The following is a 72,089-nucleotide window of genomic DNA, read 5'->3' on the forward strand; positions in this document are numbered from 1 at the left end:
TTGTACCTCTTCAGTGCCACAGTACAGTTTAAACTATTATAGAAAAGTTACATGTGTATTGAGCTTGGATATTGGCTATGTTTACACCTTTCTGTTTTTAGCATACAGGATAAATGATTAACCTTTCCCAAAATAATAGATAGCAGAGCCTTTAGGATATCAAAATTCACTGTTAACCCACCCATACTTTGTTTAAATTATTTTCAGGCAGGTTTACCAGCTGTCAATGATATAAAGATGGCAACCTTTGTGTAATACATTGATTGCTTGGACGTTTTTATTGGAGGTTTTGCAAGGGCTTATTTTCATTGATATCATTCTCTAACTCAGTGGTTACCAACATTGTTTTCTCACTCAACACTGCAGAGGGTATCTGCACATTTCTAAAGGGACAATTGAAGGACTTTTTAATTTAAAAGCCAAATTAAACATGGGCCAATTTGTCAAATATTAGAGGCAGAAATTGTGAAAATAGCCGATCTACATGCTTGTGAGCATGCAGATTGTGAGCATGTAGATCTGCTATTTTCACAATAGAACTGTGTTCTACAAAATGTAATGTCTCAACTCTTAGTGCTTGTCAGGGTAGGGGGTCCCCAGTTAAAATGATTATTTTGGGGGTCACGGCCAGAAAAGGTTGAGGACCACTGCTCTTAACTCATAAAATTGAATGACAGACACTATGCACAGTAATTGTAAAGCACTTGTAAATAAAAAGAACGAATTAAGAGATTCACATCTGTACAACTGATACATCATCCTGCCTGGTACATAATTGTGATTGCTTGTTGCTTGTGTACATTTTAATAAAAAAATAAGAAAACGAAGTTAACCCATACAGGGCCAGATTTCCAAAATATGAATATGAATGTGCGCTTATAACGCCAGGAAATAGCTATTTTGTATCCCCCCAGACCACCTTAACCAGACCACCTTAACGAATGCACGTTCAGCATACCATACCACCAGATGACCACTAGAGACCACCATACACCATACACTGACATGGTCCCATGTTAAGCCTGTTTAAATCCACATAACAGGATGAGACGCTGACTTGGTCCTCATTGACTTAACATGGACGGGCCGCCGGTCACCATTTCAGCTCAATACTGTTCAATTCGTGCTTGATCGTCTCAAACCACCATTGGTATGGGCATCGGGACGTATATAGATGCCACACAGAAAGTTTCAGAATCAAAATCCGACCTAGTGAAGCTACGTGAGGGTCGGATGGTTGCATTGAGGCTAACGGCTAAAAGAGGCCTGTTGTCAACAGGAAGCCCTGGTTTAAAGGTGACGTCATAATCGTATCCTTTTTTTTCACGGTTTACGTGTGGACATTAGCTGAGGTAAGCTAACCATTTCGCTCCGTCTATAAACACATATTAAAAGCTTAAACAATGCTTTTATATAAAAGTCGCTCCGAGTCGCTCGGCACCAAACGCCATAGTGAACTAGTCGCTCGTAAAGTCGCCCGGCGCTAACTGAGTTAATGTCTGTGCCTCAACTGATTGTATAAATATGGGTGGAAGGGAGGGGAGGAGGGTACACAATATGGGGGGGGGGGGGGGGGGGGTGCCATAATGATGTTCTATACGACGGTGTCACGCTATTCGCTCGCTATCGCCGCACGCCGGGCTCCGCCGGAGTGACGTCGTTTGGAGGCTTGGCGTAAAGCTTGGCGTGCGCTGATCAAGGACGTGACGTTATCGCAGCGTAACACGCCTGGCGAACGACACGCTAATGGCGATCGCGAGGCGGCGTGACGACGTTCTCACGTCAGAAATATCGGGAAAATTGTTAGCTGGGTATGTGGCATAGGCTACATAAAAGATATAGCCTATAGGCCTATCTTCAACTATTTTTGGACCTCGCTGAAAATATTTTTTTCCAGGGTGGGATATCTGCAAATTCATGCACACGCACACAAGCGCACGCACACACACGCTCACGGACACACACACCAACGATTGTCTAAAAATATTCATATTTCATCCTGGAGTTTGGAGAAATCAAACTAAATCAAACTAGAAACACAGGCTTACCTTATGGACGCTGTAGGAGCACTAGTGGAGAAAAATGTGAAGGAAATTCTGTGAACTCAGATTACAGGAGCACAAACAACCCGACACCGAATAATGTGAAACAGGATGACCATGCAAGTCCTTCTGGGATCTGCTAGTTCCTTCCTGAGGAAGTGGCGGTCAGGAGGAGCTGGGAAACAGCAGGCTATACTGATCTGAAGGGTTGTGCTGTTCCACTCGTCTATACAGTATGTCCCACTGAAGTAACATAATAGATCTGAAGGGTTGTGCTGTTCCACTCGTCTATACAGTATGTCCCACTGAAGTAACATAATAGATCTGAAGGCTTGAGTGAAGGCAACAGATGGTTCCAACAACCACACAGTTGTAGGCATTGAGCCAAGAATGAACAAACCTTCCCTATGAGTATGATTCTGAACTAGAGCAGCATATGTCCTGTTTTAATGAGTATGACTCTGAACTAGAGCAGTCCTGTTTTAATGAGTATGACTCTGAACTAGAGCAGCATGTGTCCTGTTTTAATGACTCTGAACTAGAGCAGCATGTGTCCTGTTTTAATGACTCTGAACTAGAGCAGCATGTGTCCTGTTTTAATGAGTATGACTCTGAACTAGAGCAGCATGTGTCCTGTTTTAATGACTCTGAACTAGAGCAGCATGTGTCCTGTTTTAATGAGTATGACTCTGAACTAGAGCAGCATGGGTCCTGTTTTAATGAGTATGACTCTGAACTAGAGCAGTCCTGTTTTAATGAGTATGACTCTGAACTAGAGCAGCATGTGTCCTGTTTTAATGACTCTGAACTAGAGCAGCATGTGTCCTGTTTTAATGAGTATGACTCTGAACTGTAATATGTGTTGTTTTGTTTTTGTTTTTTTCTTGGTTCAGGAAAAATAGTATTTGTATGTATGTTATTAGGCGCCCTCTCCTAATGTAGGGTTACTGTTTGTTGGTATGTATTGTTTTGTCTTCATGTGGGGACTACGGATGAAATTTAGCATTCTTGCTAATTCCGGCTTATTTACATTGCATTCATGTAGTGTTCATTAATATGCATTGTCCCGTCTAAATAAACAAATAAAGTAAAGTAAAGTAACTAGAGCAGCATGTGTCCTGTTTTAATGACTCTGAACTAGAGCAGCATGGGTCCTGTGTTAATGACTCTGAACTAGAGCAGCATGTGTCCTGTTTTAATGACTCTGAACTAGAGCAGCATGGGTCCTGTGTTAATGACTCTGAACTAGAGCAGCATGTGTCCTGTTTTAATGACTCTGAACTAGAGCAGCATGTGTCCTGTTTTAATGAGTATGACTCTGAACTAGAGCAGCATGTGTCCTGTTTTAATGATTATGACTCTGAACTAGAGCAGCATGTGTCCTGTTTTAATGAGTATGACTCTGAACTAGAGCAGCATGTGTCCTGTTTTAATGAGTATGACTCTGAACTAGAGCAGCATGGGTCCTGTTTTAATGAGTATGACTCTGAACTAGAGCAGTCCTGTTTTAATGAGTATGACTCTGAACTAGAGCAGCATGTGTCCTGTTTTAATGAGTATGACTCTGAACTAGAGCAGCATGTGTCCTGTTTTAATGAGTATGACTCTGAACTAGAGCAGCATGTGTCCTGTTTTAATGAGTATGACTCTGAACTAGAGCAGCATGGGTCCTGTTTTAATGAGTATGACTCTGAACTAGAGCAGTCCTGTTTTAATGAGTATGACTCTGAACTAGAGCAGCATGGGTCCTGTTTTAATGAGTATGACTCTGAACTAGAGCAGTCCTGTTTTAATGAGTATGACTCTGAACTAGAGCAGCATGGGTCCTGTTTTAATGAGTATGACTCTGAACTAGAGCAGTCCTGTTTTAATGATTATGACTCTGAACTAGAGCAGCATGTGTCCTGTTTTAATGAGTATGACTCTGAACTAGAGCAGCATGTGTCCTGTTTTAATGATTATGACTCTGAACTAGAGCAGCATGTGTCCTGTTTTAATGAGTATGACTCTGAACTAGAGCAGCATGTGTCCTGTTTTAATGATTATGACTCTGAACTAGAGCAGCATGTGTCCTGTTTTAATGATTATGACTCTGAACTAGAGCAGCATGTGTCCTGTTTTAATGATTATGACTCTGAACTAGAGCAGCATGTGTCCTGTTTTAATGAGTATGACTCTGAACTAGAGCAGTCCTGTTTTAATGAGTATGACTCTGAACTAGAGCAGCATGGGTCCTGTTTTAATGAGTATGACTCTGAACTAGAGCAGTCCTGTTTTAATGAGTATGACTCTGAACTAGAGCAGCATGGGTCCTGTTTTAATGAGTATGACTCTGAACTAGAGCAGCATGGGTCCTGTTTTAATGAGTATGACTCTGAACTAGAGCAGCATGGGTCCTGTTTTAATGAGTATGACTCTGAACTAGAGCAGCATGGGTCCTGTTTTAATGAGTATGACTCTGAACTAGAGCAGTCCTGTTTTAATGAGTATGACTCTGAACTAGAGCAGCATGGGTCCTGTTTTAATGAGTATGACTCTGAACTAGAGCAGCATGGGTCCTGTTTTAATGAGTATGACTCTGAACTAGAGCAGTCCTGTTTTAATGAGTATGACTCTGAACTAGAGCAGCATGGGTCCTGTTTTAATGAGTATGACTCTGAACTAGAGCAGCATGGGTCCTGTTTTAATGAGTATGACTCTGAACTAGAGCAGCATGGGTCCTGTTTTAATGATTATGACTCTGAACTAGAGCAGCATGTGTCCTGTTTTAATGAGTATGACTCTGAACTAGAGCAGTCCTGTTTTAATGAGTATGACTCTGAACTAGAGCAGCATGTGTCCTGTTTTAATGAGTATGACTCTGAACTAGAGCAGCATGTGTCCTGTTTTAATGAGTATGACTCTGAACTAGAGTAGCATGTCCTGTTTTAATGATTATGACTCTGAACTAGAGCAGCATGGGTCCTGTTTTAATGAGTATGACTCTGAACTAGAGCAGTCCTGTTTTAATGAGTATGACTCTGAACTAGAGCAGTCCTGTTTTAATGATTATGACTCTGAACTAGAGCAGCATGGGTCCTGTTTTAATGAGTATGACTCTGAACTAGAGCAGTCCTGTTTTAATGATTATGACTCTGAACTAGAGCAGCATGTGTCCTGTTTTAATGATTATGACTCTGAACTAGAGCAGCATGTGTCCTGTTTTAATGAGTATGACTCTGAACTAGAGCAGCATGTGTCCTGTTTTAATGATTATGACTCTGAACTAGAGCAGCATGTGTCCTGTTTTTAATGATTATGACTCTGAACTAGAGCAGCATGGGTCCTGTTTTAATGAGTATGACTCTGAACTAGAGCAGTCCTGTTTTAATGAGTATGACTCTGAACTAGAGCAGCATGGGTCCTGTTTTAATGAGTATGACTCTGAACTAGAGCAGCATGGGTCCTGTTTTAATGAGTATGACTCTGAACTAGAGCAGCATGGGTCCTGTTTTAATGATTATGACTCTGAACTAGAGCAGCATGTGTCCTGTTTTAATGAGTATGACTCTGAACTAGAGCAGTCCTGTTTTAATGAGTATGACTCTGAACTAGAGCAGCATGTGTCCTGTTTTAATGATTATGACTCTGAACTAGAGCAGCATGTGTCCTGTTTTAATGAGTATGACTCTGAACTAGAGCAGTCCTGTTTTAATGATTATGACTCTGAACTAGAGCAGCATGTGTCCTGTTTTAATGATTATGACTCTGAACTAGAGCAGCATGTGTCCTGTTTTAATGAGTATGACTCTGAACTAGAGCAGCATGTGTCCTGTTTTAATGAGTATGACTCTGAACTAGAGCAGCATGTGTCCTGTTTTAATGATTATGACTCTGAACTAGAGCAGCATGTGTCCTGTTTTAATGAGTATGACTCTGAACTAGAGCAGCATGTGTCCTGTTTTAATGAGTATGACTCTGAACTAGAGTAGCATGTCCTGTTTTAATGATTATGACTCTGAACTAGAGCAGCATGTGTCCTGTTTTAATGATTATGACTCTGAACTAGAGCAGCATGTGTCCTGTTTTAATGAGTATGACTCTGAACTAGAGCAGCATGTGTCCTGTTTTAATGATTATGACTCTGAACTAGAGCAGCATGTGTCCTGTTTTAATGATTATGACTCTGAACTAGAGCAGCATGGGTCCTGTTTTAATGAGTATGACTCTGAACTAGAGCAGCATCAGAGCCCTAGAATGAAGAGTTAGGCCAACTACGTTCACTTCATGGGGCGAGTCCAATGGCGGCTCGTGGGGAGCTTCTAAAGTGACAAATCGCGAGAATTGGTTAGAAAGCAATAGCAACTGACAGTCTCACGATAACAGAGTACATGCCTTTCATTGCCTTACTTTCAGCTGCCACACGGTGGTGCTATTGTGCATGTTAACAACGTTATGGCGACGCATTGATTAGCCAGTGACAGGGCAACAGCCCGACTTCAAGGATCTTAAACCACGTTATTTTACATCGTTTTTTGGCAATAGTGTAAAGTAAATATCAAAGAGACTTTGGTTATCCCTGTAAAATACTTTAAAATGGTTGTAATGTTGTATATTTACCTAAAAATGCCGATGTTTGCGACGCTTCTATTGAAACCAATGTTATTTAAATCTCCCGCTTGTCACTTTACAGCTGAAACATGGGTCACGTGACACAGTTCATTTTCAGACCCCTCGGTGACACCACTCTCTGATTATACTGCTCTGAGCAGCATGTGTCCTGTTTTAATGAGTATGACTCTGAACTAGAGCAGCATGGGTCCTGTGTTAATGAGTATGACTCTGAACTAGAGCTAGGGTGACCAGATGTCCCCCTTTGCGAGGGACAGTCCCACATTTCCATGACTTTTCAGGCGTCCCCCAAATTGAGACTCTGTCCCACATTGTGACTGGCAGGTGTTGATATAGGTGCGCTGATTGTTGCTGAAGCTCTTTAACATGAGCTCACAGCAAGCTAGACTGGACCACACTGGACTACTATATTAAATTTGCTGCCAAACCCGTAGATCCCGGAAATTTCCCGTTGTACCTCCCTGCCAAGCCCGTAGATCCGTAGATTAGAAAGAAAAAAAATCTAAAATTTTGACCCCAAAAAATGTAGTAGGCATGATAGCAATCGCGAAATCGCATGTTTAACCCCCATAGCAACCCCATCTTTCAAGCATGGCAGCCATCTTTGTTTATGTAGCAGGATGGGCGTTGGCTACCAATCTGCCCATGGCCCATCCTCCTCATCAGTGGGCTGATTACTATTTAAGCAGCACACTCTCTGCGCTTGTGAGGTGTCTCCCAGTAGCTGGCCTGTTCAGGCTACAGCTGGCCATGCCTTCCCACAGCATGTGTCTTGGTAACTTAGGCTGGCCTGTGGGGCTTCAGCGTTATATTGTGCAGGTATGTGATTTGTGCTTTCTAGCTGTTGATCACAAATAATAGTGTGTGGTCTTGAACCTGACTGTTGTTGTCATTTATAGCCCTGGTGGTGCTACAAACAGTCCTCCTGCATTGTTTGGTCATGGCATGTGGTGCCACATCACCATGCAAGGAAGGTAGGCTGCTTTGGTCTTTCTCTGCAGTCAATCTTTTCATTTGTTTGTTAGTGACACTATAGTAAATGTAAACTTTATTCTTTCAGTTCGCTAACTTACCTGGTTACCACCATTGCGGGCATGGCAACTGTGTGCACTGCCCTGGCAAATGGGGTAGGTTATTGTCAGTTTGATTGCTTTTGAGTTCATCATTACTGAATAGCATGGCTGCTTATCATTTCAGGGCCAGTGACACTTACTGCTGCTTTGCCAGATGTACAAATTGCCTAATGAGAACGTCAATCCTACAACTCGGCTCATCTGTTTGCATGGAGTTATGTTAGAGAAGGCTGGACACATAGGCAACCACCACCATCCTGTGAACTGAATGGCCTCTAATCAACACCATCTAGTGACCTGACTGTATTTTGAACATATGGATCTGCCTATTACTAACTGCTATTTCTATCTATACAGGCCTGGTGCTGGGACTTGCGTCTGGGACAGGTGACGGCTGCCTGTGGTCCCCCTGGTTGTGGTTGGTTTTCTGTTATTTTGTTAATTTTGCTGTGCTTTGCTGTGATCATCGGGGGGTGCCACTGCCATGGGGCCGGTTGGCCTGCCCCTCTTCCCAGTTCCCAGCCCTGGCCTAAAGATACATAAGAGTGTTTTATGGACTCATGTTTAACTCTTGCATTAATGGATTCTATTTTATTGATCTATGATGTATGATCTTTAACTAACTTGATGTTTAAATAAATACATTTTGTACTTTTGCAAAACCCGTTTCTGCCTCTGACCTGTACAACGAACCTTGTGGGGAATTCATGTATTCAGGTGGTTCAATATATCTAAAAACTATTTCCTAGGGCGCAATACCCTAGGTGGCGTTGTTGGCAACTTTTAATTTATACCGCCATGCTACATTTACATTTTAGGAAAACATCTCAGGCATTATCTCATGAATGCCTGAACGGATTTCCATTCTGACTTTTTTGTTTGAAAGCTGTGAGCAATCTGCACACACGTGGTGCATGATCTAGGCATGGGTGTGCATTATCCGTGCACTATGAATTACATGGAAGTCTATGGAGACTTATGGCAGGATTGGAGTACGAAGGTATTGTTAAATGGCAGCAAATGAGTTAATATGGTATAGGGCATTCCATTGTAAATGATCTACAAGCACACAGCGCCTCGCACCGCGAGGCGTTGTGTGCTTGTAGCTCTGCTAACGCGTTATAAGTGCATGGTCATAACACATTATTATGCAAAGTGGAACAGCACATTATAACTACCATAACTTACTTTGTTATAAAGGCACATGGAGAAGTCCTTTAATGAGTCATAATGCAAAAAGTGCAAAAATGACCAAATCACCACCACAACAGGGCTGCTCACAGGGAATTCCTGCTCCAGAACGGATGCAAAAGTGGTCGACTCCCGCCACTGCAGCGCACATAAAATGCCGTAACTCGGGCTAGGAGCAACCGGGAGAGCCGGGGCCGGCACCCACGCGAGACACGGAGACAGTCGTGCGTACACCTAGCAGCGGACCCCCGTCACTGCACCCTGCTAAAAAGGCTGTGTCATGTGACTTGACTTTCGCGTATCTAGGGAGTCTTACTGGTTAATTAATTATGATAATCATCAATAATATGCTATAACATGACTTTGAGACCTTTAAGTAAAGTGACAACATTCTTTAATAGTTATTAGTAATTGTATAATACTATAATACAGGGGTGCCCAAAAGGTAGATCGTGATCTACCAGTAGATCACAAAGGCTGTGCAGGTAGACCACATGCCCCACCTGCCTCTAACACATTTGTATACAAGAATCACAAAACCCCTTTTTTGGTATCTGTCACTTGAATTAAGGTCAAGAAGGGCCTGTCAGCTCCCTTCATGGCTTTTAAAGTAAATGCAATGCTTTGTTTTCAAGTGCCAGTAGCATTAAGAACCGGAAAACCTACTAGTTTACTATACAGAATGGAATGAAGACATTTCCTCTTACTATTTCCCATTTTTTCCCCTGCTATTTAAGTGCGTTTGTCATATATACTATGCCGGTGCTGCTATTTCAAAGCCCCCTTAGATACATTGTTTTTGGGTGGGAAGATCATGTTGACCTGGTAATTTCTGAAAGTACCGTAGCTCAAGTAAAAAAAGTGAGGGCACCTATGCTATAATACCATATAACACAACATAGTGACTTTTAAGAAAGTGATAACAATAATGAATGGTTATTAGCAATATCATACTTTAATACTTTATAGAACAATATAGTGACCATTAAGTAAAGTGACAACATCAATGAATGGTTATTAGCAATTGTATCATTCTATAATACCTTATAGAACAACATAGTGACCTCACCGGTCGTCTCGCAGGCCGTCCGCGGAGAGGACGTGCCTAATCTGCGCCCCGTGGAGAGGACGGGGCGCGGATTGGATGCGTCTTCACGTCCCACGGACGCCACCGGAGCTCACCCTTGCTGTACTGTAATGCAACTTAGCTCTAGGTTTTATTCTATAAATAAAACGACCTGCTTGATTTAACAGTCATTTCATAGCATAACATTATCATCCTTTGTGATACAAGACACAACATTGAAAAATAGCTTGCAATCACTACACTTTATACTGTATTTGAACACTTTGATTACAAGTAACTTTGTAGATTTAGATTATTGTTGTTACAAAATATACATTAAAATAGCCTCAACCATTTCAGGCCATGACCTCAACAATAATCATAATTTAACTGGGGACCCCCCACCCTGACAATCACTTGGATTGTAGGAGTTGAGGAATTATGTTTGGCTTGAATTGGTTCCATAGATACAAATTGCGAAAATAGCCTTATTTTACCAGTTTTTATAGTATATGATTTGTTGATTATGTTTGATGCAGTAAGTTATCTTTTTAGAGGCAGGAAAAGGGTATTTAAAGTCCTTAAATTGTCACTTCACTGTCATTTACTCTAGAGAGCCTAGAGTAGAACTATTAGCAGCTTGGAGAAATGAAGAAACAGACATAATGAAACTAAATGAGGTCCTGGTGGTCTTCAGGTTCCTCCTGTCTGGCTGCTCTCTCCACTATGGATGCACTGATGGGTTTTCACGGTTCCTTTATGAGCAAAACACTTCCCACATATTTCACAACTAAACGGTTTCTCTCCACTATGGATGCGCTGATGTATTTTCAGGGCTCCTTTCTGAGTAAAACCCTTCCCACACATTTCACAACAAAAAGGTTTCTCTCCTGTATGGATGCGCTGATGTGTTTTTAAGGCTGTGGACTGATTAAAACACTTCCCACATATTTCACAACTAAAAGGCTTCTCTCCAGTATGGATGCGCTGATGTATTTTTAACTTTGAGTTCTCAATAAAACACTTCCCACATATTTCACAACTAAAACCTTTCTCTCCAGAATGGATGCGCTGATGAATTTTCAATGATCCAGGCGTAGCAAAGTTTTTCCCACATATTTCACAACCAAAAAGGTTTTCTTCAGTATGGGTGCGCGTGTGAAGTTGTAATTTTCCATTCTGAGCAAAAGACTTTCCACATACTTCACAACTGAAGAACTTCACTCCAGTGTGAGTCATCTTGTGACTTTCAAGGCCATTTGCTTGAGTGAAGCTTTTCCCACACTGATCACAGCTGTAAGGCTTCTCTCCAGTGTGAATTCTCTTGTGTACGGTGAGGTGACTCCTTATATTGAAGCTTTTCCCACACGTGTCACAGGAGTAAGGCTTCGCTCCAGTATGAATTCTCATGTGGGGATTAAGGGCTGATAATTGAGTGAAGCTTTTCCCACATATTAAACAGCTGTATGGCTTCTCTCCAGTGTGAATTCTCTTGTGTGATTTGAGTTGAGAGATTTGATTGAAGCTTTTCCCACACTGATCACAGATGAAAGGCTTCTCCCCAGTATGGATGAGCAGATGAGAGTTTAATGTTTCATAGCGAGCAAAACACTTCCCACATATTTTACAACAGAATGGCTTCTCTCCAGTGTGAATTCTCTTGTGTTGTATGAGGTGAGGCATGTAACTGAAGCTTTTCCCACACTGATCACAGCAATAAGGCTTCTCTCCAGTGTGCATTCTCTTGTGTTGTATGAGGTGAGGCATGTAACTGAAGCTTTTCCCACACTGATCACAGCAATAAGGCTTCTCTCCAGTGTGAATTCTCTTGTGTTGTATGAGGTGAGGCATGTAACTGAAGCTTTTCCCACACTGATCACAGCAATAAGGCTTCTCCCCAGTGTGAATTATCTTGTGTTGTATGAGGTGAGGCATGTAACTGAAGCTTTTCCCACATTGATCACAGCAATAAGGCTTCTCTCCAGTGTGAATTCTCTGGTGTTCTTTGAGATTATATTTAGAAGTGAAGCTTTTTCCACATTGTTTACAGCAGGGTCTTGGTTTAACTGAGGACAGGGCAGAAGAAAACACAAAACTGAAATATCAAAATACGTCTGCTTCGTTGACAAATGTTTGTCTGACTTTTTTCTATCAAAGATCATATTAATCTCCAGTTTTACATGACAAGGGAAAGATGAGAGACAACAGAACAGAATAGAACAAAGTAACAAAGAGGGCATGAAACTCACTGAGGTCCTGGTGGTCTCCAGGTTCCTTCTGTTTAATGGAAACAGGCCTGTCTGGGTCTGGAGAGTTCATCTTCACCTGCAGTCTGGACTCGTCTGGGATGAAGGAATTGGAATCCAATTATTTAATAATCAATTAAATGGGTCATTCCAATGCTGGATGAATCTGCAGTCACTCAATGTTAATAGTATTTGTAGTAGTTAACATTAGAACATTTGGACATAATGCGCAGATATGGGCAGATAAATAATGAAGGCTAGCTATGTGTTTGACTAGAGTGCTGAAATACTACAATGACCATAATGCTTTGGTGCACGGCCCTTCCTTGCAGGGAGGGGTAGGTTGCGTCTAACTTCACTGTTTCTACAACAAGGACAGCATGGCAGTGCTGCCATAGCCTGGTTAATAAACCAGACTGCACAACACCACCCCCTGTTGACACGCAGTGAGGAATTAGTATGAGCAACGCCAGGCTAGTGCTGCCATGCCTGATTATTATAAGTGATTTTTAAGTGACTAAGTTCCTTGTAAATATTGGTTGTTATGTTTTTTTCTCTATTTGCTTGTTTCTAAAATATAGTCCATATTTGGAAAATAGCCGACGTATAGGTTTGAAGGGTTTATTATGTGGCCCATCAATATCCACATATTTTGGTCTTGTTTTCTTATACCTGGTTGCGTATTTATCCTGCAAGATCTGGCAACACTGCTACCAGTTCCCGACAGCAACAACTCAGGCTGACTGCAGGGCCTGTTTCACGAAGGCAGAATTAAATAATCCAGGATTTAAACCAAATCCTTGTTTGACAAAGCCTGCTCTGTACAGCCTGGCTCATTCCGTTCCATTAAAGCCAAGCCAGGCTGAGAAGAACCGTGAAGCCAGGCTGAATGTGTGTTCATGTATCCCTAACCCATTTAGTGCTCCAGACATGAACGGGTTAAAATGTCCATGCTGCCGTTTGCTTGCTCCGTCCGCGGCCAGTCTCTTATTTTGAAGGCCGGAAGTAGACAGCGCAAACAATTCCTACTTGACGACATTTACTTGAAGTGGAAGTGAAGTCGTCCCATGCGGGAGCAGTAATGGCAGATCGATGCCTTTCAGCTTGTACTATTTTAGCGAGAATCCAATGCCATCCTTGGCATCAAACGTGTTTTTTGGAGAAAATGGACATCAAAGATGAGAATGACCGTTGGCTTCCATGTTAAGGGATCACTATTGTGTGCACGTGGATGCGCGATGATGAATATTTTTCGCGAGTATACTCGGGATCGGCTACAAATGAGTTGAACATTTATGTACGTGCCAAATGTGGAGAGAGTACGCAAATCAGGATGAAGCTGTCCTGATATGACCGTCATGTTTCAGAGCTACTCTCTACCCATCTTAAGGGCTTCAAGTTCATCATGGTCCCAAAATACTCCATCACTTCTGCCTTGGCACACAGTAGACAGATTAGGTTCTGACAGCTTTGCACGGACCTTTATAATATTAGACTAAATGGTTACAGTGACATAATAAACAATACTTATTAGACTAAATGTGTACAGTAACAGTAATAAAACGGTACATACCTATCCTGTGTAACTTGATCACAGGTTTCAACATGGTGGTCTGCATCTCCGCTACAACTCTGTTCTTCACACTCTGATGGAAAACCTTAGACTGCTGCTGTTAGACTGTTAGGTCGAGAAATGTATTTTGAACAGCTCCAGATCTGAAAGGAAAATATGAATAATCCAAGAATATCTCCGGATCTATCCGTTTGTCATTTGAACCGTTATGCAACAAAGTGCTTGTTTTTTTTGTTTTTTTTCCCTATGTCATACAAGTGGCAGAACTACTTCACGCTGTTTACATGAGGATTTTATACGTGTGAGAGAGAGATATACAGATACAGAGAGAGAGATACAGACTGATACGGAGCGGGGGGCAGAGAGAGAGATGAGAGAGAGAGAGAGAGAGAGTGAGTGAAGGCAACACATGTTGTTTACAACCACAGACAGTTGCAGAGGCACCAAGCCAAGAATGAACACACACACACACACACACACACACACACACACACACACACACACACAGGGGTTGATGACACGTGAGAGGCCTCACAGGCGTGCGTGCGTGTGGTGTGTGTGTGTGTGTGTGTGTGTGTGTGTGTGTGTGTGTGTGTGTGTGTGTGTGTGTGTGTGTGTGTGTGTGTGTGTTGGGAGGGGGGTGGGGACACATTTAGGTCAGACAAATGGGTGACCCAGCTGTCTCTGGTTGCAAACATGTGTTACCTTCACACACACACACACACACGCGCGCAATGCGCGCGCGCACACACGCACGCACGCACGCACGCACGCACGCACGCACGCTCTTCCTCTCTCTCTCTCTCTCTCTCTCTCCCTCTCTCTTCTCTCTCTCTCTCTCTCTCTCTCTTCTCTCTCTCTCTCTCTCTCTCTCTCTCTCCTCTCTCCTCTCTCTCTCTACTCTCTCTCTCTCTCTCTCTCTCACACACACACACACACACACACACACACACACACACACACACACACACACACACACTACTCGGCAGATAACTACAAAAGCAGAGAGATCAGCTACTGGCAGCTACTTTGATCAGCAACATTGACAGATTTAATGTATGATTGGACTGACTGATTATTGTATTAATATTCATAGATGCAATAAAACAACCTGACGTGGAGCTCATCCATCCATCCATCCATCCATCCATCCATCCATGATCCATCCATCCATCCATCCATCCATCCATCCTAAAGTTGTCTAAGCAACAGGAGTTGTAGCACCACCATGTTGAGACCTGTGATCAAGTTACACAGAAATAGGTATGTACTGTTGTATTACTGTTAGTGTAAACCAGGGGTCTTCAACAGGGGGTCCGGGATCTCTAGGCGGTCCCTCAGAGTTACAACAGGGGGGTCCTCCAAATCTTTGTGTGATAGAAACTTGTTTTACCCCTTTTTTTATATTAACCACTTGAACCCCTGTAGCGTCCACATTCTGAGAACTTTAGCCAAAAATAGCAGATCTACAAGCACACAACGCAAAGAGGTTTGGTGTAGAGGGGGAAAAGAGCAGACAAAGTACAAGAGTGAAAGGTCAAGTTTATTAAGTAATTGACGGTTCAAGTGGTTATATATCTGAAAACCCACATTAACATGAATCCAAAATTACACTGATGATCGTGCTGTCAAACAATGAAACTACTGTATATGGAATCTATGAACAGGTTGTGGGGGTCCCTGCTTCATCTCTCTCTCAACTAGGGGTCCTTGGCCTGAAAACGTTGAACCTTTGCAGTCAAATTCACTGCACAGCTGGGGTGCACCTTACTCCCCTGAGTACGAGGAAACTGTCCGTTCATTTCTAGGCACATATTTGGATTTCTTATGAATATTTTAGTTTCAAGAACTTCCCGTTGCCTTTCACTGGTTCCCTAGTCCTACGTAAACCAATACTCCTTGACGTAAACCAGGAAGGTGCCATTGTGTCCGTCTCACCGAGAGGATCCGAAGACACTAGATCTCGAACTGGGTTGTCCGAACGTTGAATTATTGATACGGCGCGTCCGGCGTCGTTGAGTAGCGGACGCTCGCGTACGGAATTCCGAGGGCGACTTAGTAGTCACTTAGTAATCTCAGTAATCACCCCAATCCTTGCCTCACTCCACTTTGTCCCCTCCTGTCTGTTTTAGAATAGATTTTAAGATCCTATTGTTTGTGTTAGAGAATTCATGGCTGCTTGTCAGTGGAGAAACATCAGAACAAACCTGAGAAACCGGCAACAACTTCTTTGTCAGTATATAAAATTAAAGCATTGAATATTTTTTGTAGTGAATAAGATTGAATTCATTTTAAATGTTGTACTTTGTATAATGACTTTTCCATTCAATTCACTAGAGAACAAACCTGGGAAACTGGCAAGAACTTCAGTGAATGTTTTTGTCAATATATAAAATGAAAGCATTGAATAATATTAAATTTATTTAAATGTAGTACTTTGTATAATGACTTGTAGGAATGTAGGTTGTGCGTATAAGCCATACATTTTTATTTGCTATAAAACATTTTGTTACCTTCTTAACATTTAGGCCTAAAATTATTGAATGCTTTAACCAGTGAAAAATAGCAGATATACAAGCTCACAGCGCGGCACCGCCGCGCTGCGAGCTTGTATATCTGCTATTTTTGAAAAAGTCGTGAAAATGTGTGCAAATCTTTGAATATATGTATTTTCAAAGCGAACGTTTGTAACTCAAATTTTGCTTCTGGGTGGTCCCTGGAACTAAATATGGGGGTCCGTGGCCAAATACATATCATTTTGGGGCTCCTTCACATGAAAAGGTTTGAGAACCACTGACATAGTCTCTCAAGAACAGACTAACTGAGCTCCAGTTGAGTGAAAAGGACCTTTTCTTTGACGACGGACTAGCCAGATTGTGACATAGAAACATAGGTTTTTCAAAAACCTTAGGATTCAAAAGACACTTATGGAATCGGGTCAAAATTCTAATTTCACGATTTTTCAAAAATAACAGATCTACAAGCTCGCAGCGCGGCACAGTGGGCTTGTATATCTGCTATTATTCAATAGTTAAAGCACAAAATAATGATACACAATAATGTTGTACCCGTTCTAAATGGGTTAGACGAATTGGCCTACGTAACCTTTTGAGGAAAACAATATTTTTTAAGTCAGCTCCTCATGACACTGTGGCCACCTCTGGTAAATCTACAAAATCTGTAAACAAACACAATGTCATCTTACAACTAACATTGTTCTCAAGAATGTTAAAATGAAAACCATTTGAAGTGAGAAAAAATAAAACCGAAAATAAATAATAACTCCATTCAGGATGATTAATCACCCTGTCAGGGTTGGAAGGGTACTTTAAAAACAGAATAGTTTAAAAAAATGTAGTCAGTAGCACAATCCTATTACTGCAATTTCAAAAGTAACTGCTGGTTACTTTCAGTTACTTTTGGATTACTTTTCAGCAAAAAAAGGTTTGCCATTGTCTTGATACAATGGCAAACCAGATAACCAGAGCCTAAGAAATTAAGAAAAGGACAACAGAAATATGGTTATGGTCATTTAATGATTCAAAAATGTGAACTCTCTCAACGGTGAACAACAGTAGGAAAAAAACATTAAACATTACACACTAAAGCACTCAGCTCTATAAAATGATATTCTATTCAATCTTCATTAGTGGACTCAGGTCCAAATACAAGACACAAGGAATACCGTAGGCTACTCTCACAATAAAAATCCTCATTCTACTTTACTTTGTTTGTGTGTGTGTGTGTGTGTGTGTGTGTGTGTGTGTGTGTGTGTGTGTGTGTGTGTGTGTGTGTGTGTGTGTGTGTGAGAATGAATGAATGAATGAATATTTTATTTCCGTGTCTGGACAACATTTGACCCATCCCATATGGGATTATCAGACACATCAAATACATACTGTACATGTAAACAAATTCCTCCAACAGCTAAATATAAAGAATACAGTATCTCACAGAAGTGAGTACCTTACAGAAGTGAGTGCACCCCTCCCATCTCTGCAAACACTCAAACGTCTGCAGAGATGAGAGGGGTGCAGCCACCCCTGCGATACCCTACCTCTCCATATGGCCTGCCCAGTGCCCATAGCACAAAAGTCAACATTTAACTTCACCTATAGGTCACCCTTCTCCTCCTATCCCACGCTTTAAAGAGATATTCTGCAAAAGCAAATACATGATCAAAAATAAATGTTATTAAGGCACCATTCTCATACTCTATTAGGTTAATATCAGGGTTATGAACTCTTTTAAATAAACACTCTCATAGGTCATGATACAAAGGACAAAATAAAATGAAATGTATTTGGTTCTCTACCTCACCCCGATCACAGTATTCACATATTCTTTGTTCCTCTGCTAGGCCCCTGTACCTTCCTGTTTCAATGTGTAAAGGCAGAATGCCACATCTTAATTGCGCACAGAGTGACCTTTGGCTTTTAGGTAAATTATACAAAATATATTTTTCACATGTGTGTGTGTGTGTGTGTGTGTGTTTTAGAGGGGAAAATCCCAGTTGTCCTACACCCAGTTGTCCAACGTCCCAGTTGTCCTATTGCGTCCCAGTTGTCCTACTGTAGCCTGGCTGTTCGAAATTGGGCGAAATGTGTGTGTGCGCGTGTCCAACGTCCGACTGTAATTATTGTCCACGACATTGCAAGCGGCGCGAAGGCCAGCGGACCTTGGTCCAAGGTTGTGAAGGCCAGGGCCGGCCGCGCGAGTTACGAAGCCGTGGTGAATGCAATCGTTATATTTATGCCCAGGCCGTAAGGCCTGGGCAAGCGCACGATAAACGCATGAATGGGATGAAGATCGCTTGCTTTACAGTCTGTTTGCGGACTAGCCCATACAGCCAGGCTACAGTAGGACAACTGGGACACAGTAGGACAACTGGGACGTTGGACAACTTAGTCCGGGAAAAAAACGGTGATTTTTGGCTGAACGTGGTTTCGTCGGTTAAAGTTTTTTTCTCAACTGATTCTTGTAGCTTGGGGTCACCTCTTAAGGATTCAAGAGGATGACCAGTGATATCCATTGAGCATTTTTTATTATTAACCCCTTAATGCCTAAAACATGGGCTCCCATTGATTTTCTATACAGGAGGAAAATACCCAGAAAAAGATAATTTTTCGGGGTATTTAAGGAGGATCTGAGGGGTTTAACTAGGGGTTTCTCATGATGCTGAATCCATTGCAGGCATTTGTTTTGCACAAAAAACATTCCGTGGGCTAGAAATAGCCTCAGAAAACAATACACGTATGGGTGAGTATTCATGTTAGTCGGAGGCCTTAGGGTTTTTTTTCTCGTGCTAATCAGTCTAAAAGTGCAAAATTTTGCACAGATGTAGCTCAGGGCTTGCTCTAATGATTTAGCTAGGGCGCCCGAGTCTGCGACATTCGGGGTCGCCACAGCGGCCAAATCAAGTTGGGCTCCCATCGACTTTAGTGATGAAAAGTGATGAGTCATCACTTTTCAGAGTTTTGTGGGTGTTGTGGTGACCCCGAAGGTCGCCGACCTAGCTAAATCATTAGAGCATGCCCTGAGCTACATCTGTGCAAAATTTTGCACTTTTAGACTGATTAGCACGAGAAAAAAAACCTTAAGGCCTCCGACTAACATGAATACTCACCCATACGTGTATTGTTTTCTGAGGCTATTTCTAGCCCACGGAATGTTTTTTGTGCAAAACAAATGCCTGCAATGGATTCAGCATCATGACAAACCCCTAGTTAAACCCCTCAGATCCTCCTTAAATACCCCGAAAAATAATCTTTTTCTGGGTATTTTCCTCCTGTATAGAAAGTCAATGGGAGCCCATGTTTCAGGCATTAAGGGGTTAATAATAAAAAATGCTCAATGGATATCACTGGTCATCCTCTTGAATCCTTAAGAGGTGACCCCAAGCTACAAGAATCAGTTGAGAAAAAAACTTTTACAGTCGAATCCACGTTCACCCCCATTTTTCCCGGACTAACTGGGCGTAGGACAACTGGGACTAGCCCGTTTTAGAGACCCTGTGAGATTGAGACCAGGAGCGCTCGTTTTCAGGTGCAGCTGGTCCCTTTCTGCGGCAGTCGTTTGCAGAAGCAGTCGCTACAATGTTTACACATTCTAACGGACGGTGCTGAGTCTGCTCATGCGACATTCGCCGATATACAGTATTTACATATAATCAGATGTTAGGCAAACCTTATAAATATTGACCTCTGTTTAATTTTGAGTTGCCAATTGTTGTTAGACCCCCCCCCCCCTCCCTTTCTCCCCAATTTAGTAGTTTTGCCAATTGATTCCTCCCCACACACATTTCTGCTGTCGTATCCAACTGACTCAGAGAATGTTAGAGAGGCAGGGGCTGACATTTCTAAAAGGGCCTTTTGGTGGAAATATTGAAAATAGCAGACCTCCAATTAGCTGCGACGCGTTGTGAGCTTGGAGGTCGGCTATTTTCAGTACTTGATACCACACTGAACTTAGCATAAAAAGGTCAATACTGGAGATGTGGTGTAACAGCATGGATTTCTACACAGAGAGGGCAATTCTTTAATAAGATGCTGCATTCAAGTTCAGGAGAGTTTGGACAAGGCAATTCTCTTGTACGCTGCCTTCAGGTTTGGCATGGAAAGAGGGCATTTGCATTTCTTTCACCCGGCTTCCCTGCCCCGAACACGGGCCAATTGTTTTAGACCCTCGACAAAGCCGGGTTGCACCACGGTGAATTGGAACCCACCTCTGTGGTGGTGGGCAGGAACTTTTAACAGTTTGATGGTTGGTGGCAAGATTAGAGGCTTACGTTCAGAACTGACGCTAGAGCTGTGGTTCCCAATTTCTTTTGGCTCAGGGCACCGCTATAAATATATATTATTTCCATCCGAGGCAGCCCTACATTATATTCATAATTCTCAGCACCTGAAAACGTTGAGATAATAGTCATTTTGGTTGGAACTGACTGAAAATACAGTAACATACTTCAAGTTTAAAATAGTGTCCAAATGCAGGGGGCATGGTGGCGCAGTGGTTAGCGCTTCGCCTCACAGCTAGAAGGTCCTGGGTTCGATTCCCGCCGGGGGACGCTGTGGGTGCTGGGGGCATGTTTCTCCCTCCGCGTCACCACCCTAGGTGGGGTCGGCGATAGGGCCTTTCTGTGTGGAGTTTGCATGTTCTCCCCGTGTCTCCTAGGGTTGATACCCTCACAAAAACATCCAGTAATCCTGGTCTCAATAATGCCTAATCCCCCCTGTCAGGTGAAAAGAAACAACTTGGACTACTCATGCATTGAAGGAAGCATGAGGTCAGTCCGTTGTCTCCCCAGGCGCGGCAGAGGGAGAGCAGAGCCCAGGATTACATAGGCAATTGGCACTGGGTGAAAATGGGTTGCAAAATCGTGGGATAAAAATTATAAGTAAAACAAAAAAATAGTCCAAATAAATTAAGAATACTCTCAGTTTATTTCGTCATGTCACCCGCCATCCACTTTGAAAACCCCTGCGCCATGCAGTCTAGATGATCATTGTGTGTGCTCTGAGTTGATCCACTGTAGAAAACCTCTTCCCACACCAGCAGAGAGGCTTCTCTGCAGTATGGATGAGCCGATGTCTTTTCAGTGTTTTCGACCGAGTAAAAGACTTCCCACATGTTTCACAACCGAAACGCTTTTCTCCGGTATGAATGATCTGGTGTTCTTTGAGACGATCCACTCCAGAGAATTTCATCCCACACCGGTCACAGCAGAAAGCCTTCTCTCCAGTATGGATGAGCCGATGTGTTCTTAAAGCTCCCGACTGAGTAAAACACTTCCCACATGTTTCACAACCGAATGGCTTCTCCCCGGTGTGAGTTCTCTTGTGCGTTTTGAGAGTAGAAGCGCTAGTGAACGCTTTCCCACACAGGTCACAGCGGTGGGGTTTCTCTCCGCTATGGATTTGCAGGTGCTTTTTCAGTCCTCCGTTCTCGGTGAAACACTTCCCGCATATTTCGCAAGCGAAAGGCTTCTCACCAGTGTGAGTTCTCCTGTGGGCTGTGAGCTGGCCGGTTTGAGTGAAGCTTTTCCCACACTGGTCACAGCGGTGGGACTTCGGTCCCGTGTGAATTCTCCTGTGTACTCTGAGAAGAGACGCTGAATGGAAGCTTTTCCCACATTGGTCACAGTGGTATGGTTTCTCTCCAGTGTGAACGCGCAGATGATCTGTCAACGACCTGTACTGAGTGAAACACTTCCCACACACGTTACAGCCAAATGGCTTTTCTCCTGTATGGATTTTCTGGTGTTGTTTGAGAGCATGCGTTCTTCCAAACCTTCTCCCACACTGGTCACAGGAGTACGGTTTCTCACCAGTGTGAACTCTCTTGTGTTCTTTAAGAGTAGACGTTTGAACAAAGGTTTTCCCACACTGATCACAGTGGTATGGTTTCTCTCCGGTGTGAATTCTCTGGTGGTCTCTGAGATTAGTACTGTGGGCGAACCTTTTCCCACACTGGTCACAGCCGTAGGGTTTTTCTCCGGTGTGAATTCTCCGGTGTACATTGAGAGACGCCCCATCAGTCAACCTTTCCCCACACTGGTCACAGCAGTGAAGCTTCTCCCCCGTGTGAATTCGCCTTTCGTGCCTTTTGAGAGAAGAAGCCTCGGTGAAGCTCTTCCCACACTGGTGACAGCAGTAGGGTTTTTCTCCAGTGTGAATTCTCTGGTGTACTTTGAGATAACTCACTGTAGAGAACCTTTTTCCACACTGGTCACAGCAGCAATGTGTTGTTTTAACTGAGGACGGGGCACGGCGGGTATCTGAGATGGAAAACACAGACCTGATAAGAGCCAGCTTCATGCACCAATCAAACATTAAGTTCCGAGTTAACCTTACAACCAAAGTCAGTCACTTTAAAACATTGTCTGTATTAATCATCAATTTGACAGTGACAGTGAAAGGTGAGGGACAACGAAACAGAATAAAACAAACAAAAATAACTCACTGAGGTCCTGGTGGTCTCCAGGTTCCTCCTGTTCAGCTGGGTCTGCAGAGTTCATCTCCACCTGCAGTCTGGACTCCATGGACTGCTCTGGAACCAAGCAATTGAAATCCCATTATATTAACCCATTTAGCCCTAGAATTATTGAATGCTTTAACCAGTGAAAAATAGCAGATATGAGCTTGTAGATCTGCTATTTTTGAAAAAATCGTGAAAATGTGCACTCATTTCAAGGCTGAAATTTCAAGTCTCTGCTTCTGGGGGGTCCCTGGAACAACATATTTTGAGATGGGGTCTGCGACCAAATAAATGGAATTTTGTGGGTCCTTGACGTGAAAATGTTTGAGAACCACTGAAAGACTTGCACACATTTCGTTTTCTTTTTTTTTTTTCAAAAATAGCAGATCTACAAGCTTGCAGCGCGGCACTCGGTGCCGCGCTGTGAGCTTGTATATCTGCTATTTTTCAATAGATAAAGCATAAAATAATGGTTAAAGTCGTTCAAATCTAACGCGACTCGGGCACGTTCCCGGTCTTTGAGAGTTAATAAATGATGTCACTTGAACTCACATTCTGAACAGATTAGCGGTGCTACAGGCAGGGCTCCTCAACCCTTTTTTGCCCCAAGGATTCCCTTCCGAATATTTCCAATATGTTGTCGATCACACTTTTCAGGTGAACGAGGGAAGTGTTACGACCTGGCTCTTAGGCCATAACAAAAAGGAGAGAGACGGATGTGGCCACACCAAGCCTTTTACAGTGCACCCCTGGAACACTGGCCAGGGTGAATTGTACTGTACTGTACAGTATATGGAGATATGCTGTAAGAGCCCAAACGCACTTACTCAGTTATATCCGTTATGTGAAAGTCCTATGATGTCTATGACATCTGACATCATACCCTTTTATGTAGAACCAGCCGTTAGTGTGGTGGTATTTGGCCGATGTGGCCTCCAAATATGGGCATTCCCATATGAAGTCCTGCTAAATATGGGCTTAATATTGATGACATCAGGGAACTCCAAATATGGGCATAAAAGGGATACTGTTAGTGTGACATCACAGTGAAGCCAGAGCATGATGTCAGAGCAGAAAACCCATTCTGCTAAGAGTGGTTCCCCTGACATCACAGTGATGTCAGAGCAAGATACCACAGTGATGTGTCAGAGGAACCACAGTGTCAGGCGTGACTGACCGAGATACGGAAAGATGTGCCTGTTTTCATACGGTCCTACGGTCGCAATAAACTGTAAGAGGGAATTCATTTACCAGCGGATTCCTCGTGACTCGCGTCAGGGCAACCACTCTTGCAATTTCCTAGAATTGTTTCTTTGTATTTTTTTTCTTTCTTCTAACACCAGCAGCACACTACTCCTTCTGCAGGACAGACCCCGATACCCACAATAAGCCTCTCCAGACCTACATGTAAACACAACAAGTGGCAGACTGTCCCTTTACGTATAGGCTTTTAGAATGTGTCCACAAAACATAAGTAGCTTTCATTCGTGTTATCATCTGAATTCATTCTTTGGTACAGTTAAGGTGGTTGCACACTGCTGCGTTTTTCGGGCCGAATATCGGGGTGAATTTCGGAGTGCGTGAATAAAGAAATCAACCTCACATTATGTCATTCATGTTTGCACACTGCCGCCCGTTTGGCGCACCACTCGGTCCCTTGCTCTCTCTATCTTTCTCTCTCTCCTTGCCCTGAAAAACGCACTTCGCAACGAAAAACGCAGCAGTGTGCAACCACCTTAACAGTCATACAACAGTACATACCTATTCTGTGTAACTTGATCACTGGTTTCAACATGGTGGTCTGCATCTCTGCTACAACTCTGTTCTTCACACTCTGATGGATGTTCACTGTATCTCTCGATACTGTTGATCAAAAAACACAAGTGTATTTTGAGCCTGTGCTGTAAATGATCTACTTCACTCTACTTGGCAGCACAGAGAGAGAGAGAGAGAGAGAGAGAGACAGACAGACAGACATAATGTTTGCAACCAGAGACAGCAGTGAGCAGGGTCACTGCAGTCCATTTGACCTAAGTGTGGACTTTGCCTCCTCCTCACACACACACACACACACACACACACACACACACACACACACACACACACACACACACACACACACACACACACACACACACACACACACACACACACACACACACACACACACACACACACACACACACACACACACACACAGAGAGAGAGAGAGAGAGAGAGAGAGAGAGAGAGAGAGAGAGAGAGAGAGAGAGAGAGAGAGCCTGTGAGGCCTCTCTCCGGTCAGGAATGTGCAATTCTCTCTCTCCCCTGTGTGTGTGTGTGAGCACATGCACGTGTGTGTGTGAGTGTAAGCAGTGGTGTAAAATAACTAAGTACTTAAGTACAATGTTGAGGTATTTGTACTTTACTTGAGTATTTGCAATGTCCAATACTTTTACTCCACTACATCTCTCTTTACTCCACTACATGACCGCGTATTTCCCGGTGAACCTGTGCGCAAAGGTGGGGGCCGATGGGCAAGGAGGGTCACGAGCTTGTGAGAAACAACTAATTAAGACCTTAAAACCTGGTGAAAACAGTTGCGTGCATTAGCGGAAGATGGCGATAAAGGAAATCATTACATGGAAAACATTAAATTAACTTCTGAAAAGGCTTCTAAGCCTACACTATAGCCTACTAAAAAATAGAGGAACCGCGATCTTGCCACACGTGAATAATTGTGGTTGTAAACAATAACACAGACAATATAATATAAATCCTTAGTCTAGTTGTGGGAAGAAAAGGATATCATCATGGCCCCAAATAACTTTGAAATATCTTGCAATTGGCGAGGAGTCTCTTACTAAATCGGCAAGAGTTCCTCTCATTCTCAATACATAAAGGCTATAAGCTATATAACCTCTCCATCATCAGCAATAGTCAGTGGTGCGTGTTCCCCACACTCCCAAGCCCCCACCGTTGCGCTTAGGTTCACCGGGAAATACGCGGTCGCCTCCACTACATGTATTTGACATTTTTAGTTTAATACACGTTTGCCCTATTTTATACCTTGGCTATTTGAAAATACCCGATCTACAAGCTTGCAGATCTGATATTTTGCATTTTGTACTTCTACTTTTGGTACTTTAAGTACATTTCAATGAGTACAGCAACTTGCAATGGGCCTGGTGTACAAGATACACTACACCACTATGATACCCAAGTACCTGTCAAAATACTTTATAAACATTAAGGATGTCCATAATTACAACACCAGAGGCAGCACCACAGATCACTTCCAACCCAGAGTCAAAACCAACAAAGGGTCAAACTCGTTTTTCTGCTATACCACCAAAATGTGGAAAGCCTTACCGAAGGCCATAAAGGAGTGTGGATCACTAGCATCCTTTAAAATTGCCCTGAAAAACCACTTACAGGCAGCAGCCGTTCGCAACTGGTAAAAAAAATGAACCTAGCCCAACCCTAACCTCCCCTGCCCCTTCTTTGTATATAGACCTACTGTTTGTTTAGACTTACTGTTTTCTTTGTTGTTGTTTCTTTACATATCTACTGCATAGTACTGTGTTCTATTTGTCTGTCATTCAATGTTATATGAGATACTTCAATGGTTTCCAGTGGAAATAAGCTTAGTCTTTTCATGGATCTCCTTTTAGTAGACCTTGTACCAGTGAACTGTACCGTCATGAAACTGTACCCTTTCCTATGCAAACTTCTAATAAAGTCTTCAATCAATCAATCAAACTTTTACAGTAAATACATTTTGAATTCTGGACTTTTACTTGTACCAGAATAGTTCTACATTGCAGTATTGATAATTTTACTCAAGTAAAAAATGGGAGTACTTTTTCCACCATTGAGTGTGAGGCTCAGACATTCCTCAAGATGAGATAAAACTAGACTAACTAGAATGCAGAGTGTACTGGTGTAAACTCATACAACATTGAATGAAAGACAGACAGACAGACAGACAGACAGACAGACAGACAGACAGACAGACAGACAGACAGACAGACATGTAGCAAAACAAATGCTTGCATTGGATTCAGAATCATTAAAAAAAATATATTTTTTTGGGGTATTTTTTCCTCTTATTATAGTGTAGGCTATAGTAAGTGAATGACACAAACTTTCAGCAGCTGCCAAAATAGTGCCAGGGCGAGAAAAAAAAATGGAAACCGCTTATTTTATTTTTTTTACATCCTACTGGGTCCATAGAACAGAAAAAAAACATGGTTTACAAGAATCTATATGAAGAATTCCATTAAATACACAATTACATATAGCCTACTATATATTTTGTCATTCTTGCTAAAGTAAATTACTTGAATGTAATGTTTCTCCTCTGTACCTCCCTCAGATGTATACGGATGGACAGCAACACGTTCTTGTAAATTACTGATGAATTTATTCACACCGTGAGAACTGAAAAAGGTTCAAAAAGATATACAAAAAATACAATAAACACTTGGTCATAAACAAACATAAAAAAAACTATTCTCTAATTTCATTTTCTCATTGTCTTTTCATTCATTAATATTGTAGTACAATAACTCAAATCACCCATTTCCATATGCAAAATGCAAGATTTACATAACTCTACATAACTACAACATTAATTAATGCCATAGAGTAGCATTTCTTAGCTCTTTAGCTGTTTACATCAAGCCAACAAACGCAACACTGAAGTAACTTCAATAAAACAACACAGAAAACACCAGACTACATACAGTACAGTACCTTATTAGCTGCTTACATTTACAAGGAGGGAATCAACGTTCAAATTGCGGACTTTATGGCACTTTTATTGTTAACCTTGACAACAACACTGTGTAGTGTGTAGCCATATATCTATGTGTGTAGCTACTAGCTACTGCTAGAGCGGTGAACTGATAAATTTGTATTACTGTGTGCAACGTTGAAATGCGGCCGGGTAGAAACGTTGCGTTGCCGCTAATTAGTTCCGCCCCATTCATCTGACTGTAAGAAGGTAGGAACCAAACTGTCTTATTGTAATAGAACCACAAACTGACACAGAGGCAGTTATAGACTATCCTCCTTGTTGACGGTTTGAGTTGAATCATGCGTTCGGTTCTTCTCCTGTCTGCACTATACAGTCAGTTGACGCTTTTAAAAGGGGACTAAACACTAAAGACCTTTCTTTTTAATAAGGCATTTATTTGCCTAGAAGGACCTTTTGGTTTTGGATGCCCTTTGTGCTTTTGTTTTAACCCTTTTTTTGGGTGACCAAATGTGCTTTTAAATCTTCCATGAGATGTGTTTAATTAGGTGCACTGTTCTTAATTTACGGATTTAACAGTTTTTACCATGTTAGTCCTTTTTATTAATCTTTTGTTGGCTTTGTTTTGCTTTTGCTTAGTTTTTTGCCATTTTAATGTAGCACTTTGAGATTTGTTTCAAATAAAGTGCGTTACAAATAAAACGTATTGTTATTATTATTATTGCACTGCACTCCCATAGAGTTATAATAAGAGTGCACTCCCTGTGCTGCGCCAAATTTTAAAACATCAACATCCGGTCGGCGCTCAAGCAATGCGATGATTGGCTGGCTCGCATGCGCCAGTCACGCTAAGCATTCTGGATGAAGTAGTCCTCCTACTCTTGTTTAGCACTGCTAAATGTGCTAAATATAGTGGGGAAGACTACATCACCCAGAATGCTTAGCGGCAGACGTGACGCCATCAAACCGCGGTTGCGTTGTTGCTGTGGCGGATGTGTTGCCAACCTAGAGGATTTGTCGCTAGATTTAGCTACTTTCCAGACCCCCCTAGAGACTTAATTAGTGAAAAGCTTCTAGAGACAAATCTAGCTACTTTTTCTGCTGATTTGGGGACACATATTATTTACAGGAGCCAGAGATAAAACCCTATTTTTCCTTCCTTTTCCATCGCTCTGCCTCCATTTGCTGCTTGCCTGCTCCTCAGTGACACACAAACGCACACGCCGCATCTCTTTCTCTCTCTACTGGTACTGCCGCCGTGCAAAAAAATACAAAAACTCAAAATATTACCTTAGAAACGTGCACGCGCATCTGTTCACATGCACGCGCTTTTGTGTGCACGTGCGCGCAGCGCGCGTGCACCCCACCCCTAGCGACTTCTAGCTACTTCTGGGAGAAGCACTAGCTCCTTCTGTTACTGGGGAGTTGGCAACACATCATGGTACGAACAGAACAACACTGAGAAAAGAGAGAGAAAACTACTTGTGAGTCGTGTTTGGTGCTAAAAACTAAACAACAAACGTATAAACTAAACGTGTACGTTGTATGCATGTTTGTGTGTGCGTGTGTTACTGTAGAACTACACATAGATACCTGTAACCTGCAGGAGAATTATAATTCTACACTACTGAGTTGTCAACATGGAGAGAACCTTCCAGGTATGTTCCAACTTCCATACAACTTCAACGTTTTCAGGCCAGGGACCCCTTAGTTGAGAGAGAGATGAAGCAGGGACCCCCACAACCTGTTCATAGATTCCATATTGTTTCATTATTCAGGTGGTTTGTACACTCTAAGGGGTCTTCCATGTTTTCAGGAGAGAGAGAGATGAAGCAGGGACCCCCACACAACCTGTTCATAGATTCCATATAGTTTCATCATTCAAGTGGTTTGTACACTCTAAAGACAGGGGTCTTACATGTTTTCAGGAGAGAGAGAGATGAAGCAGGGACCCCCACACAACCTGTTCATATTAGCCGCAAATTGCAACACTAGATTTTTTAATAATCTGATTTTTTTGCTATCTGATTGTATTAAACAACGTCAAACTCACCAATATTGCGGCTCTATGGAAAGCTTGGAATTTACTCTTTCTATCTGCAAAGTGTTTGTTTCAGAAAAATCCACCGTAGACATGTTATGAGCCAGTTTCTATCAATAACTTTGGTTCAGGTGATTATTTTTTCAAAGTCCTGGAGTTTGGAAGCGCTCGTGGAAAATCGCTCAACGGTTCTGTGACCACATGGTTCTAAATGTCACATAATGCAGGAGGCAGCGGGACGTTGCCTTATGGAAGACGAGCGCTTCCGAAGTTCAACACTTAGAAAATAAACCATGTCTGCTCGGATTTCTTGACAGAAAATAAATCATAACATGTTTACGGTGGACTTTTCTGAAACAAACACTTTGCAGATAGCAAGAGTAAATTCCAAGCTTTCCATAGAGCCGCAATATTGGTGAGTTTGACGTAGTTTAATACAATCAGATAGCAAAAAAAACGTTTTGATGCATTGGCTGCCTATGGGAGGTATTGCAACCCTAGATTCATCCGATTATTACAAAATCTAGTGTTGCAATTTGCGGCTATGTTCATATATGCTGCTCAAAGAAATGAAGTGAACAAAATGTTCCCTTCATTTCTTTGAGCAGTTATAGTTTAATGGTTTGACAGCACACGATCATCAGTGTATTTTGGATTCATGTCAATTTGTGTTTTCAGATATTTAACCACTTGAACCGTCAATACTTAATAAACGTGGCCTTTCACTCTGTACTTAGTCTACTCTTTTTCCCCTCTACACCATGGACGCTAGGGTTCAAGTTGTTAATAAAGGATTGGAAAAATATTAAATATTATTTCTCTTAACCCTCCCTCCCCCCAAGCTATTAGTCCTAAACGGCCATGTTGAGAACCAACACAGGTGTTTCAATTTGTCTGATTGATATTGAACTTATGTTCTACGCCAATCAGAACACCTGTGTTGGTCCTCAACATTTCTTTTTTTTTTTTAATTTTTATCCCACGATTTGTAACCCATTTTTTTTCAGCCAGTGCCAATTGCCAATGTAATCCTGGGCTCTGCTCTCCCTCTGCCGCGCCTGGGGAGACAACGGACTGACCTCATGCTTCCTTCTATGCATGACTAGTCCAAGTTGCTTCTTTTCACCTGACGGGGGATTTCCCCGGTTTGGACGTAGCGCGTGGGAGGAACATGTTGTTCCTTTCCCCTCCATCAGGCGCCCCGGCTGGCCAGGTGGCAGGCATTATAGAGACCAGGATTACTGTATTTTTTTGTGAGGGTGTCTACCCTAGGAGACAAGGGGAGAACATGCAAACTCCACACAGAAACTCATCTCATGAATAATTAATTCCTCCATCCATTCCAGGCTCCAGCAGGTAATCCAGGGTCCTTCCTGCAGCGCTGGCTGGGTTCCAGTCGCGGTGGTCCTCTGCGTACGGAGCCTGGTGGTCCTCTGCGTACGGAGCCTGAGCAGCAGGTCCCTGTGGCCGTCATCGGCCTCCACCGATACCTGGCCCCTCCTCAGACTCGGTACGTCAACAATCATTACACAATCGTCTACTCTAATTGCAATCAGGTGTGTTGCACCAAATTCTGGGCCCTGGGTACAAGGATTCACTGCGGGCCCCCGCAAAATTATTTTGTGCTTTAACTATTGAAAAATAGCAGATATAAAGCTCACAGCATGGCACCGAGTGTCGCTCTGCAAGCTTGTAGATCTGCTATTTTTGAGTCTTTGAATATTTCAAATCCTTCTTAGGTTTTTTTTTGGAAAAACCTGTGTTTGTGGTGCTCAAGCCTTTTAAAGTGTAGGACCCCCAGAATGATATCTATTTGGTCACGGACCCTCATCTCAAAATATTTAGTTCCAGGGACCCCCCAGAAGCAATATTTTAGTTACAAATGTTCGCTTAAAAAGTACATATATTCAAAGATTTTCACACATTTTGAAAAATAGCAGATCTACAAGCTCGCAGAGTGGCACTCGGTGCCGCGCTGTGAGCTTGTATATCTGCTATTTTTCAATAGCTAAAGTATAAAATAATGAAGGCCCCTCCCTCCACCTTGGGCCCCAGTAACTCAGTCCCGAATTAGTCCGAATTTAGTTAGGGTTAGGTTTTAGGGTTAGGTTTAGGCATAGTTTTACTGAGGTTACTGAGGTTAGGGTTAGGTTTAGGCATAGTTTTACTGAGGTTAGGTTTAGGCATAGTTTTACTGAGGTTAGGGTTAGGTTTAGGCATAGTTTTACTGAGGTTAGGGTTAGGTTTAGGCATAGTATTTTTCACCAGGTTAACATTCACCAGATTCTGACTAATGGGATGTAGGACTAGTCGGAACAATGGCACCAAAATGACTTAACCCTACATTTTTCACAGTTATTTATTTGTATGAAAAATATTAATCGTCAACTTTAAATGTTTCTCAAAGCCCTATGAAGCAGCAGCAGCAGCAGGCCGACTCCGCCCACTCCCACTGCTACGACGTGACGCTGACGGACGGCGCGGTTCGGGCGAAATGCGTCCTGCACGCCAGTCTGAACCGTCTGGTCCAGACCAACGCGCTCCGCAGCGGCGTCGACGTCGTCATCATAGAGTCTCGCTTCGTCTACGACGAGAGGAGGATGGGCCAGGGTCACGTGTGTGTGACCAAGCTGGCGGTCTGCGCTGCTTCGTCCTCCGTGCTGCTGCCCGCCGTGGCAGACGTGACCTCGCTCCCCCTGGTGGCGGCCAGAGGGGGCGGCGGCGGCAGTGGGACGGCGGCGGCGAGGGTAAGGCCTGGCTGTAGCGAATATTATAATAATGGCAAATTATTTGACATAATCGCAATTATTTTCTGATAATCGTCATACTCGTTCACGTTAAAAATATATGTTCAAACATAGTGGAAATAGCAGATCTACAAGCTCACAAAACGTCGAATCGCGATGCGTTGTGAGCTTGTAGATCGGCTACTTCCACTATCGATGTTCTTTTTAAAGTGTTAAGTTGTCAAATATGTCCTTCACGTTTTTCATGAACCTCTCTTTGTATACTTAGGTCATGTGTCATACTGTATCTGCCATGTGCAACTTCAAAGCCTACAAGCCAAACAGAAATGTATTTGCCACAGCGACAAAAACACAATGAAATCGTTAATCTCAATTATTTGATTGACAATTAATCGTCATGTATAATGTCATGATCTTGACAGCCCAAAGAAGCATGATGTGTGTTTTGTTTGTTTTTTCTCTGAAAACTGACATTTGTTGGAGAAAGCCTAAGGTCTTAAAGCTATATTTAACTTTCAAAACAACTTACTTTTTGTGTTTTTTGTGGACAGATGTTTTAATTGAATCTATGATGGGTAAAATGGAGTTTGAAGTTATAATGGGTTTCTATAGGAATGTTCTGAAATTAATATCAAATATCTAATTACTGAATGAAGAAATTAGAATCTGTCCTGGCTGTTCCCAAAAGCCTGATTAGACGATAACATGAAAAAAAGTTTTTTTGAAAGTGGAATATCCCTTTAACGGGTGAAACGCTGTGGTGTGTAGCAGGCTGTGCAGTAGGGGTGTAACGATACAGTAACTGAATAGAAAAATCGATTTTAATTTGCAATGATCTACTATATTGTTTGCAAAAGCAAAATATCATACCGTTTTGGCTTTGTATCGTATCGTATCGTTTTAAAATACGGTAATCAGTATCGAATCGTTTTGCAATGCAAATAATTGATTGTATGGAAACTAAGTATTTGTGCCTTGTATTTGACAATTTTAAGAGGGAAAATGAAAAAGAGAGGTTTAATTACCTTTCCATTCCATATAGTTATCTTGGTCTATGGATAAATGTGTGTAATCTCTGTGTTCATGTCAAGGTGGGTTTGTCCATTTTTTACACATTTTACACAGATTTCTTTGCTAAATAGTTACTATATCGATTTTAAATCACTGAATCGAAACGTATCGTACTATCGCCATGAATGAACCAATATTGTCCATGTAGGCTAGCACAGGGTTCCCCAATTAGTTTTCCCCAAGGGCCGAATTATGTCTTGGGTACCAAGCCGAGGACCACAGCATTGCATGAGGCGACGGTGGCGTTCCCGCTACTCCAGCGACAGTTTTCATCGTTGTCGGGTGAAAACCTTGTATGTCCAAAACCGTTCCTTTTTGAATTTATCATTTTAAAAATGATTTAAACTAGTGAAAACAGCCGATCTTTGTAGATTCTGCTGTTTTCACTACTTTTGTGCGACGGCCTTGTATGATTTGCGAAAGAACGTACAAATTTAGAGATACGAGGTTTCCACCCGACAACGTATATACTAGTGTTGTTGCTGCTCTTATGCCACCATTATTACTGGGGTTGGTGGGGGCCAGACAGTAGCCCCCCGCGGGCCGCAAATGGCCCGCAGGCCGCCTATTGGGGAACCTTGATGTAGCATATCGTCAACCATGTATCGTGATGCGTATCGTATCGTTGTTAACATGTATCGTTATTACACCCCTATTGTGCAGCTTGACTCCACGCCCCTGCAGCTGAGCAGGAAACACTACCTGGCCCTGTGGAATGACGAGGACCCCGAGGGCAGCGTGTGGCGGGGGGCTTCACATGGAGGACCCCTGCCTGACGTGGTCCTGGACGGTGAGATGATGACGTGAACCAACATACAGGATACATGATCAAACAAGTTCAATTGGAAGCCATGACGCAAATAAATGACCTGCATGACAACATTGGAACTGGAACAAGAAAGAGATATTTAGAGCTAGTTAACACTGTTACTGAACAAACACTCTATAGCAACGATTACTGTCACAATATAGAGCTATTTAACACTGTTACTGAACAAACACTCTATAGCAACGATTACTGTCACAATATAGAGCTATTTAACACTGTTACTGAACAAACACTCTATAGCAATGATTACTGTCACAATATAGAGCTATTTAACACTGTTACTGAACAAACACTCTATAGCAACGATTACTGTCACAATATAGAGCTATTTAACACTGTTACTGAACAAACACAATATAGCAATGATTAATGTCACAATATAGAGCTATTTAATACTGTTACTGAACAAACACTCTATAGCAATGATTACTGTCACCATATACAGCTGTTTAACACTGTTACTGAACAAACACTATAGCAATGATTACTGTCACAATATAGAGCTATTTAACACTATACTGAACAAACACGATATAGCAATGATTACTGTTACAATATAGAGCTATTTAACACTGTTACTGAACAAACACTCTATAGCAATGATTACTGTCACAATATAGAGCTATTTAACACTGTTACTGAACAAACACTCTATAGCAATGATTACTGTCACAATATAGAGCTCCATTACTGTTACAATATAGAGCTATTTAACACTGTTACTGAACGAACACTCCATGCTACTTTTATGTGCCATTGTATTATGATCAAGTAGGGTGTTAATTCATGAAACATTACTAAAAGTGTAAAACATAATGAAGATAAGATGTTCCTTCCGACAGACTGTCTGGATCTGCATTTGTAGAATGGGTGTAGTGTGTTTTTGAAAGAAATCCTCATTGTTGCGTTGTGTTCTGCTGTGTGTTTCCTTCATCAGTCTCTAAGCTCATCCTGTTGTGTTGTGTTCTGCTGTGTCTTTCCTTCATCAGTCTCTAAGCTCATCCTGTTGTGTTGTGTTCTGCTGTGTGTTTCCTTCATCAGTCTCTAAGCTCATCCTGTTGTGTTGTGTTCTGCTGTGTGTTTCCTTCATCAGTCTCTAAGCTCATCCTGTCCTGTTGTGTTCTGCTGTGTGTTTCCTTCATCAGTCTCTAAGCTCATCCTGGTGCGTTGTGTTCTGCTGTGTGTTTCCTTCATCAGTCTCTAAGCTCATCCTGTTGTGTTGTGTTCTGCTGTGTGTTTCCTTCATCAGTCTCTAAGCTCATCCTGTTGTGTTCTGCTGTGTGTTTCCTTCATCAGTCTCTAAGCTCATCCTGTTGTGTTGTGTTCTGCTGTGTGTTTCCTTCATCAGTCTCTAAGCTCATCCTGTTGTGTTGTGTTCTGCTGTGTCATTCCTTCATCAGTCTCTAAGCTCATCCTGTTGTGTTGTGTTCTGCTGTGTCATTCCTTCATCAGTCTCTAAGCTCATCCTGTTGTGTTGTGTTCTGCTGTGTCTTTCCTTCATCAGTCTCTAAGCTCATCCTGTTGTGTTGTGTTCTGCTGTGTCATTCCTTCAACAGTCTCTAAGCTCATCCTGTTGCTGTGTGTTCTGCTGTGTGTTTCCTTCATCAGTCTCTAAGCTCATCCTGTTGTGTTGTGTTCTGCTGTGTGTTTCCTTCATCAGTCTCTAAGCTCATCCTGTTGTGTTGTGTTCTGCTGTGTCATTCCTTCATCAGTCTCTAAGCTCATCCTGTTGTGTTGTGTTCTGCTGTGTCTTTCCTTCATCAGTCTCTAAGCTCATCCTGGTGTGTTCTGCTGTGTGTTTCCTTCATCAGTCTCTAAGCTCATCCTGGTGTGTTCTGCTGTGTGTTTCCTTCATCAGTCTCTAAGCTCATCCTGGTCAGAGAACTGGAGTCCATGGCAGGCATCCAGAGCAGACTGCCTCCCATCCTGGTCAGGATCCTCCAGAAGTCCAGGCTGAGGTATTACGGAAGGTCTGGACACAAGATCGACTACCCCTACCAGGTGAGCTGCACGGAATGGAACCAAAGAGTGTTTCATTTCACACCCATTAAGACCAGAGGCCCATTCTACCAATGCCTTCTAAATCAGTAGTTCTCAAACTTCTTCTAGTCAAGGACCCCCAAAATGATATGTATTTGGCCACGCAGGATTTCTCTAAAAAGTTAAAATAACAGATGTACAAGTGCGTCTGTGAGGCACGAAGTGACCGACTGTTCGAAATCCTAGTTTTTTTTTAATGAATTTTTATATTACTTTATATACATGGATCTCCATATATGGGTATCAGGGGTCTCCATATATGGGTATAACTAGTCCGATATACATCACTGGCTAGATGGCCCAGACATGGCGCGACCTCACCCTTTAGGGCGAGGTCGATTTTCATCCTTAGGCGTCTTACTGGTATTACATTATATTATTATATTACCAGTAAGATAAGCGACCGTCAGGTCACATGTATTCACGCTTTGCGTGATTTTAGGGCAAAATCTGTAGGAGAGGTGTCCAAAACTGTGTTTGAAAAAATCTGCCTGATGGTGGCGCTAAATAGGACAGATCCATGTTGATGGCATACTGTGTACCGCTTTGCGTGATTTTAGGGCAAAATCTGTAGGAGCAGTGTCCAAAAATGTGTTTTGCAAGAATCGGCCTCATGGTGGCGCTAGAAGAGGGCCATGTGAGAAATGAGGGGTGGAGGTTGTGGTTTGGCAGCAAAGGAGTTTGTGTCCAAAGTTTGGCATGGATAGGGGCGCAACGGTGGCGGAGATATGAGAAGGGGGAAAAGTGTGACGTGACAGACAGACTAACAGCCGGTGGAGGTTTTGATTTTAACTGCGACTTGACGGTCACAATAATATATTATGATTGATCATTGTATTTTATTGCAGGCCTACTTCGAGGTGGCGGATCACAGTGGCATCATGTCCCTGGTGCTCTGGAATGAGCTGTGCCCTGAATGGTACCAGAGGCTGGCTGTGGGGACGGTTCTCTACCTGCAGGGATACACGGTGAAGGACAGCTACGCACAGAGGTCCAGGCCGCAGATGCAGCACCACCGCATCAGGATCTTCCAGGCAGCAGGTACTCATGCATGGGAGAAAGCTCTCAGTAGGTCTGTCACAATTATTACATAATCGTCTAATCGTGATTATTTGACATTATCGCAATTATTTTGTCATAATCGTCATAATCGTGAATGTTGAAAAAATGTCAGAAATAGTGGAAATAGCAGATCTACGACGCGTTGTGAGCTTGTAGATCGGCTATGTCCACTATCAATGTTATTTCTTTAAGTAGTAAGTTGTCAAATATGTCAGTAATTTCTTTGTATATTTAGGTTATGTGTCATATCTGCCATGTACAACTTCAAAGCCTAAAAGCCAAACAGAAATGTAATTGTCAATGACAAAAACACAATTAAATCGTTAATCGCCAATTATTTGAGTGACAATTAATCGTCATGTAAAATGTCATATCGTGACAGCCCTAACGTCATGCATGGGAGAAAGCTCTCAGTCTTTCAGTCAGCAGGTACTCATGCATGGAAGAAAGCTCTCAGTCTTTCAGTCAGCAGGTACTCATGCATGGGAGAAAGCTCTCTGTCTTTCAGTCAGCAGGTACTCATGCATGGGAGAAAGCTCTCTGTCTTTCAGTCAGCAGGTACTCATGCATGGGAGAAAGCTCTCTGTCTTTCAGTCAGCAGGTACTCATGCATGGGAGAAAGCTCTCTGTCTTTCAGTCAGCAGGTACTCATGCATGGAAGAAAGCTCTCTGTCTTTCAGTCAGCAGGTACTCATGCATGGGAGAAAGCTCTCTGTCTTTCAGTCAGCAGGTACTCATGCATGGGAGAAAGCTCTCTGTCTTTCAGGCAGCAGGTACTCATGCATGGAAGAAAGCTCTCTGTCTTTCAGGCAGCAGGTACTCATGCATGGAAGAAAGCTCTCAGTCTTCCAGTCAGCAGGTACTCATGCATGGGAGAAAGCTCTCAGTCTTCCAGTCAGCAGGTACTCATGCATGGAAGAAAGCTCTCAGTCTTTCAGGCAGCAGGTACTCATGCATGGAAGAAAGCTCTCAGTCTTCCAGTCAGCAGGTACTCATGCATGGAAGAAAGCTCTCAGTCTTTCAGGCAGCAGGTACTCATGCATGGAAGAAAGCTCTCAGTCTTCCAGTCAGCAGGTACTCATGCATGGAAGAAAGCTCTCAGTCTTCCAGTCAGCAGGTACTCATGCATGGAAGAAAGCTCTCAGTCTTCCAGTCAGCAGGTACTCATGCATGGAAGAAAGCTCTCAGTCTTTCAGGCAGCAGGTACTCATGCATGGAAGAAAGCTCTCAGTCTTTCAGGCAGCAGGTACTCATGCATGGAAGAAAGCTCTCAGTCTTCCAGTCAGCAGGTACTCATGCATGGAAGAAAGCTCTCAGTCTTTCAGGCAGCAGGTACTCATGCATGGAAGAAAGCTCTCTGTCTTTCAGGCAGCAGGTACTCATGCATGGGAGAAAGCTCTCAGTCTTCCAGTCAGCAGGTACTCATGCATGGGAGAAAGCTCTCTGTCTTCCAGGCAGCAGGTACTCATGCATGGAAGAAAGCTCTCAGTCTTCCAGTCAGCAGGTACTCATGCATGGGAGAAAGCTCTCAGTCTTCCAGTCAGCAGGTACTCATGCATGGGAGAAAGCTCTCTGTCTTCCAGGCAGCAGGTACTCATGCATGGAAGAAAGCTCTCAGTCTTCCAGTCAGCAGGTACTCATGCATGGGAGAAAGCTCTCTGTCTTCCAGGCAGCAGGTACTCATGCATGGGAGAAAGCTCTCAGTCTTCCAGTCAGCAGGTACTCATGCATGGGAGAAAGCTCTCTGTCTTCCAGGCAGCAGGTACTCATGCATGGAAGAAAGCTCTCAGTCTTTCAGGCAGCAGGTACTCATGCATGGAAGAAAGCTCTCAGTCTTCCAGTCAGCAGGTACTCATGCATGGAAGAAAGCTCTCAGTCTTTCAGGCAGCAGGTACTCATGCATGGAAGAAAGCTCTCAGTCTTCCAGTCAGCAGGTACTCATGCATGGAAGAAAGCTCTCAGTCTTTCAGGCAGCAGGTACTCATGCATGGGAGAAAGCTCTCAGTCGCCACCACGAATTTGGATTGTCTTCTATGGCAGTGGTTCTCAACCTTTTCAGGCCGTGACCCCCAAAATATAATTAATTAAATTAACTAACTAAATTAACTAATTAAACTTTGTCCAAATTGTCAAATATTAGAGGCAGAAATTGTGAAAATAGCAGATCTACAACCTCACAACGCCCCCCCCCCCCCCCCCCCCCCCCCCGACACACACACACACACAACAGTATAGGATCTTGTTGTCCCCCAGGCCCACCCCAACGTAATATCTTTGTGTGTGTGTGTGTGTGTGTGTGTGTGTGTGTGTGTGTGTGTGTGTGTGTGTGTGTGTGTGTGTGTGTGTGTGTGTGTGTGTGTGTGTGTGTGTGTGTGTGTGTGTGTGTGTGTGTGTCAGAGATGGGTCTGAACACCTACAGTCCCACAGCTACCATCACGGTGGTCCCTCCCAGGTGTGTCCCTCCTCAGTGGGGTCTTCCTGATGTGGCCTACAGGTTCACCAGCAGGTAATTGATGAACCCCCTCCTCCTCCTCTCATCCCAAATACCCCCAAAATAACCATATCTTAACTGGGGACCCCCCCCCCCCCCCACCCACCCTGACAAGAGTTGAGGCATTACATTTTGTATAACACGGTTCTATTGTGGAAATAGCAGTTCTACTAGTTGTTTTTTTTTTCATGATTCTGAATCCATTGCAAGCATTTGTTTTGCACGGAGAAAAAAAAACATTCCTTGGGGTAAAGGCAGCTCCCACACAACTGTGAAAAGTGATGACTCATCACTAAACCATAGTTTTGTGGGGCCGTTATTAGCGCAAGGAATGGTTTTTCGTGCAAAACAAATGCTTGCAACGGATTAGCCTAACCCTAACCCTCAGAATCATGAAAAACCCCTTGGTTTGACCCCTCACATGCTACTTAAAGCATAATTATTTTGGTGTGTTTTGTCCTGTATAGTTAATTTAATGGGACCCCGACTTTCAGCAGCTGTCAAGGATTCTCCTAGGGAAACTGAATTTCAGTCTTTGTGGGATGTGTTACTAGACACATTGGTGAAGACATTTTTTGGTAAAGAATTTATTCCAGGATTTGACACTATTTCTGAAGATATCCCCTGACTATTTGATTCATTTAAGAGAGGAGTTTAGTTTTGTAGCTACACTGGTTTTACCACCAGCAGGCGTTATGCCCACATGTTGTTCATGTTTTGTTTCTCCATTCCTAGATCTTTAAACAGTGGTGTGATGATGTTTTTTTACGCAAATGTTTACTATAGCACTTTGAGATTTGTCCAGATGTGAAGTGCATAATAAATAAAATGCATTATTATCATTATTATTACGCTATTATTATGATTTTAGCATCGGCTATTAAAAAGTCTAACAGCACTGCAAGCTTGTAGATCTGCTATTTTAGAATTGAAAAATCTTGAAATTGTTAGAAAAATGTTGAATAATTTCGAATTGGGCACTACTGGTTTAGAAGGCATGTGTTGAAGGTCTTGTGTGTGCGTGTGTGTGTGTGTGCGTGTGTGTGTGTGTGTGTGTACGTGTGCGTGCGTGCGTGCGTGCGTGCGTGTCCTCTCAGGTCAGACCTGGACAGTGTGCCCGGTGGCGGTGCCTGTGATGTCATTGGTCTGGTGATGTTTGTCAGCAGAGTGGAGAGAGTGAGGGAGACCAAGGCTAAAGGGAGCGAGGGTGAGAACTGGGTTCATGTTTACACCTCTTTAGAGAGTGAGGGAGACCAAGGCTAAAGGGAGCGAGGGTGAGAACTGGGTTCATGTTTACACCTCTTTAGAGAGTGAGGGAGACCAAGGCTAAAGGGAGCGAGGGTGAGAACTGGGTTCATGTTTACAGAGTGGAGAGAGTGAGAGAGACCAGGGCTAAAGGGAGCGAAGGTAAGAACTGGCTTCATGTTTACACCTCTTTAGAGAGTGAGGGAGACCAAGGCTAAAGGGAACGAGGGTAAGAACTGGGTTCATGTTTACAGAGTGGAGAGTGAGAGAGACCAGGGCTAAAGGGAGCGAAGGTAAGAACTGGCTTCATGTTTACACCTCTTTAGAGAGTGAGAGAGACCAAGGCTAAAGGGAGCGAGGGTGAGAACTGGGTTCATGTTTACAGAGTGGAGCAGGTTTAGCAGGTGTCAGGCACACCCTAGAGCTGCGTCTCAAGTCCTTAAATTAGATCCTATTTCCTAGTTCCTATTTCCTTGCTTGTATGTTAGTCAAGCAAGGAAATAGGAAAGAAGTGTAGGAAATAGGATCTAATTTAAGGACTTGACTCAGCTTAGGTGCGGTTGGCAAAAGGGCCTTTCTGTGTGGAGTTTGCATGTTCTCCTCGTATCTCCTAGGGTAGATACCCTCACAAAAACATGCTGTACTGCCTCCCCCTGGCCAGCCGGGGCTCCCCAGGCATGGCAGAGGGAGAACAGAAACCAGGACTGGGTGAAAAAATGGGTTACAAAGTTGTGGGATAAAAATTATATATAATTATATAAAAAAAAGATAAGCTATTTTCACTACTTCTTAAACATTTCTTTTTCTAATTGGCTACACCAAGGAGGGAATATATGTGCGGGAGACCAGATAGTCTGTGTACAAAACGCATACGCGTGCGTAAAAAATAGAAACGATCCTATTTTTAGGGAATGCGTATCCGTGGTTCGCGCTATCCGTGAGCCTGGTGTATCCGGCTGAATTGAGGTACATTGAATCTATCCAAAACGCGCATACGCGTGCACGCCCCGCATACGCTCGCATACGCACTGACACGCGTAAAAAGGCTTGGTTTGCCCGGCCGTTAGATATTGCTTTTATTTATTAACACTTACGTTGCAATCAATAAATCTCCTTAAAAGTCCAAGATGCCATGGTCTCCATAGACTTCCATGTAATTCATAGTGCACGCCCATGCCTAGAACATGCACCACGTGTGTGCACGCTGTTCACAGCTTTCAAACTAAAAAATCTGCTTGGAAATCCGTTCAGGCATTCATGATATAGCAGCCATTATGTTTTCTTCAGATGGCTGCCATGTTTGAAAGAATGGGTTGGTATGGGGGTTAAACATGCAATTTCGCGATCGCGATCATGTCTATTACATTTCTGGAGGTCCAAAAAACTTTTTTTCTTTAAAAACGGCCCAAACTCGGGAAACTCAGGGTTGGCACCAGTCCTGTTAATGAAATTACTTGGGACAATTATTTTTTATTCATTATTATTATTATTAATGAAAATCTTAGCTTTTTAGGGAATTGTTTTTTGAAAATGTTTTGACATAAAATGGATGTGTTTGTTTTCAGGTCCAGATAAATTCTGGACTTACCGCTGGGTCCACATGGTGGACGGGACGTCCCAGGACCCGTTCATCCTCCAGCTGTTCTCCCCCTCTCGCCCCGACGTCTACACTGCCATCAGTCCAAGTACGTTACTCTGACCTCACAGCACTGTTCATCAGTCCAAGTACGTAACGCTGACCTTACAGCACTGTTCATTCTGACAGCACATTCTGATAGTGTGATGTCACATAGTCTTTTGAATACAATTCCGGTTAGTTTAACCCATTTAGGCCTAGGATTATTGACTACTTTAACCATTGAAAAATAGCAGATATACAAGCTCACAGTGCGCCGCGCTGCGAGCTTGTAGATCTGTTATTTTTGAAAAAAACAGATTTTTCTTTGCAAGTCTTTGAATATATCTATTTAAAAGCGAACATTTGTAAATCAAATATTTGCTTCTGGGGGGTCCCTGGAACAACATATTTTTAAGGTTAAAGGTTATTTTTAAGGTTAAAGCATACAATAATGGTTAAAGTGGTTAAAATCTAACGCGACCCGGGCGTGTTCCAGGTATTTGAGAGTTAACCCTCTAAGGCCCACGGTTGTAATATTACAACGTTTGTATTTTATCCAAAAAAAGGTTTAAATCATTTTATTTTAGCTCCCCCTACCACCTAAACACCACCATTGGATTCTATTGTTTAGTATTACAATGCCATTGGCCACAATATTTGCATATAAATACCCCCCACAGGGGCTGACATTCACACCCGCCACACCCGCTGAAATTCCAGAGTTTTGACGAACAACATCTCACTTTTTCATGGAAGCTATACCTCACAAAAACATAAGTAAAATGCCTGTACTATTTTTTTTGGTGATCATTAGAATGTCTAGAACATGTACATATGTTATTATTGTGAAAAATATCCCCCATATGTAAATTAGAGCATGATTTATGATTTTTGATTTATGGCTATAAAATCTTACAAAAACATTTTTTTGAAAAAAACATTACATTTTCCTCTGATTAAGACTCCTACAACACCATCTGATTTTTTTAAATTTTTTATTTCAAGTATTTCTTAATGCGGGCCTTAGAGGTTAATTAAGTCATGATTTGACACCTGGAATGTTTTACTTTTAGTAATCCTTGGGTCAATTATATAAATCTACAGTTGCTTTTTGTCGACTAAAATGTATTTTTGGCAGTGCCGTGATGCCATCGAAATGGCTGATCTTCGATGGCATCAGCCATGCACGCACCCACCCATGATGACATGAATTAGTTCTACTGGATCTCCTCTCCACTAATCCAGTGGTTCTCAACATGTGGGTCGGGACCCCCAGGGGGCGTTCCCAAATTATTTTTGGGGAGTCACCAGATGATTAGCTTAATGCAGTGTTTCTCAAATGGGGGTACGTGTACCCGGAGATACTGCAGGGGGTACTAAAACCCCCCCCCCCAAAAAAAAAAAAAAAAAAATAAATAATAGAAGTAGGCCTATAAATCACTGTTATGTTTAATGATGACACTTGGAGAAACGTGTTGTGAGCCTGATAGTTGCTAACCCAAATTATGGTACCAGGCAACTGCATGTGTTTGAATGATGTTTGAATGTAAGTTATTGACATGAAAACTGGACTGAAATGTCATGGCCACAGTGTTGAAAATAAATCTGTTCAGGAGGCACCGTTTGAAACTCTTACTCCCTTTATTATTTGTTATGGTTTTGTGGTTTTAATAGCAGTTGTATAAGGAAAATGTTGTCGGGTAAAGGGGGTACTTAGATTCAAAAATCTGGGAAAGGGGGTACTCAAGCCAAAAAAGATTGAGAAACACTGGCTTAATGTGCAACATTGTATACTCAATCAACAGTAAACAAGCCAACAGTCAGTTTAAGTGTATATGTATATTTCTAAAATGACAATTTAGGGACTTTTTAATACATCTAAAATGACAAATTAAACATTGGCCAAATTGTGAAATATTAGAGGCAGAAATTGTGAAAATAGCAGATCTACATGCTCACAACGCCTCGCAACGCGAGGCGTTGTGAGCATGTAGATCTGCTATTTTCACAATTGAACCGTTTTACAAAATTCCTCAACTCTTAGTGCTCGTCAGTGTGGGGGGGTCCCCAGTTAAAATATGATTATTTCGGGGGTCACGGCCTGAAACGGTTGAGAACCACTGGCAAACACTACCTGTCTTTGGGCATTGCGTGTAGGAGTAAGCAACTTGTTATTGAGCTGAATTATTGTTATATAGTCCTGGAAATCGGGTTAAATACCATGAGAAATGTCGCTGTTTACCATGTTCATGAAGCTTTCCCGGAAGAGAAAGATCCCATGATTGGCCGCTAGTTGCGCTGTTTTCCCCCCGCGAGGTACCAAAAAGACTTTTTCTCCACTGGACCCCATTCATTTTCCTCTTTGATTTTCTAACCTTAATAAACATCGTCATAAATACTTTATGGTTCCTGTCGCTAGTGAAAAACTGCCTTTCAATTACCATGATATGCGTTTTGTACAAATATGGTCCCATTTATGTTAAAATTGATGATAAAGTTGCGGGGGCGTGGCCAACTAAGCTGATACCAGCCGGCTGTGTTCTTCTTCGTGTGCTGTATTTCGGGAGGCTCCGACCACATTCTCCCACTTATCCCTGCGGTTGCACGTGACCGTTGGCAGCCAATAGCTTTCCTTATGATTCCTGGGGTACCATTCAAACAATGATGGCGACACCCATACAAGGGACAAAAAAGCGTCATTTTCGCCGCATAGAAACCAATGGCTTCGCGCCATACATATTTATTTTACAGTCTATGGTTCTATGGGTTTGTCGCTCTGACATCATGCTCTGATGTCACTCTTCAGGGGAACCACTCTTAACAGAATGGGTTTGTCGCTCTGACATCACATTCTGCTCTGGCTTGATGTCCCTTTTATTCCCATATATGTTATGCCCATATATGTTATGCCCATATATAGTCGACAATTTGATGTCCGAACATGCCCATATATGGGTATTCCCAGATCACACTTGCAAATGAATTATGTCCTTGTCCGTTTTATGCCCATATATGGAGATCTCTGTCCCGATGTCATCAGTATCAAGGGCATATCTGGGAATGTCCATATTTGGTAATGCCCATAATATGGGCATGTTCTGACATCACATTGTTGACTATCATGCAGGAATCTCCATATATGGGTTACTGGTCCGATATATGTATATCACTGGGTCAAGAATTGGCGCGACCTCGCCCATGTCGCCCTGAGGCATCTTACGTAAGGGATAAGGAATGGCTCCTTGGTGAATGACTATATATATAACAGATCGACAGCCTGATCAGGCCGAAGGGATGTTATATATCGTCATTCACCAAGGAGCCATTCATTATCCCGCTTATTATCCGGCTACTAAATAAAATTAATAATTTGACTCGAAACTAAAAACAAAACAAATTATTTCCTTGTTTACAGACGGCTGGAAGTGTTCCACAAGTGTTGCGCTGGGCGTCCCCCCAGCGCGACACGGTCGCCTTGGAAAACAAGGAAGTGCTTTTTAGATATCATAGAATCCATTTTCTGATACTACGTCGTCTATTTCTCGCTTAAAATATATTTTTTAAACATTCTTGAGAGCAACGTTTAGTCGTAAATGTCGCTGTGTGTTTGTTTACATGGCTGACATGTTGGATCCGGCACAAGATTCACACAGTGCAGCTTGACTGCAGCAGGTGCTCTGAGTCTGTTATCCAGAAATAACAGACTGCTGATTTCAGCAACCGACCAATCAGAATCAAGCATTCAAACAAGCCGGGTAATAATAGTGTGTTGTTTACTCTTGCAGTGACGTATGCAGTCTGCACCCAGATGAGGATGGTCCAGGTACCAGGTTCACTGCCCTTCCTCACCAGCTCCTCTGAAACAGAGGTCTTCGTCACCGGTAAGTAAAACTGTCGTGATTTAACACAAACAGAAGGACAAAAAGATAACTAGATAAGATATCACCATAATGAGGTATGTGTGTCCGCACCAGGTATGGGACGATATGAAAACGCCACGCGTTGTGAGCTTGTAGATCTGCTAATTTTTGGCAAATGTTCCGCCCCAAGATAATGGATTTTGATTATCGTGATAATATCGTTTTGTGGGGGCTGTTTTTACCCCCAGGAATGTTTTTCATTCCAAGCAAATCCTTGCAATGGATTCAGAATCATTAAAAACTCCTAGACATTTTGACAACTTTATACTTTAGAACATAAAGTGCGGTAACAGAACATTGATAGTGGACATAGTCAATCTACAAGCTCACAACGTGTCGCAACGTGTAGACGCTTGTAGATCGGCTAGTTCCAGTTTTCCACTATTTAAAAAAAAATGAACATTTGGAATGGAAACGATTATGGCTATTATGACAAAAATAATTGCGATTATGTCAAATAATTGCCATTAGACGATTATTTAATAACTGTGTAGTATATTTCCTCCAACAGGTGGACATAAAGGCCAGCCTTACACGTCAGACGAGAAGGTCAAGCAGTTCCTGCAGTGGACGAAGACCCTCAAGGACGTTCGTGTCCTGCTGGACAGGTGCATGCTGGGAGGTCACTACAGCTACCCTCACCCTCCACTCACCTTCCCCCAGCCAGGGGCCAGAGGCTCAGGTTAGCACAGACATAGATTATCCCATTGTGTTGTCGTTTAAGGGGAGCACACACTGGACGCGGGCGGCTGCGCAGCGTCGCGTCGCGGTATCGACGCACGTGAAGTGCCGCGCGGTAACCCAAACCCGGATGCGGCGGGCTGCCACACAGCAAATCCATTTCCCTCGGTGGCGAGAACCATAGGAGAACATGTTCACCGCGCGGCAACGCTGCAAAAATAGAACAGCGGCGTATCGGCGCGGCAGGCAAGGCGGCAGACCCGCGGCTGCGCGGTCTGACGCCGCCGGTGTGGGTTAGTTCATTGAAAATAATGGGGTTGTATGTTTTGACTCGCTGCTTCCGCGCCGCCTCCGCGTCCAATGTGTGTTCCCCTTAAATGATGTTTCTTATTTTGCAGTGTTTATTGCTGTTTTATTTCTTTATGTATGTGTTTTAGCTTATGTAGTGTATTAGCTTTTTTTTTTTTTTTTTTTACAACAAGGGTTCATATTTAGAAAAGAAAAAAAGAGTGTTCTCAGAAAGGGAATACATACAGGTAATTGCTCATAACAACCACACCAGGGGGTCTAATGAAGTACTGTCATCCTCCTAGACACATGAAAACCAGAAAAAGTACAAAACTATGGCACCACCTCTTTTAAAGCATAAAATAATGTTTAAAGTAGTACTGCGTTCCGTATATTAAAGAGTTCTATTGTCTCCTTCCAGCTGGGGTCCCTCTTGTATCTGCTTCTGAGCTGAAGGCAGAGCTGGACTCTCTCCAGTACAGAGAACACCGGAGAGTGGCCGTGCAAGGACACGTTGTGGCGGTCAAGTACCTGACCTGTCCACAGAACTCTGACCACCACCAGGTATTGTGGACATTTACTGTACAGTTGTGCTCGAAGTTCGGGAGTTCCTATCACACAGATATATGTAGATCAGGGCATACGAGCGGAGTGGAGCGCGAGCGGTGCGGGGAGCGGAGCGAGTGGTTTTTTTAGTTGAACGTGAGCGAGCGACTTTTATAATGGGTCTGAGCGACGACCCTCCTACGCTCCGAGCCGATCCTGTTGGGGCCGCGCGCCGCATGTTTCCAACAAAACTGGCGAGAGGACAGCTCTCCAAGTCTCCATCAAAGCCGAGGCTCACGTTACCGCAGCCATTTGTGTTGAGAACACACTGGCAAAGGAGAAAGTGTTTCGGACATGGTAGCAAACTCCTTTTTTGACTCTGATTGACGACCCTGAGCGGAGCGTGGTGCGAGCGCGGAGCGAGAGATGCGAAAATCAAGTTGAGCGACGGAGCGGCGGGGAGCGGAGCGGCCCGGTGGCCGACCAGAGCAACGAGCGAGTGGGACAAGAGCCCTCTGGAGCGCGGAGCGGCTTTTGTCACCACTCCACTCTGCTCATGTGCTCTGATGTAGATATGTTGTTTTTTATTCATGGTACATACCGGTATGGACGCAATTCGTACATCAGCTTGTGTGTGTGATCATTGGATGTTGTCTCAATAACAAGCAGGTGGTCAGACTGGTCACAAGTCAAGACGGCCTTACCTTAGAAAAAGTAAAGTCGATGCCGAAGGCCGGGTTTTCAACAACAATTGGACTGTTAAGTATTTACTGTATTTACTGAAGTCAGAGGTGAAGCTGTGTGTTTAGTTTGCAGGGAGCACATCTAGTGGGGAGCACTGCCTTTTGGCCCGGCCCTCCACAATATTTTCTGTTGTTCATGTGGCCCCATGAAAAACATAATTGCCGATCACTGCTATAGTGGCGTTTTGATGTTGGAGTACCTTGAGGTCCCTTGGGATGTGACGATAATCGCTATTATCATTTATTGTGATAATGGTATTGTGGAGATTACATTTATCCATTACCACTTAAACCCTAGTTGGTAAAACTGACCTGTAAATAGCGTTTTTTTCCCCCCACTCTCTACCAAATCTCTTTGCCCAAAAAATTGCCGATCTACAAGCTCACAATGTTTTGCGACACATTGTGAGCTTGTAGATCTGCTATTTGTTGGCAAAAATGTTTTTATCACGATAATATCGTAAATCGCAATTCTTTTGGTGACAATAATCGTGATATGAAATGTTCACATCGTCCCATCCCTGGAGGCCCTCTAAAGCCCTTTTTGGACTGCAGCTTTAGCACCACACCACACCACACCACACTACACCACACCACACTACACTACACTACACCACCCCACACCACACCCACACCCACACCCACACCACCCCACACCACACTACACCACACCACACTACACCACACCACACTACACTACACTACACCACATCACATCACATCACACTACACCACACCACACCATAAAAATATCTACATTTTCCATTACACAAAAGTACCCCTATCGGTAAGAAACAAATTGACCCTTTTAACTGTGATTATAATACAATATACATTTGTATTACAACTATCCTAAATTATAATACACTATAATGAATTATAACTGTGATTATAATACACTATAAAGTATTAATGTATTACTATGATAATTATAATACACTATAATAGATTATAATAGTGGTTATAACACAATAGAATCTATTATCATTTATTACAACTATATCCTGGTGGTCTAAATGAAAAGTCAGTGAGTGATCAGTCATTATGAAGTGTTTGGCCCTGTTTGGCCTAGCTCAGACCTACTCTGGAATGGATACTTTTAGTACCACGTTTAGTACCACTTTCACACCACTCTACCCAGGTCCTTGTAGTGGGAAAACCTGGCACAAGTGGGCTGTGTGGAGTGGTGTGGTGTTGGGCCAGTGGAAAAGGGGCTTAAGGGTCTCGGACCCTCTGTGTATGAAGGCATCTTGTTGTCTCCAGGTGCCAGGCCGGTCAGGAGGGGCGTCGCCCCCCACACAGGGTGGTCAGAGGACCGAGGAGGAGCCCCCGAACCACGACGTCTCGGCGAAAAGACGAAAACTTCAGCGCAGGTCAGTATCACCTGGATTAACACCCAAGGGGCCAAACTCGTTCAGTAACGAGATAAGGCCACTGGAGGTCGCTGTGCCAAAACTCCTTGTCTCGTTGAGAAACGAGACAAGGGGTTAACTGTGCAACGTGCAGCTGCGCGCATGTTGTGTTGTCTGTGAAAGACCCTGGTCCATACGTCATATTGACTTCCATTCTAGGCTGAAACATAAAAACAGCTTTAGCTATGAATAAGGTGCAAAGAACGCCAGGGAAGCAGAGATCTGCCTGTTTTCACGGCGACACTTTACCGCGATGGTCGGCCCCGGTTTGGATTTTAGTTTCGCGAGCGTTTGTAAACAAATGGATTATCTTTCTCAATCGTCAGTGGACACTCACGTCCACACGTACGAAGCTTCCGAGGCTCTTCAAAATTAAAGCGTAAGTGAACGACGGCAGCAGCAACAGCTAGAAATGTAAGAAACCTTGGCTTCCCATGTGTTAAAGTTCTAAAGTTCTCGCCACGACCAGGGCTTCATTTGTGCATGAAATGAAATCTGAGTTACCAAGTTACGACCGCTCCGCAAATGACGTAATTTAAAGGCCCTCAACTCAAATGTATTTATATAGCACATGACAAGTCAACCAAAATGCTGTACAAGCTAAAACAAAAAGCAACAATGCCGTAAAAAAAACAATAGCATACAGTAGAATAAGCACATACAGACAAACATTAGCATAAATGAGGGAAATAGAGATGTGCCGATTGATCGGTGAGTGATCGTGATCGGCTGATAATGCCTCTATTGGCTTTGATCAGTATCGGCTTTGCCGTTCTACAAGCTAGATTAGCTATTTATACAATATTTATCTGTGGGACTGAATGTAACCTCAAGTTGAATTGGATACTGAAGGACCTCAGCCTGCAATCTCCTGATGTTTATACTTATTACACAATGTCAATGTTTTGTAAGAAGAATCATTAAATATATAAATGCTGCTACAGTAAGACAATTAGAAGAATTTAAGGATTTGACGCTGTGATCGGGAATATCGGTAATGGCAGATACTGATTCTAGTTGATCGGTGATCGGTATCGGCCCCAAAAATCGTGAATCGGAGCATCTCTAGAGGGAAATCAAGCGTCACTACAAGCCAAGGAGAAGAAATGTGTTTTTAACAGGGATTTAAAAATAGCTATCGACTCTGATATATTATTCCAGAGCCAAGGGGCAGCCAATTGGGAAGCGGACAGGGAGCCAGTGGAGTGAGGCTAAAGCCCCTGATACACGTAGCAATTTTTTCATCAATAGCAACCAGCAACGACCAGAGGCGTCAATTGGGTATGGCTAGGTGGGTATGGCAGTTGCAATTACTTCTTTAAATGTACTTCCTAAAATTTATGTTATGCGGTCAGGTTTAGGCTAGGCTCAGGGAATTGGACGCCCCTGCCATGCACAGTCCTCCATCGGCACCGTTGGAGGTGCGTCAGGCCCAGCAGGTATAACATCATCCTGTAAGAAATAATTTTGCGTGCCTGTTGATAAGTAAGGTATGGCAACATGACTGGTGTCTTGCACACGTGTGAAGGCACAAAAAGATGTATACAATGACGCTGCCAATGGCCATACCCAATTGACGCCTCTGGTCTTTGCTGGTTGATATTGATGAAAACATTGCTACGTGTATCAGGGGCTTTAGACTGAAGGGTGATGGTGGCGCTTCTTGCCGGTGAGGAGGCGGGGCTGCAGCATTTTGGATCAACTGTAGGCGTCTTGAGTAATGATTGATCCATGCCGACCATACAGGCAGTTACAGTAGTCCAATCTGGAGGAAATAAAGGCCTGGATGACCTTCTCAAGGTCATTGCGGGGTAGGCACGGTGGATTCTTTTTAATTTCACCCCCTAGAAATGTATTTTAATCGTGTGGTGGGGGGCCCAGACCGCGTCCACTAAGTAGAGTAAGCTTTCAACTGTCCAATGATACCTTTGGTTTGGTGAGGGGCGAAACAGTTTATGTTCTTTTCGGACCAGACGGCGGGGTTTTCCGTTTTTTTGCCCAGGAATACGGAGGTAGAGGAACATAGCGTTAGGGAGAACTCCACTAACACTATGGACCAGAGGCCTAATAGTGAAAGGCAACCTCATTCTCCCTAGTCCCGCCTAGTCCCGGCTGTGATTGGCTGGCTACACCCCACAGAGGTTAAGTTTAGGGTTAGGGGTCGAGTTTGGTTGTCAAAAAGATAACATGTAGAAATAGCGACACGCTCACAACCAACCTAACCTCAAAAGGACTTCAGCCAATCACACGCTGGCAGGGTGGGGTTTGGGAGAATGGAGTTGCCTATCGCTATAATGCGGACCAGAGCTACAGTGAGTCCATCCGGTGGTTCTATAACTCTGTTCTATTTGCAGCCACAGCATGGAGGGTGAGGAGCAGGAGGAGAGGTGGTTTGATGCCCGTGGATCTCCAAGCCCATCAGCAGCTGACCTGCAGGTTGACCCAGGAGGTTAGTGACCCCTGACCTCTGCTGTCAGTATTTATGAAGCACATTGAACATAAGTAATACAGTACAAGACTGCAAGACTCCCTAAATCGGGAGATAGATGTAAAAGTCTGCCTGATGGTGGCGGTAAATGGGACAGATCCATGTTGATGACATTACTGTATACTGTGTACCGATTTGAGTGATTTTAGGGCAAAATTTGTAGGAGCAGTGTCCAAAAATGTGTTTTGCAAGAATCGGCCTCATGGTGGCACTAGAAGAGGCAGATAGCAGATCTACATGCTCACAACGCCTCGCAAATCTGCTATTATCACAATGTTTGCCTTCTTGCCAGTCCTGTCGAATATTCTACTATTCCAATACTTTGAGGTCGAATAATTCGAATACTAAAAATCACTATTCGTGAATGCCTGTGTGTGTGTGTGTGTGTGTGTGTGTGTGTGTGTGTATATGGGTGTCTCTTTGTACAGAAGGTGGTGGTGGGCCGTCGTGGCAGAGTGCGTCGTGGCCGCGGCTCAGAGCAGAGCTGAGGGACCACCTCCACAGAGGGGGGCTTTTCCCTGACAGCATCACACAGAGATTCAACGTCAACGACAAGGACCTGCTGCTGCACTGGACCAACCTGCAGCCTGCACACTGGAGCCCCGGGCAGCCAGCCCTCTTCACATCCAATGTGGACTGTCCTGGATACTACCAGGTCACCATACTAGGTAATATTATACTTATTTTTTTTTTTTAACCCCCAAAGACCTGGAACGTGCCCGAGTTGCGTTAGATTCTAACCACTTTAACCTTTATTTCATGCTTTAACTATTGAGAAATAGCAAATATACAAGCTCACAGTGCATCACCAAGTGCCGCACTGCGAGCTTGTAGATCTGCTATCGTGAAAATGTGTGCAAGTCTTTGAATATCTTTGACCCGACTTCTAAATCCTTCTTCTAAATCAGTGGTTCTCAAACTCAAGGACCCCCAAAATTAAATGTATTTGGCCGCGGACCCCCATCTCTAAATATGTTGTTCCAAGAATTTGTTTTGAAAAATATATATTGAAAAATGTGCACACATTTTCACGATTTTTCAAAAATATTTTTTCAATAGTTAAAGCATTAAATAATTCTAGGCCTAAATGGGTCATTGTCAGGCATCTGTTTTTCAATTTTTGTTTTATTTAAATTTTGAACTAGGGCTGTCACGATATGACATTTTACATGACGATTAATTGTCACTCAAATAATTGGCGATTAACGATTTAATTGTGTTTTTGTCGCTGATAATTACATTTCTGTTTGGCTTTTAGGCTTTGAAGTTGTACATGGTAGATATGACACATAACCTAAATATACAAAGAAATTACTGACATATTTGACAACTTACTACTTAAAAAATAACTTTGATAGTGGAAATAGCCGATCTACAAGCTCACAACGCGTCGCGATGCGACGCGTTGTGCGCTTGTAGATCTGCTATTTCCACTATTTCGGACATTTTTCAACATTCACGATTATGACGATTATGACAAAATAATTGCGATAATGTCAAATAATCACGATTAGACGATTATGTAATAATTGTGACAGCCCTATATTGAACACCCTTTACTTCTGTGTGTGCAGATTTGACAAATATTAAACCAATAAGATAACGATAAAAAAAGCACTTCTGACTCCTCAAACTATCGGTCAAACTCCAACTCAGGTCTTTCTAATCATTCTAATCAATGATGGACAAGACAACTGTCTCCACATTCACTGGTCAAAAGCCTCCACTCGTTACAGTGATGATAATATACGGACACATTAAAGTATCTGACAATGTAGAAAGTCACCATAACAACTTTGACGAGGCAGTATTGTTTTCTCATTATGAATAAACAAAGATTACATTTCTGTTTGGCTTTTAGGTTTCGTAAAAATAAAATTAAAAAACGGTGCACAAGGCAGATATACAAATAACTTTATACTAAAACAAACATTTGTTGAGCTGGATAATAGTGACAGGCCTAACCAGGAGTGCCTTTCACAGTGTTTAACTTGGGTGTGTTTAGTATGAGATGACATATCACTGTTCCGTAGGGCATTAACCAACAAGTCGACTCAGTCGACTTCATTACACAAGTCGACTCCCACCAGACAGAGTCGAAAGTCAAAGTTGGAAAAAAATAAAATCCTTTGTATTTTTTACTATCATTATTTTTGCTCCATGTGTGCTCCATTAGGATTGCTTATTGTCAAGGACAGAATCGATCCAATATTACAGTGGTTCTCAACCTTTTCAGCCCGCAACCCCCAGAATAATAATATTTTAACTGGGGACCCCCACCCTGACGAGCACTAAGAATTGCGGCGTTACATTTTGTATAACACGATTCTATATACTTAAAAACGTTATGTTGGTTTGTTTACAGTTGAGTGAGAAAACAATGTTTCACATTATGTTAATCATCTGGGGACCCCCCAGAATAATTGGGGGGTTGTGTGTGATGATGTCATCAAACGATAAAGTCGACTTTATTATGGTAAACTTTTTACTGAGTCGAGTCAACTTTCAAAAATCACGAGTCGTTAATGCCCTACTGTTTGTGTGTGTGTGTGTGTGTGTGTGTGTGTGTGTGTGTGTGTGTGTGTGTGTGTGTGTGTGTGTGTGTGTGTGTGTGTGTGTGTGTGTGTGTGTGTGTGTGTGTGTGTGTGTGTGTGTGTGTGTGTGTGTGTGTGTGTGCGTGCGTGCGTGCGTGCGTGCGTGCGTGCGTGCGTGCGTGCGTGCGTGCGTGCGTGCGTGCGTGCGTGCGTGCGTGCGTGCGTGCGTGCGTGCGTGCGTGCGTGCGTGCGTGTTTGAGCAGGGCTGAACCAGGACATCGCCATCGACGCTGCTTTCCTTCCTGTGGTGAGTGGCGAGGACCCCCGAGCTGTGGGGATGCCCCGGGACCCCCAGGACCCCCCCCAGCCCAACACCCTGCTGTCCGGCCTCATGTCCGGCTTCCTGCGCCCTCCGGGTGACCCCGGGACCCCTCCTCACCCAGGTACACACTGCCCTTCCAGGAAGTAGCGTCATCCAGGAAAAGATTTGGCGGTGCCATGGTTTTGTACTTTTTCAGTTTTCCATGTGTCTAGGAGGTTGACAGTACTTCATTAGACCCCCTGGTGTGGTTGATATGAGCAATTATGCATCCCCTTTGTATTTGGGTTTTTCCCTGGAGGCTGACACCTTGTGGGTCAAAAGTGCCGGTCCAAAAACACAGATACTTATTACATCACAGAATCAACCCCCTAATTACCATTCACCCAACACAAATGGGTGTGGCTAACTTCAGCTGGGTCACCACCCACCATGACAACCAGGCATACTAACCCCCCGGCTCCACCGGGCGCGTCGAGCGTCGCGTCAACGTTGGGAATGCTCCCGTTTTAATCAATGAAGGGAGCTCCACTGGCGACGGCGACGTCAACGTCGGACGCTCCGGTGACGGCGTCCAAACTCAAAAATTGCCCCGGTTCAATTTTTTGACGGCGTCCACAACGTCAGGTCATATATAAATTATGATTAAATGTAATTGCATTGCATATTTAAATGTATATACGTGCCTTTCTGCTGTTGGATATCCATTCACGTCATTCACAAGGGTGACTAGATGTCCCAAAATTCCTAGCATATTTTTTATAGTGCTCTTCCCACTTGATAAAATTATGTAGGCTAATCACAACAGGCTAGGAAACAACTTTCTCAATTCTTCCTCCTAAAAACAGGCCAGCAGTGAGTGACCGAGTCTGAACCCTATGGTCTGAACACTAGGCTATTATCGTGGCTGCGCTGGTGCACCGAAAATAGCCAATCTACAAGCTCACAGACAGTCACAAAACAGCATGATGACAGATTCATGCACGCCACGTGTTGTGAGCTTGTAGATCTGCTACTTTTTCCCGGCACTTTACACAGCATAAATTATTATAATTAGGCTTATATAACACTACAGTTGATAATGCGAATATCCTATGATCTTTGATTGAAATATCAACACATTCACGTTCAGTGGAGCCAGTCGGACGGCAACGTGTCTGCGTCAATGACGCCGTCAAGACGCAGAGCAACGCGACGCAGCCAGTGGAGCCCTGGGGTAATGAACTGGTGGGTGTGGCCACATAAAAACATTATTTTAACTCTTTCTGTACACTTTTTTGGAAAATAAAATCTTCCTCCTCGTATAATCATAATACCTGATAATCATGTTTTAGAGGGTGAAAAAATCATGACACCCCATCTTTAATTTAGGCAGGGCGTGATGACATTGTTTGCTTGTCCTGTTGTCCAGGACAAGTTATAAATCTTTCCGGACAAGTTCATTAAAAATGTATTTGTCTGTTGGACAAGTGGCTCTTGGTTTCACTTTTTTCTGTGACGCTCCTGGCAGCTTAGTGCTGTATTTTAACCACTTTAACCATTATTTTGTGCTTTAACTATTGAGAAATAGCAGATATACAAGCGTGCTGCGAGCTTGTAGATCTGCTATTTTTGAAAAAATTGTGAAAATGTGTGCAAGTCTTTGAATATCTTTGACCCGACTTATACATCCTTCCTCTAAATCAGTGGCTCTCAAACTTAAGGACCCCCAAAATTACATGTATTTGTCTGCAGGCCACTATCTCTAAATATGTTGTTCCAGGGACCCCCCCCCCCCCCCCCCTATTTTTCAATAGTTAGTTAAATAATTCTAGGCCTAAATGGCTTTATTATTACCCTTATTATTATTATTATTATTATTACCCGAATTATTTGTCTTTTTTTCCCCCCTGCAGAGGACATCGTGTCGACAGCAGAGGACCTGAAAGAGGCCCCCCTGGTGTGGGTGCTGGACGTGTGTTTCCTGGGTGCTGATAGGCTGGAGGTCCTAATCAGCAGGGTGCACAGGGTGACACCCACTGGGTGCTGATCAGCAGGGTGCACAGGGTGACACCCACTGGGTGCTGATCAGCAGGGTGCACAGGGTGACACCCACTGGGTGCTGAGCCACCAGGTGTCCTCAGAACACCACTTCATAAGACAAGACATTTAGACAGCTCATCAACACAGGGTGCACAGAGTGACACCCAACGGGTGTTGAGCTGGACTTCAACAACGATAACATTAATATTGTGTATTATGTGCTGAGCTGTTCCAGAGGAGAACGGCCGGCGTCAGCGATTTGATCTCGCCGCGAAGCGGAAGTGCTTCTATGCCCACTGCGGGGCCCTCATGAACCATCGTTTACTAGGCTGTTTACAGAGAGAGAGAGAGGGTACCATGCCCACTGCGGGGCCCTCAAGAACCATCGTTTACTAGGCTGTTTACAGAGAGAGAGAGAGGGTACCATGCCCACTGCGGGGCCCTCAAGAACCATCGTTTACTAGGCTGTTTACAGAGAGAGAGAGAGGGTACCATGCCCACTGCGGGGCCCTCAAGAACCATCGTTTACTAGGCTGTTTACAGAGAGAGAGAGGCCTTAACATTAAGGCACGGCCCTAACTGGGCCCTAACTGGGCCTTAACTGGGCCCTAACTGGGCCAGACCGAGGCCGAAAACGTCGGGTAGTTCCAGGGTTCTGAAAGAATTTTGAGAACTCTTATCACAGAGAAGATATTATTATGGTTTACGTCCAGCTGTGTTTAATGCCTACACTGAGTTCTCTGTTACCAATAGATTCAGTTGTCCTGTGACGTTTTGAACAGAGATCTTAACAATGACACTAATGACAGAGTCAGGGTTAGTTAGGCCTGAACAGTGAACACTAAGGCACAGCCCTAACTGGACCCTAACTGGGCCGGCCCGCGGCCCGAAAACGTCGGGTAGTTTTGGGTTCGGAAAGAATTTTAGAGAACTCTTATCGCAGAGAAAATATTATTACGTCCAGCGGTGTTGAAATGGTGTTCACCTGGTGGCTTCATAGGAAAACAACAGCCTACAAGTTCATGAGACTGGAGCCGCTTTCTTGTTGCTTTCAACTTCCAAAAAAGATACAAAGTTGTTGTCGTTTATGCAGAACGACTTCATTTACAGTATTATGGTCAGCCCTATCAAGAGTTACAGTACGCATACATTACTAACAAGCTTCTGCATTAATATTGTGTGTTATGACGAATATGTCTGGACAATTAATGCACAAACCACAGTTAAGGGTTGAGAATAAATTATTTAGGTTACATTTCAGGTTACAAACTTCACGTTTTGTAGGTTTGCCCCTGAAGGTTTTTTTTTCTGAGTTCTTTACATTTGAAAAGTGTTGAATGGGAGGAACAATGGACCGCAGCGCTGGATGATGCCAGGAACTCCCAGCTGATGGACAGAGTGGAACAGCTCTGAAGTTTACACACAACGGTCATCTCCAGCACTCAGGCCGACCCCTCCCACCGTGCCCTGAAGGAGCACAAGTACAGCAGCTGTACTGAAAAAATGGTTGTGGTGGCATTTGATGCCCGCACTGAGTTCTGTGTTACCAATAGATTCAGTTGTCCTGTGACGTTTTGAACAGAGAGATCTTAATGATACTAATGATAGAGTCAGGGGTTAGTTTAACGGGCCTGAACATTAAGGCACGGCCGTAACTGGGGCGGCCCGCAGCCCGAAAACGTTGGGTAGTTTCGGGGTTCGGAAAGAATTTTGAGAACTCTTAAGATCGCAGAGAAGATATTACCGGTATTATGTTTTACTTCCAGCTGTGTTTAACTGTGAAACGGTGTTCTGATGACACCTGGTGGCTTCATAGGAAAACAACAGCCTACAAGTTCATGAGACTGGAAGCCTCTTTCTTGTTGCTTTCAACTTCCAGCCGATACAAAGTTGTTTATTATGTCGTTTATGCAGAATGACTTCATTTACAGTTTATGATCAGCCCTGTCAAGAGTTATGAGTTAAGTACGTTATATACATTACTGAGATACTTAGAGCATCTGTTTATTATTATCATCCTATTGTTGTTTATCACAGTGATGCTCAACTTTTTCAGGCCACGACCCCCCTCGCTTTTGCGAGGCGTTGTGAGCATGTAGATCTGCTATTTTCACAATTTCTGCCTCTAATATTTAACAATTTGGCCAATGTTTTTTAGAGGTATTAAAAAGTTCTTAAATTGTGCATAAACCCTCTATACACTTAAACGTTGTTGGTTTGTTTACTGATGAGTGAGAAAACAATGTTGTACACTAAGTAATCATCTGGGGACCCCCCAAAATAATTTGGGGACCTTCCTGGTACTAGCCTGGTTCCAGCCCATAGAACCCGCCCACTCTCAGAGTGGACTGTTTCTCTGGTCTGGAATTGTGTTCATAAGTGCTTTCTCCCGTCCGAAATGACAGCTCCTCCAATGAGCGGTGGGGGTGGGTTTAACGAATAACCAATCCGCGCCATCGCGGTCCGTTTATCAAGTGACGTCATCATCAGAAGACGAGTCCCTCCCCTCCAGAAATCACTCAAACAGGGCACAATGTCAGACTAAAGCTTCAGCTGAGTCTGAAATCAGGCTACAACCGTTTACATTGTAAGTAATGTGGCGTAACAAGGAACACGTTGCATTGCATGCAGTGATAAGTGCAGTGAATCTCCTATGTAAACACTAACTGTTGTACAACAATGTAAACCGTGAACAGCTCATAAAACGAGTCAAACATTCCTGGAGGAAAAAACTGTTCTGAGATCAGATCTTTTCACACCCTGTGTTTCACTGTGTTCTATTAGAGTAGCTTCTGGTCTTATACAGCAGTGGTTCTCAACCTTTTCAGGCCGGGACCCCCAAATAACCATATTTTAACTGGGGACCCCATTGACTAAGAGTTGAGGCATTACATTTTGTATAACACGGTTCTATTGTGAAAATTGCACATCTACATGCATGTAGATCTGCTATTTTCACAATTTCTGCCTCTAATATTTGACAATTAGGACAATGTTTAATTTGTCATTTTAGAGGCATTGAAAAGTCCATAAATTGTCACTTTAGAAATGTGCAGATACCCTCTATATAGCCGGGGACCCAGTCACCAAAATGGGAGGGGACCTGTGATTTTCTGCCGTACTTTTTATTTCTGCGAAAATTTGTATATTCACTATCCCATTGACTCCACTAAAAATATGAAAAAAAATGAAAAAAAGTCTGCTTTAATTAGCATGTGAGGGGTCAAACTAGGGGTTCTTCGTGATTCGGAATCCATTGCAAGCATTTGTTTTTCATGAAAAACATTCCTTGGGCTAGATATCGGCCCCCCCAAAACAGTCAAAAGTGATGAGTCATCACTTTGTTTCCACTTTTCACAGTTTTGGGCTGCCGAAAGTTAACCCAAGCAATCTCTTCATCTCTCATCTATACAATATGTAGTGGGGGTCCCTGCTTCATCTCTCTCTCATCTATACAACATGTAGTGGGGGTCCCTTCATCTCTCATCTATACAACATGTAGTGGGGGTCCCTGCTTCATCTCTCTCTCATCTATACAATATGTAGTGGGGGTCCCTGCTTCATCTCTCATCTATACAATATGTAGTGGGGGTCCCTGCTTCATCTCTCATCTATACAATATGTAGTGGGGGTCCCTGCTTCATCTCTCTCTCATCTATACAACATGTAGTGGGGGTCCCTTCATCTCTCATCTATACAACATGTAGTGGGGGTCCCTGCTTCATCTCTCTCTCATCTATACAATATGTAGTGGGGGTCCCTGCTTCATCTCTCATCTATACAATATGTAGTGGGGGTCCCTGCTTCATCTCTCATCTATACAACATGTAGTGGGGGTCCCTGCTTCATCTCATAAGTGATGGTGTCAGTAAAGCATGGTGTTGTGAACATTGACCATCAGGAAGGATGTTTGTTTTTCTGCACCAGTGTTTACTCAGCACTCTGGACTCTGAGCTACAGGTCGCGCAAGCGTAAGCAACATTGACGCGCACGCCACACACAGACAGTGTGTGCATGCGCATGTGTGTGCCGATGTTGCTCGCTCGGTGTGCAATGCGTGTGTGCGTGCGTGTGCGTTGAAGTTTCTTCACTTTCTTGCTCGTGTGTCTGCACACACACCAGCGAGCAACTTTGGGCGACTGGGCTAGCATGAGGAGCGGAGCTTCTGTAACTGGCTCAGTCATGATGCCAGTGATATATACAGTATAGCCAATCAAAAGTACAGTATGCTCATGACGTACTTACAGTATCACTGTGATACGTACGACGGTGAAAGCCTGAAAAGATGCTACCCCAGATATGATTAGTGAAGCGAAGTGAAGCGGTGAACCTTTATTCTATGTGTTCTAGAGTTATGAACTCTGTGATCTATACATTCTTTATATTCTGAATGAATGAATGATTTTATCTGGAGGGCCGAATTGTCATGTGAAGCTTGACCAATCCTCAAAGTATCCAATCATCAGACCGGGACGGACACTACACATATACGTACAGACGGACGGACGGACGGGACAGGACAGATAAAACCTGTTCATTCTGGACTGATATGACCATATATGGACATGAGGTGACACACATTTTGTTTTTGAAAAACCCTATTCATTCTGGACTGATATTCTGGACGTACGGGACAGATAAAACCTGTTCATTCTGGACTGGAATGACCATATATGGACATGAGGTGACAGACATTTTGTTTTTGATAAAACCTGTTCTTTCTTGACTGGGATGACCATATATGGACATGAAACACACATTTTGTTTTTGAAAAAACCTGTTCATTCTGGACTGAAATGACCATATATGGGCGTGGGACACACAAAGCCATTCATTGGAAGCGGCTTTCACCGCTTCAAAAACAAAGTGGTCTTATTCCACAATGCTGCTTTTTGAAGCGGTGAAAGCCGCTTCCAAGGAGTGGCTTTGTGTGCGTTCAGGATTGAGGATTGGTCAAGCTTCACATGACAATTTGGCCCTCCAGATAAAATCATTCAGAATTCAGAATTCATAAAAATATAGAGCTAAAGCACATAGAAAGTATAGATCTAGAACACAGAATGTATAGGTCTAGAACACATAGAATAAAAATTCACCGCTTCACTTCGAACCGAGGTTTGATTTTTAATTAATTGTTGCATGCTAAAAATAGGATTTGTGTACCATGTCGCTCTCTAGTGGCTCCAGTCAGGTCGCACCATCTTGGTATATTAAAAATCTTTGGTGGGTCTGGGAGTTTTCATCCAGGAAGCAGAGAGAAGAGGAGTAGAACTACATTTTATCCAGTCATTACGCATTAACGTCCCACTGAACTCAAGACCTTACATAGAATGTCAGCAAGTAAAGTCAGATACCAGGCGGTGAAACCAGGCGTCAAATATCGACTATCAAAATGGACCGAAGATGAACTGTTGCGGTGTTTTAGAAGAGAGACGTCGTCAAAGAGCTTTACAGCTGCTGCGTCGGAGGAGGAGGAACAGAGAGACATCTACCAGCTGGCCATGCTGCAGCCTGTGATAAAGTTACACAGAATAGGTACTGTATGTAGCTGTTTTTTTATGGCAGTTACAGAAGTGTGTGTGTGTGTGTGTGTGTGTGTGTGTGTGTGTGTGTGTGTGTGTGTGTGTATGCGTGCGTGCGTGTGTGTGTGTGTGTGTGTGTGTGTGTGTGTGTGTGTGCGCGTGCGTGCGTGTGTGCGCTGTCTCATATTACACATTATGATACCATTGTTCCCTATTGAGCTTGGCACATTTCCCGGGGCAAGCTGCCCAGATCACACATGTCACACGTGTCTTCTTATTTTTTCACTCTCAAAAAGTGCCTGCAATGTAGTGCATTTGAAACTAGTACATTGCAGTGCACATCATGGGGTGATCACTGCTTGCCTCCTGTGAATTGTTTTATTTTCATTTTTGTTTATTGTTCTGTTTATTTCGTATCATCGAGTGAGTGAGATGAAAAAAAAAAAACGTGGGTGAAATGTGCCAATATCAACAGGAAACAACGGTACATATACATGTATGCTTTGATTGATTGATTGATTGAAGGCTTTATTAGAAGTTTGCATAGGAAAATGTACAGATTCATGACGGTACAGTTCACTGGTACAAGGTCTACTAAAAGGAGATCCATGAAAAGACTAAGCTTATTTCAACAGGAAACCATTTAAGTATCTCATATAACATTGAATGACAGACAAATAGAACACAGTACTATGCAGTAGATATGTAAAGAAAAAGGAAAACGTTTACACGTTTACAAAGTATTTTGACAGGTACTTGGGTATCATAGTGGTGTAGTGTATCTTGTACACCAGGCCCATTGCAAGTTGCTGTACTCTGTCATCTACTCTGAGCCACCACACTCTTAGCTGGTGAGTAGCGGTGAGGTGAGTCTGATAGGGAAGGTTATACACTCATAGTTATTCAATACACTCTACTGGTCAGCGGACACATCAGGTTTTAAAGGAGTAGTTCACCCCATTTCTTTATTATCTTTATTTTTAGTTTTTGTCACATTCCTTTGCCAATCATTTGAGGAGACTCTTTGTTGGCCCGTTGATTCTGGATTTGAGTCTCCATCTGGAATCAGTGGGGGTATAGACCTATTATAATCAAATTATTGGCTTAACAATGCAACAAAAACAAAAATATAATTGAACTCCATGGGGTGAGTAACATTTTGAGGGTGAACTGCTGCTTTAAGAAGTGATAATGTTTGGTCTGAGTTTACATTCCTGAGGAATTGTGAGCCTCCTCACTCCCAGGCTCCGCTGATAAGCTTAACAACAACACACTACACACTCACTCACGCACGCACGCACGCACACACACACACACACACACACACACACACACACACACACACACACACACACACACACACACACACACACACAGACTGCACACACGCGCGCGCACACACACACACACACACACACACACACACACACACACACACACACACACACAGACTGCATACCAACCAACCCCCGCTTAGCGCTTACACACACAGATATGAGAGGCAAATACAGCGCACACACACACACCTAACTCTGTACTTACCCAACACACATGAAAACATACATATGTGCAAGTACATAGAAACCCAAGTTATAAAGGGATATTTATTTTCCTTTTTCTTTTTATAATCATTGAGGGATCTAGAAGCTATCTAGAGGCTCTAGAAGCTATTTTCATTTATACTTATTTAATAAGCATAAACATGTGATTTGACTGCTATACTGTTATATAGTATTTTCTATGTTGCCACTATGATATAAAATATAAAAATGAAAATAGAACTCAAGAAGACAAATATAAGAGAAGGCTATGTTTCACTGTATTTAGCTTGCAAGGATAACACAAAACTAGAAAGATGTGTGGTTACCGTACTTGCCAATGAACTCCGTCTAAGTAACCATTTGAATGTTCCCCATTCAAGTCAATGGGTAAAATGCATTCACTAATAAATTAATGGCCATATCAATGGCCATCTCTGTGTCGGTCCTTGTCTTATATTTATATATATATATATATATATATATATATATGTCACCGTTTGTTAGTGAAACAGCACGTTCGAGAAACGTAGCACTCGGTGTGTAGCACGGGGCGGAACAAGCGGTCGCCCACAGCAACGTCTTCCAGGCGGAGCCGCTCGCCTCCAGTGTCCACGACATTGCAAGCGGCGCGCAGGCCAGCGGACCTTGGTCCTGCTCTTCGCCCCCGAGCACCGCAGGTGCGAGTGGCCGCGAAGAGCGGGCCAGGGCCGCGCGGCCGGCGGAGCGCCGCGCGAGTTACGAAGCCGTGGTGAATGCAATCGTTATATTTATGCCCAGGCCGTAAGGCCTGGGCAAGCGCACGATAAACGCCCTGTCCAAGTGACTACAATGGAGCTAATGGCTAAGCTAGGCTAGGCTAGGCTAGGCTAGTAAATAGAGTCGCAAATATAGTCGCAAACGAGTGACGTCAGCTCCTTCACTAGTGAATGCATAGAGTATGAGTGAATGGCTGTCGTACACCACCTGGTGGTGATTGGTGTGTGGTGAACGACAAAACAAGCGCTCTTACAATGAACGTACTGGTTTCTCAAACATACTGTAACATATATATGTGTGTGTGTGTGTCACGGTAAGATAGAGAAACAGTACGATCGAGAAACGGAGCACTCGTCGTGCGGCACGGGGCGGAACAAGCGGTCGCTTTGAGCCACAAAAACGTAGCGTCGGCAGGAATGATAGCGCCTCACCCCACGGAGGTTAGGGTTATGGTTAGGGTTAGGGTTAGGCATAGTTCTACTGAGGTTAAGGTTAGGGTTAGGGTTAGAGTAAGGCATAGAGGGCGCACGGTGGTGCAGTCAGTAGTGCTGTCGCCTCACAGGTAGAAGGTCCTGGGTTCGATTCCCGCCGGGGGACGCTGTGGGTGCTGGGGGCGTGTTCCCTCCTCCGCGTCATCAGTGCCCACACCCTAGGTGGGGTTGGCAAAAGGGCCTTTCTGTGTGGAGTTTGCATGTTCTCCCCGTGTCTCCTAGGGTAGATACCCTCACAAAAACATGCAGTAATCCTGGTCTCTATAATGCCTCCCCCTGGCCAGCCGGGTGCCTGATGGAGGGGACTGGAACTGGTTGGAATAACGTGTTCCTTCCACGCGCTACGTCCAACCAGGGAAGCTCCCCCAGTCAGGTGATAAGAAGCGGCCTGCTCACTCCTCATGCACTGAAGGAAGCATGAGCTCAGTTCAGGGCCCTCCCCAGGTTGGCAGAGGGAGAGCAGAGCCCAGGATTACAGCTTAGGCAATTGGCACCGGGTGAAAAAATGGGTTACAAAAATTGTGGGATAAAAATTTAGAAAAAAAAAAAAAAAAAGAGTAAGGCATAGTAAGCTAATGGCTAAACACTGCCGAGCTAGGCTAGTAAATAAAGAAAGAGAGTCGCAAACGAGTGACGTCAGCGCCTACACTAGTGAATGGCTGTCGTCGCCTTCTGGTGGTGATTGGTGTGTGGTGAACGACAAAACAAGCGCTCTTACCATGAACGTACTGAGTTACCCAAACGGACTGTTTTATATATATATATATATATATATATATATATATATATACATTATATATAATGTAATGTTATTTTAAAGCAAGTTATATATATATTTTATCTCCCCTCAGTCACCATCCAAGATGTGGTCCTTGGTCAGCTACAACCGAAGCAACATATCGACAGCGGGAAAAGTCGTCTCAAACATCAGCGGATAATTCACGCAGAAGAAAAGCCCTACCACTGTGACCAGTGTGGGACACGGTTTAAAAGCAAATATATCCTCAAAACTCACCAGAGAATACATTCGGGAGAGAAACCCTACGAGTGTGACCAGTGTGGGACACAGTTTAAAAGCAAATATATTCTCAAAGCTCACCAGAGAGTACATTCGGAAGAGAAACCCTACGAGTGTGACCAGTGTGGGACACGGTTTAAAAGCAAATATGTCCTCAAACGTCACCAGAGAATACATTCGGGAGAGAAACCCTACCAGTGTGACCAGTGTGGGATAAGGTTCAGGCATAGCGTTAGTCTCCAATATCACCAGAGAATCCATGCGGGACAGAAGCCCTACGCCTGTGACCAGTGTGGGACACGGTTCAGAAAAAGCAGCAGCCTCAAAGTACACCAGAGAAATCACACAGGGGAGACGCCCTACCACTGTGAAGAGTGTGGAAAAGGGTTCAGGGAGAGCGGTCAACTCCAACTTCACCAAAAAATGCACAGGGGGGTGGTGAAGCGCTACCACTGTGTCCTGTGCGGTAAAGCATTTAGCCGAAAAGACGGTCTCAAACTTCACCGGATAGCTCATACGGGAGAGAAACCATACCGCTGTGTCCTGTGTGGTAAAGCATTTACCGGAAAGGACGGTCTCAGACTTCACCGGATAGTTCACATGGGAGAGAGACCCTACCGCTGTGAAGAGTGTGGGAAAGGGTTCGGCCAGAGAGGTAATCTCAAAAACCACCAGAAGATTCACTCGGGAGAGAAACCCTACCTCTGTGACCAATGTGGAAAACGGTTCATCACAAAGTATCATCTCAAAAGTCACCAGAGAACTCATACAGGAGAAAAACCCTACCGCTGTGACCGGTGTGGGAAACGGTTCAGCCAGAGCCGTGATCTAAAAAGACACCAGAGAACTCATACGGGAGAAAAACCCTACCGCTGTGACTGGTGTGGGAAACGGTTCAGCCAGAGCGCTGATCTAAAAAGACACCAGAGAACTCATACGGGAGAAAAACCCTACCTCTGTGACCGGTGTGGGAAACGGTTCAGCCAGAGCACTGGTCTAAAAGCACACCGGAGAACTCATACGGGAGAAAAACCCTACTGCTGTCACCAGTGTGGGAAACGGTTCAGTCAGAGCACTAATCTAAAAACACACCAGAGAATCCATACCGCTGTGACCAGTGTGGGAAACGGTTCAACCAGAGCACTAATCTAAGCAAACACCAGAGAAACCCTACAGCTGTGACCCGTGTGGGAAACGGTTCAACCAGACCACTAATCTAAGAAAACACCAGAGAAACCCTACCGCTGTGACCAGTGTGGGAAACGGTTCAGTGGCAGGCGTCATCTAAAGAATCACCAGAGAACCCATAGTGGAGAGAAGGCCTGAACTACCACTGAGAGTTTTGTGAGAAAAAAAAAAAAAAAAGCTTAATTGCAAAAGTCTCGCCTCAAACAACACCACATTGTGAGGCCAATTTGGGCAACGCAGTGACACACACCGAAGAAACACAAAATGCACAAATGCACACAAACCTGTGCACACATCCATAGAGGTGGATACAAGTTACCATGGGAAATCATGATCATGATGATGAAACTTTGAAAATAACACTCCTCTGAACAATGACATCTGAGAAATGAACAACATTATGCTTAGCTGACACTTCCCTACAGAAGAGAGAGTCTACCTTTCAGCCCACTCAATTCAGGAGGACGACCACAAGGATTATTATGTGCCTGAGGGATTCCTCAATTCACAGACGCCCTCTGGAATGCCTGATCATAACCTCAAGTAAAGTACACACTACACCTCCAAGATACCCATGTACCTGACAAACTACTTCCTAAAGGTCAAGGATGTTCACGATCACAACACCAGAGGCAGCTCCACTAATCATCATCAACGTAGATTTAACACTAATCAAGGCTCTAATTCGTTCTCCTGCTATAACATCAACATGTGGAACGCCCTCCCACAAGCCTTAAAGGAGAGCAATTCCCTAGCCTCCTTCAAAATCGGTATGAAAAGTCACCTTCAGGCGGCTGCTACCCGTGACTTGTAAATAGACAAAGCCCCCATGCACCCCCCCACCCCTTTTTTTTCTCTGCCTTTGTATTTGATTTTTTTTTAATGTTTTTCTGCTTTTGAAATTGATATTATCTATCTATGTTATATCCGTCTGTCTTTCAATAAGTGTGGTTCCTGTGGAAATAAGCCTCAGTTTTCTAGGATCTCCTTTTAGTTGACCTTGTACCAGTGATTTGTACTGTCATGAAACTGCACTTTTTTCTATTGCAAACTTCTAATAAATTGAGTGTGAGATGAGCATGGGGTGGCTCACGGTAGCTGACAGAGTAGGCTATACAGCATATTGCAATGGGCCTGGTGTACAAGATACACTACACCACCAAGATACCCATGTACCTGACTAAATACTGGTGTACACAATACACTACGACACTAACTGGTAATAGACTTACCTTCACTTATCTTTTTTTTCCCCCTCTTTTTTCTTAGTGATGATATCCTCTGCATAGTGTGTTCTGTCTGTCTGTCATTCAATCTTTCTTGGATCTCCTTTTAGTCCTTTTAGTAGATCAGCCAACACAGGGATGCTGACAGAACCCTCGCTAAAAACCCCAGGGCAAAGATCCACTCGTCCGAGACAGTTTGCCCTCCTGGCCCCAAAGTTGTGGAATAAACTCCCTGTCGCACTTAGAACTGCAGACTCACTCGCTAGCTTTCTCCGTGGACTGAAGACTCACCTTTTCAGACTCCACCTAAACCCATAGCACTACTGAAACACTCAATGACCATACATGAAGCTAGTTAGCATCTGTTTTTAGGTTTTTAGAACCTTTTTCTTGTCTGATTACTTTTGTTTTCTAGATAGATATTCATTTGCATTTGTTATATTGCTGTTGGTGTACTGACATATTATCTTTTTTATTATTGTGATGGTTTATCTGCTTATTGTAAGTCGCTTTGGATTAAAAGCGTCTGCTAAATGCCTAAACTGTAAACTGTTGACCCTGTACCAGTGACCTGTGCTGTTGTGAAACTGTACCTTTTCCAATGCAAACTTGTAATAAAGTCTTCAATCAATCAACAACTGTGATCACATGCATATTGGATGTGTCTTACTACACCACTGAGTGCTACTCACCTCTAGAGGGCAGCATTGTCCCACGCTGAGACCTCCTACAGTATGTACTGTAGTTACAGCTAAACCTCCTATGTACAGTAGTTACAGATAATACTGATCTAAGTGCATTTACCAAAACTACATGGCACTTTAACCTGCAGGCTCTAAATATCATCTTCACTATGGATTACCTTGACTACATACAGTAGACACATTGTTAAATGACACACTAATGCACTAATGTGTAGGGGGAAATTGCACTAAACATGCTTACATAGACCAATAAAAGACACATTCTGGGTTGATTTTTCTATTCTAAATAATTAAATGTATTCTAATAATAATGCTTCAGAAACAGAATTGGCACACATAGCCTACTGTACACAGAAGCGGCGATTACGGTGGGCAGTGTGGGCAAGTGCCCAGAGGCGCCAAGCCACCGGGGGCGCCTTCGCCTCACAGTAAAATACATTTCTACTAATTACCCATCAACCCATGTGTCGGCAGTGTGTCAGGAGGGGAGACAACAACAAAACAAAATGAACAGAAAGAAAGCAAGTGGGGCGCAAAACAAGAGGAAGAAGGAAGAAAGGGCAAAAAAATTGGAATCATATCCAAAATTGACATCTTTTTTTACCGGTGGCGCTGCCGCAGCGGCCGCGCGCGCCAGCCCCGAGTCTAATGTTACCGGTACCAGTGACGGTCCGGCGGGTCCGCGATCCGGGGATGATGATTCAGATCATGGGGAAATGGAGCAGGATCCACAGCCACCTGCCGAGCCTGCCCAGGACGAAGTGGTGGTGGCTGGCTCTTCTGGAGCGCAAGCTGCTGGAACGCAGCAGCCCGAAGCCGTAAGTGAAAATGATGATGGCTATCGAGCACGAAATAACTAATAATTTGGAATACTCCAGAATTATTGAAGAGTTTGCTGCAGCCAAGGCAAGAAAGGTCCACTTCTAGCGGGTGAGTAAAACTGTTATTTCATCATGCATGTGTGTGTGTGTGTGTGTGTGTGTGTGTGTGTGTGTGTGTGTGTGTGTGTGTGTGTGTGTGTGTGTGTGTGTGTGTGTGTGTGTGTGTCGCGGGGCGCTGTCCCCGGTGCTGAATGGAGCAGTGGAGAGATAGTCACTGCTTTCGTGTTGTTGTAATACTGTAAATAAATAGAACTGTAGCCTGCAGGCACTGATTCTTTTTTTTTGTTTGTTTTTGTTTTGTAGCAATCATCGACAGTCTGTAAACCAAAGTTTGAGAATTGAGAAACAACAGTCAATAACCGAGAGAGAGAGAGGGAGAGATTGAAGCGAGCCAACTGCGTCGCATGAGAAGACCGACATCTTTATTATCGGACTTTCTTTATCCTCCCCATTTAGACACTTACTGTAGCTGTGAAGTATAAAGTGATGGTTATTTCATTTTGAAGTAAATGTGTTATTTCATTTTCAAACAGTATAGTCTCTCTGTGTTGTTATTTAACCTTTCAGAAGCCCATTTGGGGTATGTACAGACGGGGCGGGGGGGGGGGGGGGGGGGGGGGGGGTGGACGGACATGGGGGGGGCGCATCATAGGTACACTGCCCAGAGCGTCAGAGCCTGTTCCCCCGGGCCTTGATTTGGTCCCAATGAATATTAGTGATAGTAAAACACATTCAGTCTGGTCATAGTGAATATTGATTATAGTAAAGCACATTCAGTCTGGTCATAGTGAATATTAATGATAGTAAAACACATTCAGTGTCTATTCAGTCTGGTCATAGTGAATATGAATGATGGTAAAACACACAGTCTGGTCATAGTGAATATTAATGATAGTAAAACACATTCAGTCTGGTCATAGTGAATATTAATGATGGTAAAACACACAGTCTGGTCATAGTGAATATTAATGATAGTAAAACACATTCAGTCTGGTCATAGTGAATATGAATGATGGTAAAACACACAGTCTGGTCATAGTGAATATTAATGATAGTAAAGCACATTCAGTCTGGTCATAGTGAATATTAATGATAGTAAAACACATTCAGTCTGGTCATAGTGAATATTAATGATGGTAAAACACACAG

The 72,089-nt window shown here is 43.3% G+C and overlaps 2 protein-coding genes across 3 annotated transcripts; one reads left to right on the forward strand and one right to left on the reverse strand.

Annotated features, from left to right (window-relative positions):
• Positions 1–20,081: 20,081 nt before the first annotated feature.
• LOC308285699 (uncharacterized protein) lies at positions 20,082–27,616 on the reverse strand. 2 transcript variants are annotated; one of them, XM_080726544.1, is made up of 5 exons: positions 27,516–27,616; positions 27,101–27,200; positions 24,540–24,641; positions 22,764–22,850; positions 20,082–22,578 (listed from the first exon to the last, which is right to left on the reverse strand). In XM_080726544.1, exons 3-5 carry the CDS (start codon positions 24,583–24,585, stop codon positions 21,296–21,298), a joined length of 1,416 nt encoding a protein of 471 aa, XP_080582670.1. In that variant the 5' UTR covers positions 24,586–24,641; positions 27,101–27,200; positions 27,516–27,616; the 3' UTR covers positions 20,082–21,295. The 2 variants fall into 2 exon arrangements, with proteins under 2 accessions (XP_080582670.1, XP_080582671.1); XM_080726545.1 differs by lacking the exons at positions 27,101–27,200; positions 27,516–27,616 and having other exon boundaries at positions 22,764–22,845; positions 24,540–24,607.
• A 1,540-nt stretch (positions 27,617–29,156) lies between these two features.
• LOC308286189 (RPA-related protein RADX-like) lies at positions 29,157–57,620 on the forward strand (the record flags this gene model as incomplete). Its single annotated transcript, XM_080727149.1, has 17 exons — positions 29,157–29,174; positions 30,904–31,067; positions 31,965–32,304; positions 34,039–34,165; positions 36,063–36,205; positions 37,093–37,285; positions 39,704–39,812; positions 40,895–41,004; positions 42,608–42,727; positions 46,446–46,541; positions 47,092–47,262; positions 47,971–48,113; positions 50,102–50,211; positions 52,605–52,699; positions 53,167–53,406; positions 55,536–55,715; positions 57,487–57,620. 17 exons carry the CDS (start codon positions 29,157–29,159, stop codon positions 57,618–57,620), a joined length of 2,493 nt encoding a protein of 830 aa, XP_080583275.1.
• Positions 57,621–72,089: the final 14,469 nt, after the last annotated feature.

The sequence above is a fragment of the Nannobrachium achirus genome (genome assembly GCF_963921795.1).
Source record: "Nannobrachium achirus genome assembly, chromosome: 5".
Lineage (NCBI taxonomy): Eukaryota > Metazoa > Chordata > Actinopteri > Myctophiformes > Myctophidae > Nannobrachium > Nannobrachium achirus.

Coding starts and splice junctions, on each gene's coding strand:
- LOC308285699 (XM_080726544.1), bottom strand. CDS start 24,585: ATGCAGACCACCATGTTGAAACCAGTGATCAAGTTACACAGAATAG. Junction 22,851..24,539: donor GATCAAGTTACACAGAATAG/GTATGTACTGTT, acceptor GCTTGGTTCCAG/AGCAGTCCATGGAGTCCAGA. Junction 22,579..22,763: donor TGGAGACCACCAGGACCTCA/GTGAGTTATTTT, acceptor TTTCCATCTCAG/ATACCCGCCGTGCCCCGTCC.